Raw genomic sequence first — 72,089 nt, forward strand, 5'->3', positions numbered from 1 at the left:
GATAACAACCTGGTATGTTATGCACATCACACACACACAAACACACACACATACACACCCCTCTTCAATATTTCACAAATCTTCAGTCATTCTTAATTACCTCTTCCATATTACTCTAGCACATGCCATTTTTTATGTTAGTTTCCTTCCTTCTCAGTAAATAGAATTCACAGTCTACAAGAATTTATTGATATGACTCTATTGTGATTAAAAAAGCAGAGGGCTTAATAAACAATAACCTCCAATGATTTCTGTAATTAAGGCAAACCTGATTTGATGTGAAATTATTAATAATTATTGTGAAGTAAAATTAATTAATCCTTTGTTCCTGATATTTTCAAGTATTATAATTAAGTAAAATTTGATATTGTAAATTTTAATAAAATGCAATGTATAATCTTAGGAAACAATAGGAAATGAAGAATTATAAAATCTTTTTTTTGTTATTACATGAACTCTTTTAAAATTTGTAATTATTTCAAAATTTATGAAGAATTATAGCACAATTTAGTGCAAAGTTAAATGACATTCTAATCTGTCAAAAAATATAATGTCTTGACTGATGCAGATCTACATATTTCAAATATTTAAATTAAATCTTCAAAGTTTACTTTGCTTTGTAATACAGAACGATGGTTTTAGAATGGAGTATGCTCTGCCTATTATAAAAGAGTAGCTAGAAATAACTTCCTCAAAAGAGCTGCTAAACATTAAAAATTAAAGTATAATGGGTTGATCATCTTTCATCTGCTTTCAAATGAAAGCATGAGAAAATACTTTTTAGAGAAATGTACTCAGTTCATTAAATTCCAACTATGGCCCTGCAATTAGATTTACAGCCTTTAAAAAAAAAAAATGTTGTTATGTAATTTATAGTCTAGTGGTGAAGTTAGGTCTTAAAAAGATGAAAACCTAAGTAATTTCATGAAATATATGGTAACTTAAATGAAGATGAATATGTTGGATAAAAATAAAACAGAAAAGTGAGGGAGTTCTCAGGGGTTTATAGAGAAGTTTTTGAAGACCTTACTAAGAAGGTAATTCTTGAATAAATGAATGAATCTGCCTTGTGGAGGAAGGACAGTCCAGGCACAGATGTCTTCTAAGGGTTTGGAAATTGAAATCACCATATTTATATTTACAAGCTATTTGAGAAATGGGAAACCAAGTTCAAAGGAACTGACTTTTGGACTTTTTATTCCCTTTAAGAGTGAAACATGCTCAGAACTAAGAAAAGAAATCAGAAGATCAAATTTATCTTTTTGTTAATATGATAACTCGACCTCTGGATAGATAGGCTAATCATATGACTGGGAAGAAGGTATTTATATAAAAAAATGTTCTTAAGAGTAAAACCCCCAGTTTTCCTTTGCTTATAATAAGTGAACTTAGAATCATCTATTTTTAAGGTATGCCTCCTTGGACAATGCTACTTAGGTCGTGTTACATAAGACTAAACACTTGCTGCTGTGTGAGGTAAGAACATGAGTTTCTTTCTTGGGGTCATAATTATTCTGAGCCAAAGAGTGAGAATTCATGGACAAAAGAAAGACCTAGTAGTAGGCCTCAGGCTCCAGGATTATTCCATGCTTCTATTAGCATCTTGATTTATTGTATACTTGAAATTATTATTACAGTGTGATACTAAGTAAGATCACTCACTAGTCATTGTGAATGAGACTTCAGAAGACAATCCTTTGTATTAGTTCAAGAAGGTATTCAATCTGCAATGTATGCTTAAATTTCAGGTTTACTCAATGGTAAGTTACATATTACTGAAGTCTTGATTTTACTTAATAGTAAATCACCATAATGGATATCTATTTGTTAAGTCTGATCAACATTTCTTTCCTTTTCTTGCTGCTTCACTGGAGAACCCTTCCTTGATTTTCACAAGATTCTATTGTGATAGATAAATTTTGTTCAGCTATTCCCCACTGCTCTCTTTTTCATGGACAGGTGAAAATTCAAGATTAACCAATTGAGCCTTTTTTAGTAAGATTAAACATGTAACCTAGGGAGGGAAAATATTAACCCAAAGGGCAGTATGCTGAATGTATCAGTCATTTATTCCTTTTTTTTTGATTGCCTTGATTCAAGTAGTGAATAAAATGAAAATAATCTGTACTTTTGTTTGAAAGTGGATGTGAAAATTTTAGATCACAAATAAAAGGCAAGAAATGTTTAAAGTCAAATTTAAAAATTCTGTTATCTAAAATATATTATTAATCTGCAAACATCTACATAGAATGTCAATTTATTGCTTCCCAGAGTATACCATAGTATCTTTTTTTTTTTTGAGAAAGAGAGAGAGAGAGAGAGAAAGAGGGAGAGAGAGAGAGAGAGAGAGAGAGAGAATTTTAATATTTATTTTTTATTTTTTGGCGGACACAACATCTTTGTTTGTATGTGGTGCTGAGGATGGAACCCCAGCCTCACGCATGCCAGGCGAGCGTGCTACCACTTGAGCCACATTCCCAGCCCTACCATAGTATCTTGATGTAAAAATTTCTAAATAGTTGGGCACGGTGGTCTATGTTTGTAATCCCAGTGATTTGTTAGCCTAAACAAATCAGGAGGATCAAAAGTTTTAAGCCAGCCTCAGCAATTTATTTAGAACCTGTCTCAAAATAAAACATAAAAAGAAACTGGTAATATAGCTCAGTGGTAGAGCACCCCTGAGTTCAATTCCCAATACTGATACTGCTGGTTATAGGTAACGAGTCCTGCTTCCCCACATGATGAATTATGAACATTAGAGAAGCATGCCAAGGCAAACATATAAAGCATATAAAGTGGGGAAGAGGGGGCCACAGTTGGTATCCTGATATCCCAAGAAGAGAGGTATTCTGCCCTTTTTATATGTGTAAGGCTTCCTTTGTTCTCCTGCTCTCTTCCCCATATCATTCTCCTTCCTGCTTACTTGACTAGGCTCAGGAATGCTATTAGGATGGCCAAAAGGTGGGAACCAGGTGAGCTGAAGGGGGAAGGGCAGGATGGTGCAACCTAGAACACATTAACAAACTTATAGCTCCCTGTCCTAAGGAGGGGCAATTCCTAGGACAGGTCACCTTGGCAACAGGTTGGAGCAGGGGCAGGTTCTGGATAAGGGTGGAGGAAGGGCTTGGAAGGAATTAACATTTCAATCCCTCAGGGGACAATCTCCAACTTCCTGGACTCACTCAAAATTGGCCTCCTTGATCCTACCTGACTCAATTTACCTATCTATACTGACTGCCTGTCTAATCTGGCTTCAATACCACATACACACACAAAAAAAAACTGTCAAATTTCAGTAAAATTTCTAGGAGAGCTTACTAAAATTAAAAATCATGAGTCTTATAGGATTTAGTACCTCTGTCTTTTTAACAAACAATCAGGTGTTGCCTAAGGAATGGGAAGAATGAGAGCAAATTGAACTAGAGAGACCACGTTTTTAAAATTATAATCCAGCATATTTTGACTTTCATAAAGCTTATAGATACAACTCTCAATGTCGCTAGGAATGGAGGATGTGTTTTTGTGTAGGTGTGGGTGTGGATGGGGGGTAGGCTTGCTTAAGAGATTTCATGTAAAATAACAGAATGGAATAGAAAATTAAATGAAGTACAGAATGAATTATCCCCTGAAAGAGAAATTAAAATGAATGTAAAAATATTGGACATGATGAAGTCTTGACAATAGGAAAATGAATTGAAAGTATGTAAAACAAGAAATGGTAGTTTAAGGAGAGATACTTATTTCTCAGATTAAAGAAAAATAGATGTATAGAGAAAAGAACTGACAGTGAAGGAACAAGGAGACTACAGAGAAATGAAACATAAAAAGACCCATCATCATTTGACTTCAACAACTACCCCAGCACCATTATTATCCATGAAATGAAGTGCACTTTTGTGGGGTCTTCAAGCTAAGGGTTCAGTACAGGAAATTAATTGAAAAAGAAAAGTAGGCCACATACATACAGAACTAATGAAAAAAAAGAAAGAAAGAAAGAAAGAAAATAAAACACATGTAAAAGCTTTCCCATTAACAGTTGCTTTTCAAAAATCATAAGGTTGAATAAAACTGCAAAACAATATCCCCAAATGATTCAAGTGTCCTCAAATAAGCATTTATGTTTGAATAAGCACTTTGAATCTGAATATCAATAATCACAGAACAAAAGTGAACCAGAAAAGCTGGAAGAAATTAAACAAGAAATAAATCCAACAAAGAAGTAGAAGAAAAACATAAAACTATATTTGAAATTGAAAAATAAACTATAAAGCATAAAAGAGAAAATGGATTTTAAAATTAAATCCAAAGAAGAAAAGAAACAGGGCAAGAGAGTTAAGATAAAGAAGAGATTTAAAAAAAGTATTAAAAAGGTTCTGGGAAGATGGCAGCGAAGGGAGAGCATTACCCCCGTGTACTGCGTCACTGTGCGGGAGAATGATGAGTTAGAACCGCTAAAAGCTATCTTGTTAGGAATTTCCAGCAAATTGGGGTGCTCCAAAACCTAGAGGAAGCATTTCCATCGCACAAGGATCAGCTACGGGGGCTCAAACGTGAGAGACTTGTCCGCATGGAGGGTCGACGCTGCTTATTCAGCAAATCGCCCCGCGGCTAGAGTCTGCAGCGAGCGCTGGGAAACGAGGAGATAGCAACGCAAAGATACAGCGCTGCAGTTTCTGCGGGCTTCTTCCAGCTGTGCAAACACAGTACTCAGTGCTGAATTCTGGGTTTGAGACGGGGAAGGAAGCGGTCCAATTCGGTTCTCCACACCGGTCAGACCACAGAGGAAGCCAGCGGCCACCATCTTGGAGAGCTGACGTCACCATCCCTGTTTTCGACTGATCACAGCTCATTCAGCCATAGAACAGGTAATTTCAGGCTACCATTCGCCTGCAGTTCGCAGACAAATTACTCAGGCTCAATGCTAAATAACCCGCGGAAACTGCTTCTTGGAACCTACTCCTATCAGAACATACACTGAGCAAGGAGCGGCCGAATTCTGGCTCCCGGAACTGCTCTGGCCCAGGGATAAAGAACCCGTGGAAACTGCTTCTCGGTCCGGGTCCTGCTGAATACTGTGGAGGTAAATACCAATGGAGCCTTCATAGGCAGTGGCAAGAGGACTGAGACGGGGCTTGTGAGGGCCGGTCAGGACTCACCCCTTGCTTTGGTCACCCGGCAAATGGAACAAAAAGCTGCCATTCGCATGGGATACCAACATGGCAGAGATCTGATGTCATCAGAAAGCGGTGGAGGAAAGAACTTCATCGATACCAGCGGCGACAGAAACAGTTGGTCTCCTGGTAAAGAAAGTGAGTCACAAACACCCGAGTCTCTCTCACTTTGTCATCAAGACAGAGGGGCAGAGCAGAGCCGCCACCTGCGCCCGGAACAGGCCCAGCGGCCCGCTGGCATGGTAGTCACGTAACCCGAATTTGAGTAGGGGCAGAGCAAAGCCGCCACCTGTGCCCGCAAGGTAGGCAGACCTGTGACCGACTGGCAGAACAGACCCAGCGGTACGCGGGCGTGGTAGGAGGGGCAGGGCAGAGCCGCCCCCAGCCCCTGCAAGGTAGGCAGACCTGCGACAGACCGGAGGATCAGGCCCAGCGGCCTGCCGGCGTGGTACACGCATCACCCCAATTGGAGTAGGGGCAGAGCAGAGCCTTCGCCCCGCCCAGAACAGGCCCAGGGGTCCGCGGGTGTGGTAGACAAGTCATACCAATTGGACAAGGGGCAGAGCAGAGCCGCCGCCCGCGCCTGCAAGGTAGGCAGACCGCCGCCCGACACTGCAAGAGAGACTTTTCAACTATAAAAGAGCAATATAAATATATAGGGGGAAAAATTTTTCAAGAACACAACAGTTTCACCAAGCAGAAAGAAACACAAGCAGTATGAAAAGACAAGGAAAGAAAGGACCACAAGCAATGCAGGTCAACTCAACTTTAGAAGAGGTAACAGCTACAGCAGATGGAATGTCAGATAAAGAATTCAGGATATACATGCTTCAGATGATCTGGAGTCTCAAGGAAGACATTAGACAGCAAAATAAGACAGTGAAAGATCACTTTGACAATGAATTACACAAACAAATCCAGGAAGCAAAAGATCAACTATACAGGGAGATAGAGGTTATAAAAAACAAACAAACAGAAATCCTAGAAATGCAGGAAGCAATAAACCAACTTAAAAACTCAATTGAGAATATTACCAGCAGAGTAGAACACTTAGAAGATAGAACATCAGACAATGAAGACAAAATATTTCAACTTGAAAAGAACATAGACAGCTCAGCAAGACTGTTAAGAAACCATGAGCAGAACATCCAAGAAATATGGGATAACATAAAGAGACCAAACTTAAGAGTCATTGGGATACAGGAAGGTATAGAGGTCCAAACCAAAGGAATGAGCAAACTCTTCAATGAAATAATACGAGAAAACTTCCCAGACTTGAAGAATGAGACAGAATCCCAAATGCTAGAAGCCTACAGGACGCCGAATGTGCAAAATCATAAGAGATCCACACCTAGACACATTATAATGAAGATGCCCAACATACAGAATAAGGAGAGAATTTTAAAAGCTACAAGGGAAAGGAAGCAGATTACATTTAGGGGTAAGCCAATCAGGATAACAGCTGATCTTTCAACACAGACTCTGAAAGCTAGAAGATCCTGGAACAACATATTTCAAATGCTGAAAGAAAATGGGTTCCAACCAAGAATTGTGTATACAGCGAAATTAAGCTTCAGGATGGAAGATGAAATTAAAACCTTCCACGATAAACAAAAGTTAAAAGAATTTGCAGCTAGAAAACCATCTCTTCAAAACATCCTCGGCAAAACATTACAGGAAGAGGAAATGGAAAATAACAATGAAAACCAACAGTGGGAGGTAGGACAGTAAAGGGGGGAAAATAATCAAAGAGGAAAACAAACCATGTTTAGTAACAAATAAACAAATATGGCTGGAAGAACAACCCACATCTCAATAATAACCCTAAATGTTAATGGCTTAAACTCACCAATTAAGAGACACAGGCTAGTAGAATGGATCACAAAACAAGACCCAACAATATGCTGCCTACAGGAGATGCATTTGATAGGAAAAGACACACATAGGCTGAAGGAGAAAGATTGGGAAAAATCATATCACTCGTATGGACTTCAGAAACAAGCAGGAGTGTCCATACTCACATTAAATAAAATAGATTTCAAGCCCAAGTTAATCAAAAGGGATAAAGAGGGACACTACATACTGCTGAAGGGAACCATACACCAAAAAGACATAACAATCATAAATATATATGCCCCAAACAATGGTGCAGCTATGTTCATCAAACAAACTCTTCTCAAGTTCAAGAGTCTAATAGACCACCATACAATAATCATGGGAAACTTCAACACACCTCTCTCACCACTGGACAGATCTTCCAAACAAAAGTTGAATAAGGAAACTATAGAACTCAATAACACAATTAATAACCTAGACTTAATTGACATATATAGAATATACCACCCAACATCAAGCAGTTACACTTTTTTTCTCAGCAGCACATGGATCCTTCTCAAAAATAGATCATATATTATGTCACAGGGCAACTCTTAGACAATATAAAAGAGTAGAGATAATACCATGCATCTTATCTGATCATAATGGAATGAAACTGAAAATCAACGATAAAAGAAGGAAGGAAAAAGCATGCATCACTTGGAGAATGAACAATAGGTTACTGAATGATCAATGGGTTATAGAAGACATCAAGGAGGAAATTAAAAAATTCTTAGAGATAAATGAAAACACAGACACAACATATCGGAATCTATGGGACACATTGAAAGCAGTTCTAAGAGGAAAATTCATTGCTTGGAGTTCATTCCTTAAAAAACGAAAATACCAACAAATAAATGATCTCATACTTCATCTCAAAATCCTTGAAAAAGAAGAGCAAAACAACAGCAAAAGAAGCAGAAGGCAAGAAATAATTAAAATCAGAGCTGAAATTAATGAAATCGAAACAAAAGAAACAATTGAAAAAATTGACAAAACTAAAAGTTGGTTCTTTGAAAAAATAAATAAAATCGACAGACCCTTAGCCGTGCTAACGAAGAGAAGAAGAGAGAGAACTCAAATTACTAGCATATGGGATGAAAAAGGCAATATCACAACAGAAACTTCAGAAGATAATCAGAAGATAATCAGAAATTATTTTGAATCCTTATACTCCAATAAATTAGAAGATAGTGAAGGCATCGATAAATTTCTTAAGTCATATGATCTGCCCAGATTGAGTCAGGAGGATATAGACAACCTAAACAGACCAATATCAATTGAGGAAATAGAAGAAACCATCAAAAGACTACCAACTAAGAAAAGCCCAGGACCGGATGGGTATACAGCAGAGTTTTACAAAACCTTTAAAGAGGAACTAATACCAATACTTTTCAAGCTACTTCAGGAAATAGAAAAAGAGGGAGAACTTCCAAATTCATTCTACGAGGCCAACATCACCCTGATTCCTAAACCAGACAAAGACACTTCAAAGAAAGAAAACTACAGACCAATATCTCTAATGAACCTAGATGCAAAAATTCTCAATAAAATTCTGGCAAATCGGATACAAAATCATATCAAAAAAATTGTGCACCATGATCAAGTAGGATTCATCCCTGGGATGCAAGGCTGGTTCAATATATGGAAATCAATAAATGTTATTCACCACATCAATAGACTTAAAAATAAGAACCATATGATCATCTCGATAGATGCGGAAAAAGTATTCGACAAAGTACAGCATCCCTTTATGTTCAAAACTGTAGAAAAACTAGGGATAACAGGAACATACCTCAATATTGTAAAAGCAATCTATGCTAAGCCTCAGGCTAGCATCATTCTGAATGGAGAAAAATTGAAGGCATTCCCTCTAAAATCTGGAACAAGACAGGGATGCCCTCTATCACCACTTCTGTTCAACATAGTTCTCGAAACACTGGCCAGAGCAATTAGACAGACAAAAGAAATTAAAGGCATAAAATAGGAAAAGAAGAACTTAAATTATCACTATTTGCAGTGACATGATTCTATACTTAGCAGACCCAAAAGGGTCTACAAAGAAACTATTAGAGATAATAAATGAATTCAGCAAAGTGGCAGGATATAAAATCAACACACATAAATCAAAGGCATTCCTGTATATCAGCGACAAATCCTCTGAAATGGAAATGAGGACAACCACTCCATTCACAATATCCTCAAAAAAAAATAAAATACTTGGGAATCAACCTAACAAAAGAGGTGAAAGACTTATACAATTAAAACTACAGAACCCTAAAGAGAGAAATAGAAGAAGATCTTAGAAGATGGAAAAATATACCCTGTTCATGGATAGGCAGAACTAACCTCATCAAAATGGCGATATTACCAAAAGTTCTCTATAGGTTTAATGCAATGCCAATCAAAATCCCAATGGCATTTCTTGTAGAAATAGAGAAAGCAATCATGAATTTCATATGGAAAAATAAAAGACCCAGAATAGCAAAAACAATGCTAAGCAGGAAGTGTGAATCAGGTGGTATAGCGATACCAGACTTCAAACTATACTACAGAGCAATAGTAACAAAAACAGCATGGTACTGGTACCAAAACAGGTGGGTGGACCAATGGTACAGAATAGAGGACACAGAAACCAATCCACAAAACTACAACTATCTTATATTTGATAAAGGGGCTAAAAGCATGCAATGGAGGAAGGATAGCATCTTCAACAAATGGTGCTGGGAAAACTGGAAATCCATATGCAACAAAATGAAACTGAATCCCTTTCTCTCGCCATGCACAAAAGTTAATTCAAAATGGATCAAGGAGCTTGATATCAAATCAGAGACACACCATCTGATAGAAGAAAAAGTTGGCTACGATCTACATACTGTGGGGTCGGGCTCCAAATTCCTCAATAGGACACCCATAGCACAAAAGTTAATAACTAGAATCAACAAATGGGACTTACTCAAACTAAAAAGGTTTTTTCTCAGCAAAAGAAACAATAAGAGACGTAAACAGGGAGCCTACATCCTGGGAACAAATCTTACTCCTCACACTTTAGATAGAGCCCTAATATCCAGAGTATACAAAGAACTCAAAAAATTAGACAATAAGATAACAAATAACCCAATCAACAAATGGGCCAAGGACCTGAACAGACACTTCTCAGAGGAGGACATACAATCAATCAACAAGTACATGAAAAAATGCTCACCATCTCTAGCAGTCAGAGAAATGCAAATCAAAACCACCCTAAGATACCATCTCACTCCAGTAATATTGGCAGCCATTATGAAGTCAAACAACAACAAGTGCTGGCGAGGATGTGTGGAAAAGGGTACACTTGTACATTGCTGGTGGGACTGCAAATTGGTGCAGCCAATTTGGAAAGCAGTATGGAGATTTCTTGGAAAGCTAGGAATGGAACCACCATTTGACCCAGCTATTCCCCTTCTTGGTCTATTCCCTAAAGACCTAAAAAGAGCATGCTACAGGGACACTGCTACATCGATGTTCATAGCAGCACAATTCACAATAGCAAGACTGTGGAACCAACCTAGATGCCCTTCAATAGATGAATGGATAAAAAAAATGTGGCATTTATACACAATGGAGTATTACTCTGCATTAAAAAATGACAAAATCATAGAATTTGCAGGGAAATAGATGGCATTAGAGCAGATTATGCTAAGTGAAGCTAGCCAATCCCTAAAAAACAAATGTCAAATGTCTTCTTTGATATAAGGAGAGTAACTAAGAACAGAGTAGGGACAAAGAGCATGAGAAGAAGATTAACATTAAACTGGGATGAGAGGTGGGAGGGAAAGGGAGAGAGAAGGGAAATTGCATGGAAATGGAAGGAGACCCTCAGGGTTATACAAAATTTCATACAAGAGGAAGTGAGGGGAAAGGGGAAAATAATACAAGGGGGAGAAATGAATGACAGTAGAGGGGGTAGAGAGAGAAGAGGGGAGGGGAGGGGAGGGGGGATAGTAGAGGATAGGAAAGGCAGCAGAATACAACAGACACTATATTGCAATATGTAAATCAATGGATGGGTAACTGATGTGATTCTGCAATCTGTATACGGGGTAAAAATGGGAGTTCATAACCCACTTGAATCAAAGTGTGAAATATGATATATCAAGACCTATGTAATGTTTTGAACAACCAACAATAAAAAATTATATATATATATATCTTTTAATATAAAAAAAGCATTAAAAATAAAATCACAAATAAGGAAGATAGGCAAAAGAGGCAAATATATGTACAACTAGCATCACTAAAGAAACAAGGAACAATGTAATGATATATATATATGTATATATATATATATATATATATATATATATATATATATATATATATATTAAAACTACTTTTTAAGAAAATTTCCAAAAAATGTTAAGACCTGAACTTAAACATCAAAAATTTTCACTGGTTGTTGGTAGAAACTGACCCAAATGAGCTCTAAAACATATCCTAGTGAAATGATTAGAATTTGATGATGAAAAAATTTCACCAGAGAGAAATGAGATTTATAAAGGCAAGATAATAATACTGAAATTAGATTTCTTAAAAACAATGCACAAGGCAACAATGCAGAAGAATTTTAAAAAGTTAAGTAAACCAGTGCCAAACATATGCTACTTCCCATGAATTAAGGTGATAGGAAAACAGTATTCTATGGTGTCAGAATTCAATGAATAGTGTAGATTTGTGTCCTTACTAAAGAGTCTATTGCATTATATAGATCTTTCACCTCTTTCATTGATTCCCAAGTATCTTAATTTTTTTGAGGCTATTGAGAATGAGGTAGTTTTCTTCATTTCCCTTTCTGAGGATTTGTCACTGATATACAGAAATGCCTTTGATTTATGAGTGTTGATTTTACATCCTGCTACTTTGCTGAATTCATTTATTAGTTCTAGAAGTTTTCTTGTGGAACTTCAAGGGTCTTCCAGGTATAGAATCATATCATCAGCAAATAGTGCCAATTTGAGTTCTTTTTTTTTCTATGTGTATCCCTTTAATTTCTTTCATCTAATTGCTCTGGCCAGTGTTTCAAGAACTATGTTAAATAGACATGATGAAAGAGGGTATCCCTGTCTTGTTCCAGTTTTTAGAGGGAATGCCTTCAATTATCCTCCATCTAGAATGATGTTGGCCTGGGGCTTAACATAGATAGCCAAATAACCCAATTAATAAATGGGCCAAGGACCTGAAGAGACACTTCTTAGAAGATGATGTACAATCAATCAACAAATACATGAAAAAATGTTCATCATCACTAGCAATTGGAGAAATGCAAATCAAAACCACTCTCAGATTTTATCTCACTCCAGTCAGAATGGCAGTTATCATGCATACAAACAACAATAAGTATTGGTGAGGATGTGGGGGAAAAAGTTACACTCATACAGTGCTGGTGGGACTGCAAATTGATACAACCAATATGGAAAACAGTATGAAGATTTCTTGGAAAATTGGGAAGGGAACCACCATTTGACCCAGCTGTTCCTCCCCTTGGTATATACCCAAAGGACTTAAAAATAGCATACTACAGGGACACAGCCACATCAATGTTTATAGCAGCACAATTCACAATAGCTACACGTGAAACCAACTTAGATGCCTTTCAATACATGAATGGATTTAAAAAATGTGGCCATATACACAATAGAATATTACTCAGCAATAAAAGAGAATAAAATCATGGCATTTGCAGATAAATGGATGGAGTTAGAGAAGATAATGCTAAATGAAGTTAGCCAACTCCCAAAAAACAAATGCCAAATATTTTCTTTAGAGGCTGATTCATAGAGGGATAGGGAGCAGGAGAATGGGAGGAATAGATGAACTCTAGATAGGGCATAGGGGTTGAAGGGGAAGGGAAGAGGCATGGGGTAATTAATGATGGTGGAATATGATGATCATTATTATCCAAAGTACATGTATGAAGACAAAAATTCGTGTTAATATACTATGTATACAACCAGAGATATGAAAAATTGTGCTCTATATGTGTAATAAGAATTGTAATGCATTCCACTGTCATATATAAATTAAAGAGTCTATCTACTACAGCAGAGATTAGATTTCTTCATGAAATGCTTGATTAAATATTTTAGATTTTGAGGTTTATTTTCTTTCTATCAAAACCATACAACTCTGCCTTTGAAATACAAAAGCATTCATAGAAAAAATTTTAAAAATGCATAAAGAAATCATTAATATATTTCAAGAAAATTTTATTTATAAAAACAGGAAGCAGACAAAACTTGGCCAGTGATGCTTAGTGTGTTTCCATGTATTAGAGGATCAACTTCAAGTTTTATCCAGTGAAATGGTGCTTGGGAAACCACTTTTTCAAAAGTACTAATGGTGAGTAATTAGTAAATTAGAGAACTCAGAATTAAAGCAATCTTAGGTCATGGAATGAAATATAACTCGTAAGACCAGTGTACTCTGACAAAGGAGAAAGGATTCAAAAATTTCAAAAGGGAGAAGTATGGAAAGGGGGAAATAAAATAAAATTAAAAATTCTTGTTTAGAAAATAGGTGGGAACCAAAAAAAAAGCCATTTACTAGTGATATATTACATAGTTGAGGCCACATAAAGAATGAGGGGATTAATGTTCTAGCGATAATTTTTGTACTGCTAGAATAAAAATACTAACTTTACTAAACAGTAAAAGCTAACTTAGAAAAAAAAAGTAGACACACAAACACAGGAATGAACACATCAATATAACACACATAGCATATACACAGGAAGATTATACAATAGTATTTGGACTAAATGTGATTTAAATTTGCTGAACAGCATTTTATGCACTGTGTAACACCTATTTAAAGTGCACTTATTCCAAAAGTTTAAAAATTAATAGAAGAATTTTTCACAAAGGCAAAATAAGTACTTTGCTTTCAATAAAACTATTTTATTTTTATTTTTTTAAATAAAAGAAGGAACAAAGATTCACCAAGCAAATGGAAACAATAAGAAAGCAGAGGTTAAAATTCTGATACCTAACAGGACAATATCCAACATAAAGCATTAAATAATCTGAAGAAGGCTATTTTAGAAAAATAAAAACTGTGGCTCATAATGCAAATATAATATTGAGGAAAATCTGTGCACTAAATAATACAACAATAAGATACAATAAGGAAAACAAGAAAATTTGGAGAAATAATTAGGAACAAAATAATAGTCACAGAGTTTAACATACCACTATCACTATGAGATAGTTAATAGACAAGGAATAAATAGATAGAAAAATATACTATCTTAGCTATCATAAAACTTTTTAAATTTAAAAAGAAGCATTTATGAATAGATGATCAACTATAAAATAAAAATTACAACCTTTGTTATTAGAATGAATAAAATTGAAAATCAAAAATACTCTTTGTGTATAAAAAAAAAACTTACTCTTTTTAGTTAGATTAATAGATTAATTCCCAAACTTTTTTTAATTTTTAGGTTGCCATGAATGAGATAATTTACCTTTTTCTTTATCAGTAGAATCACTGTTGAAGTACAGAAAAGTTATGAATTTATGAATATTGATCTGGTGGCATGCTACTTTGCTGAACTTATTTATCAACTCTGTAAATCTTCTGGTGGAGTTTTTGGGTCTTCTGGATATGATTTCTTTTCCTATTTATATTCCTTTAATTTCTTTCTCTTTCCTGATTTTTCTGGCTAGAGTTTCAAGAACAATATTGAATAGGAGTCCTAGAAGTGGACATCTTGACCTTGTTCCAGATTTTAGAGGAAATACTTTCAGTTTTTTCTTTGTTTATTTGTTTAGTATGATGTTGACTTTTGGTTTGTCATATATAACTTTTACTATATTAAGGTAAGTTTCTCCTACCCCTAGTTTCTGCAGAGTTTTTAATATGAATGGGTGCTTCATTTTCTCAAAGCTTTTTTCTGCATCTAGTAAGAGGATCATATGTTTATTGTCCTTAATTCTATTTGTGTAGTGAAGTTTTGTTGTTGTTGTTTATTTGTTTTAAGTACCAGGGAATGACCCAGGGACACTTAACTACTGAGCCACATCCCTGTCCCTTTTTACTTTTCATTTTGAGACAGGGTCTCACTAAGTTACTTAGGGCCTCACTAAATTGCTGAAGTTGACTTTGAACTCATGAACCTCCTATCTCAGCCTTCCAAACAGCTGAGATTACAGGTGTGCACCACTGCACCCAGTTTTATTAAGGGTTTTTACATCTGTGTTCATCAGGGACATTGGTTGTAGTTTTCTTTCTTTTGTATGTCTTTGTCTGATTTTGGTATCAGAGTTGTACTGACTTCATATAATACATTTAGGGGTTTTATTTTCCTTTCAATTTGATGCAATAATTTGAGGAAAACTGATGTTAATTCTTCCTTGAAGGTCTAATCATATCTCAGCTGAGAATTCATCCAGTCTTGGGCATTTTTTTGTTGGAAGGTTTTTTGATTGCTCTTTAAATTGCTTAGAACACTGAAGAAATAAATTGAGAAAACCTTAGAAGATGGAAATCCTCCTGTGTTCTTGGAGAAGTAAAATTAATATTTAAATATGGCCATATTGCAAAAAGTGTTCTACAAATTCAATGCCATCCCTGTCAAAATACCAACAGCATTTTTGATGAAACTAGATAAACGTCCTAAAATTCATTTGGAAGATACAAAGACCCAGAATAGTCAAAAGAAATTTTGAGCAAGAAGAATGATACTGAAGACATTACAATACCTGATCTCAAATTATACTGCAGAGATATGGTAATAAAAAACAGCAAGGTATTGCGTCAAAATTGGCATAAAAATAAATGGGATAGAATAGAAGTCCCAGAGACAAACCTGTGTACTTACAGTCATCTGATACTAGCCAGAGGTGCCAAAACTATATGTTGGAGAAAAGATAAGCTTTTTAACAAATGGTGCCAGGTAATCTGGATATTCATATGTAGAAGAATGGAACTAGATCCCTCTCAAATCAAAATGGATCAAATACTTACATGTTAAAACAGAAACTTTGCAAATACAGAAAAAAAATATATGCTCAACAGTCCAACATATTGCTGCAATTACCAGTTTTCCTAACAAGACCCCTAAGGCTCAAAATAATAATAATCAATAAATGGAATGACATCAAATTGAAAACTTCTGCACAACAAAGGAAATAATTAAGAGCATGAAGAGAGGCCATACAGAATGGTAGAAACTCTGTGCCAGCTACTCTTCTGACAGGGGACCAATACCCAGAATATATCAAGAATTGAAAAAAACTTAATACCAAGTAAATAAACAAATCAATAAATGGGCCAAAGAACTAGAAAGACATTTCTCAAAAGAAGAAAAAGAAATGGCTGAAAAATATATTTAAAAAAAAAATGTTCAACATCATCTGCTATCCAGGAAATGTAAATAAAGACTACATTGAGATTTGATCTTATTCCAGTGATAATGGAAATGATAAAGGCAACAAATAATAATCAGTGAGGATGTGAAGTGAGAGTGTTATCTGATAACACCATTTAAATTGTCTAAGCTTGCCATGAAGCCAGTATTTCTTAAAATCACTATTCTTTCAGATCCATTAGAAACAACAGGAGACTTCTCTATTGTTTTGAAAATAAGATTATTTAATAAGTTGTCTCTTTGAACTTTAAGTTACCTTTACATTATTTTTTCACTTTGGGCCCCTCATGCTACATTTGTATCTTATACTCTAATTCTTTTTTTTTTTTTTTCTTCAGTTTCTTAAATTAGGCCTCCTGCTGTTTTCTTCCATTGGTTCCGTCTTCATTCTTCCTCTCTGAACTTTAATCTTCCTGATTTTTCAGCTTGTGATACTCAGTAATAGCTCTGCTCTCTTTATGTCCTATTCAATTGCTAAGAATGAGAATTTTCCCTGGCTAGTCCCTCTTGACCATTCACTGGATTGTATCCATTCACCATTTGTGGCACTGTCAATGCTGGAGAAATGAAGTATATTCATTAACACATGAACATCAGCTGTGATCAAACAGATTTCAATGAAAATCCCACTGTGCCTTGCACTAGCTGAGCATCTTCTAACTGTCTAAACCCAACTAATTTATTTGTGAAATGGGCATAAGAACTTCATGTCCTAATAATTTTATAAGGATCAAAGGAGATCTGGAACCCATTTTCCATGTGGTGACTTATTGTGAGGTTGGCATTGTTGTCATAATAAAGAAGCTACATTGGTGCAAAGCACACCCAGATAAAATAAGAGAGTCCAGGCAGGGGTCACATGACATCCTAGAGTTGTCCAAGAGAGATCAGAAAGGAGTAGTAACCTCGAAAGGCCTATGGTCTTCTCTGGATCGGTATTCAGTATGCAGAGATCAAAATGAATAGCACTAGTGAGGTAATATGTTTTATCATATCTTGCAAATTTATTATTCTAGATATGTTGACGATTACACTGTTTCCAAGTTTTGTTTTGTTTTTACTTTTGTTGATTTTTTTTTAATTTTGGTTTTGAACTTCAACAGTAATTATACCTTGACTCCATTTTACTTTATCTTTTCTTATATTTGAATGATGAAGAACATAACAAAACATACTTTAAAAAGTAAGTTTGTATAATTATACTTGTTATTTTTCTTCTCCATAGTTATAAAAAATATAGCTTGGAATGTAAACATGTAGGAGAATCTTTTTCCAAAAATATGATTATTTACTAATTATAATTATAATATATTTTAATATGTTTTAAAAACCATTTATTAAGCCCTAAAGTACTACTATCTAGTTATTTAATGATATATTTACATAATAAAAAACTTAACTATTTAAAATAAAGAATACATTACATAATTTAACTACTTACCTTAATACTTTTTAAAACAATAAATTTGTGCAACTCACTGAGTCAGTAGTATGATTCAGGATCACACTACTTTTCAGATCCTATTTTCCTATTTAAATATTAACAAATTTATTAATGATCACAATGTGATATTGTCTCCTATCCATCCTGTCAAAATTTATAACAATTCTTGAAATATCCATCTGTACTCTAAGATTTTAAGACATTTGGAGTAATCAGCAATAGACAAAAAAAAGTTGGGAAAATTTTTAAAAACACTATTCTAGTACATGAAGAATAATATATTTTTAGGCAGCATCTTTTCTTATACATATCAAATGATAAAAAAAGGTTATAAAATAAATAGTCATAGATAAGTCTGCATGTTATAACTCCATTAAATCAAAACAAGCTAAAAATAGTCTAAGAGAAAACAAAGAGAAAAATATATGAATAGAAATGTTATAGCAAAGTAAATTCAAAAAGTCAAAGGAAATAAAAATAGATGCTCAAATAAACTAGTAGTCATGGAAATTAAATTTGAATTAAACAATGTGAGATTATTTCACTCCAAGTAGGTTCACAAAAAGAAAAGATTGGAAAGTGTTTTAAAGTTTATTTCTGGCAGATATATGAAAAATTAGATGTTTCCATAAATCAGGAGAAGAAATGAATTGTTTAGCTTTTTAGGGAAGCAGTCTTTCAGTTTCCATTAAGTTATAACTAGATAGACCCATTCAATTAGCAATTCTATTTTGGGGACTATATCCCATAGAAATAAGAAGTCATGTAAGAATATGCATAGTAATGCATACATGGAAATATTGTGAGTGTAGAAACTGGAAATTAAGTACACAATCATCAACTTCTGAAGAAAATACAACACAGTCACATTGTGTCATCCTTGAAGAAAAGGAAGATAATAAAATACCATGTCCCTGAAATGCCCTCTGTGTTCCCAGAAGTTAGGCAAATTAAGAGAACAATGAGATCAAGTATGGGCCAGGATGTCTAGATAAACATCATCTCTAAGGACACTTGCTTTCTCTCCTGTACGCTAGGAATTAAGGAAAGCTAGCCATGTTTGTATAGATCTGCTCTCTTGCATGCACATTAGTGCCTTGGGCTACTGGTCATACAATGGGACAAAACAAACTAAGCTGTCACTGCTTCTGAAACCTAGTGACCTATAACTCATCCTTCTTGGTAACTGGTACAGAATAGACAGAGCACTTCAGAGAGAGTACATCTTGTCCAGCCAGCTGCTATTGGACAAAGACTCACTAGGAACAAAGATACTACTTTCCCTGGCAAACCATCAGAGGCATCCCTAAAAACAGAGATGCTACTTGTCTAGCCTGTTGCCACTACAGCTTTACTGTAAGCATTTCTCAATAAATGTGTGTCTCCAATCCCATTTCCAGGTGTTGTCTTTGTTCTTTCAGCAACCTATCTCAATGCCCTAGCATAAATGGGCTATGGACAGAACACATATTAGGAAGTTATTTAAAATTGGATTAGAGGTATAGAAGATAACTGCCTTATTTCCATTAGGTAATTTTACCTCCAGAACTGTAAAAAAAAACATTGTTTTTTTTTTTTTTTTTTAAACAACCCAATCTATGGTATTTTGTTATGGCAACCTGAGCAGACTAATACCCATGGGCTTTAGAGTGTAGAATGTGGTATCAAGCATATCCCATTATTGTAAATTCCTGGTTAAAAATATAATAATCATTGGTCATAATTCTTTATGGTAAAATAAGTTTAAAATTTTATCATAATTTGCCTTTGTCATAATGTTACTATTAATGAAGTTATAATGATTTAGTAATAATGCAGGGGGTAAACAATGGTTTTTGCATGGGAATCTAGAAAAGATATCAAAGAAAGGATACATTATTAATAGGCATTGGAACATGAATATATGTTCTTTGAGAAGGAGAAAAGTGAATGATTAGAAGTATAAACAGATATGCACAGATTGGCAGTTTATTTTGTTCAGAGCAAGAGCCATAGTTTTGGGTTTTTTTTTTGGGGGGTGGGGGTGGGGGACGGGCTTTGTTTTGTTTTGTTGTTTTTTGTTTGTTTGTTTTTTTGAGTCATAGTTTCAATTGAACTAGATGGTAGGGATATGGATGAAAGGGGCCTGGATGACTTTGGAATGTTCACTGTAAAATATCTTTTTTTTCTAAATTTGTTTTCCCAGAAGCAGATCCTGACACACAGATATAATTGAAGCTGTTTACTTGTGGAGAGAGAGGGGCATCAGAAGATAAGTAGGGGGGTTATCTAGGGAAGGAAAAGTGGTCAATGGGTTTTCATTTTTAAGCTAGCTACTATAGAGTGCCATAGGGTGCCTGGAGCTTGAGTTCATGGGGAAACTGGGAAATGGCATAAATCACTTGCTTTTGAATTATCCCACTTGATGTGTGAGAGTGTGAGTGAGATTTGCGGTTTGGTTTTATCAGTTCACAAGAGGTATTATTTGAGGACAGTTTATGGATAGTGCTAATTCTCCATATGTACTAAATTTCTTGTATTCAGGAGAGTCACCTTTCACTGTACCAAGGGGAATTTTATTAATTGTAGCAAAACCAATATTAACAGACAAAGGATGCTAACATAGCTGATGTCTGATAGATATGGCAGAAGACTAACAGCATCTGATAACATCTAGGATACTATATAAGAGTTGGACCTTTAATCTAGATGTTATGAGGAATGATCTAGTCTTTTTCTTTTAGATAGAGGAAACTCTGACAGGAGTATTGAGGTTGAACTTAGGAGGAGAATGGCGAATGATGATGGATGTCCAGGTGAAAGATGAACTATTGCTTGAACTATGACAATAAGAAAAGAGAGAGGGGCAGGTAGGTTTGTAGTGACATCCCTTTAGTGAATACAGTACAGTCTAAGAAAGTCATTGCATATAAACTAGGGTCAGGGAATGCTCTAAAAGATTAGTAAGTGATATAATTTAATTGACTCGTTACATGGTGATAGGATTTATCCAGAATAGGGAAATATGGAACAAAAGACTTGTTGACACTGAATATTTTAAGTGTGGGTTCAGGTACATCTATTGACTTGTAAGTTCCCAAGGATTATTCTGGTGGAGATTTCCAATAGATAACTAAGATGGAACTAGGGTTTTGAAAATAAGTAGGACCTCAAAGAAAAAGGACATGTATAAAGTCCTAGTATTGTTTGAGTGAACATACCTACCTCTCCATCGTAATGTACTTTGATTCAAAAATCTTGATTCTGATTTCCATCAAATTAAAACTAATGTAGCCCAAAGAAAATGGTCATGACATAACAAAATTTGGATTTGATATTTGAATGGAGGAAATTCAAAAGGTAGATACTAGGATTTGATAATAAAGGCCCATGCTAGCAGGTTTTCTATGAGAAGGTGAGGTTATAGATGTAACTTTGTTTAAACAGTTTCTATAGTGTTATAGGGAAAAAAGCCAAAGTATTCTCCACTTTAAGACAACACTTCTGACATTAATTATGTTTGGGTTTTTCCCCAAACACCAACTAAGTAATTATCCAGCAGATCCCAGCTGGTGTCCTGTAATTCAATTCAATACTGATACAATCTACCTGGGTTCAGCATCAGATCTCACAGGCTTGAGGACTCTGTCCCACAAGACTGCCTCCCACTTCAGATGACACCTGAAGTCATAGCTTGTCAACTAGACTTCCGACCCTCTTGTGATAAATCAGGGACTTCCATAACACCCTCCTTGGGTTTGATTGATTTGCCAGAGCAACTCTGAGAGCTTAGGGAAACACTTTACTCACATTGACTCATTTATTATAAAGTAAATTGCAAAGGGTACAGATGAACAGCCAGATGGAAGAGATGCATAGGGCCAGGTATAGAGAAGGGCATGAAGCTTCCTGGAAGCATACCACCCTGAAGAGATTTCTATAGGTTCAGCTATATGAACACTCTCTAAACCAGGTCATTTTGTATTTGTATAGAAGCTTCTTTCATAGGCATGGTTGATTGAATCATGTTTTATTGGAGATCAACTCAATCTTTAATCCCAGTGTTCTCTAAAAGCGTTGAGGATGGGGCTGAAACCCCATCCTCTAATCATGTTCTGGTCTTTTCAGTGAGCAGCCTCTGTCATCTTAACACTCTATGGAGGTCCCATTCACTAATCATATCATTAGCATACAAAAACCCTCTTACCACTCAAGAGATTCCAAGGGTCTTAGGAGTTGTATATCTGAAAACTCTGAGTAGGAGACTAAATATATATTTTACAATATCACAGAGGTCATATGGCTAAATAAACAAATATATAAAACATCACCTTGGCAAATTTATATAAGCAGGGAAAACTAATTCATAGGGTTAGATTTGATGTCCTGACTTTGCCAAAATAGTTTAAATCTTCAAATGTAAATTTCAAAAGCTAATAAAATGTCACATAGCTTTTAAATTGCAGTTCGAAAATTTAGCAAATTTAGGTGATAGTAAGCTATCTTCTACCTTATGGTACACTATGCGTGTATTTTTGAGTGATATAGATTAGGTTTGTATGTTTTACTTTTCAAAAGGGAAATTATCCCTAAGAAACGTAGAGACAGTTTGCAAGGATTTGACATAGATGGAGAGCCCCGTACACTACAAATGAAAGAGTTCAGAGCTTTTAAATTGCACTATGTAAACTGTGGAGCCTGGTTAAATAACAGATCCATCCTTCTTCCTCTTTTCGAATAAATTGGATTTTTAAAAAATGCTGACTTAATAAAACTGTTTTTAAAAGCATGTTTTCTGAAGAAACATGAAATTTAATTATTATCATATGAAACTTCCAGAGAAAATATGACTATTAATGTTTTACATGAGTGAACAGGGTGATAATTTTGAGAGATAGTAATAAATATTCAGAAATCAAAAGAGTATGTAGCAATGCTACAATAGATGACTTCCCTTTGGGACTATTTATCCATGTCTATTTGATATGTAATAAGATAGGCACAGAAGACGCGCAAATCCACTTAAACCATAGGTTGTCTTAAACCACAAAAAAGGATTTACTTAAGAAATATATGTATTAAAAATGTAAGTTCAAATCCCCCTTTTTATATTAACTAGCATTCATCTCCTCTAAGATATATCTGCTCAACAGACTTCAACCATGTTTTTACATGCCAACAATAAAGGACTTCAATTAAAAACATCTTAAATTTGACTTTGCAAACTGTTCAAAGCTTTTCCAGAGGAAATAATGTGTGTCTTTTACAACAGTCCATTCTTCATTCTCTCCTAAATTAGCTGCATAATGTGTGAGCAAATTTCCATGCCTAGTTAGAGCTCATTATTCAGTGAAGTCTCTGGGAATTAGGATTTTTTAATCAATTTTTTCCTTTGCCCTTTAAGCATCTTTCCAATTTAAACAGTCCCTAAGAACACTGATATCATTGTACCCATTAATTCCTACTTGTTTTTGATGAAATGGCAAGAAGCATGAATTTTTCACATTGACCATATATGTGTGTATCCATTTTAAATATATTTATTATTGTAAAAAGATTTGCATCATGGCAATTGCAAGCTTGCAAATATAATATGTGAAGATTATGACTCAGAGAAGATGAAATATAATATAAATAGCAAACAAGATAGAAAAGAAAAATATGGTCCAAAATAAAATCTTAAATGGCTAGTCTGTTATTTAAATATTTTAAAATTCTTTCTCCCCCATGATCATTTTCTAGATTTGATTTAAAGATGTTTTAAGCATTGTTTGCTGCTGCTGCTTTTATGCTGTTTGCAACCTCAATCTGTGTCCATGTCAAATAATAATGGGATACTGTCAAATTCATAAATAGAAGCCTTTTCTCTTGCTCATTTTTATGTCCAAGATTTCCAGATACAACCTTGACAATTAAAGAACCCATATGGAGCATATCTGCTTGATGTAAATCCGAGTGCCCACATATGATTTTATGTTTCCTATTTGTTTGCAAGATGACTTATGGCAGGTCAACAGTCAGAATTAAAATAATTGTGTTTCCAGAAAAGTAACACTTTTTTTTAACCAGATCCAACAAGAATGAGATCTTTTCCATCAGGAAAACAATATTTAGAGAAAAATATCTAAAAATGATAAGGAATCCAGTATAGCAAAACAATATAGAACTGGTCCTAAAACAAAAAGAACAAATTGTTTTATATGTGTGTATATATATATATATATATATATATATATATATATATACATATGTATATATATGTATAAATATATTTTAATATATAATGAATAATTTTTATTAAGCACTACATGAAAAAATTTGTTTTCTAGGATTATGATTGGCTTAGAATATAATTGGGCCTTTGACATTTACTGATTTGTATTATTTTAGTCCTTGCATTGAAAAAGTGATAGTTTTACCTAACATGCTAGATTAATGAAGGATTTAAAGTATAACTGTATTTGAAAAAAAATAGTGTAGTTTATACCTTTCTTTTTCTAAAGCCTTTGAGTATTTAAATTAATTAATCAATCCTTGTTATATTGATAAAATTCAAAAGGCAATGAACTGATTAAACTGCTCAGCTTCTAAGGGTGCCCTATCATGTGAACATGTGGTCTTTACTATTTGTCACGGTAGCAGTTTAATTTTCAAATCCAATTCCTAAGATATTTATTGACTTCTTAGAAAAGAATAATCTGATCATTGGGGTACAATGCAACCATAAGACAATGGGCACTTAAATATTACTGTCAAAATGCCAGAATCTAACTTTAAGATTATTGTGGGGAGTCTCTAATTCCTTCAATTTTAAATTCAGAAACTAATGGTGGAAAATCAAGGCAATGGTATTGTGAGAGATCGAAGCATGTTCTGGTCTCCATTGATCTGCATCCTGATGAATGCCATCATTCCTTCTGCTAACTCAAGAAAGAAGCTGCCCCAGACCAGGATTTTTTTCCCCAAGTGGGGGTTTGTTCAGCTACATTTCTCCTCTGAATTTTGAAAAGCATTGTTCCTCAAATTGCCTTTTCTTTTCTATCACTACGTTATTATCAAGCAATGGTTGCCTTAGCAACTATTTAATAGGCTGCAACTCTCAAAACTTGCTTTTTCTGGAGCGAGTCTTCAGACAGACTTTATAATGGAGCCAATAGCTCTTCCTAATAAATATGCAAAACAGCATTTCTGATTAGAAAACTAATTGTGTAGCTAAAGCACTTAAAATATTTTTGCTGTACATTTAAGAGTTTGCTAAATATATTTATCAAAAAACTAAATTTTTGTTTTACAAAATAACTAGGGATAATAGCACCAACCCTTTCCTAAATGTTGTATAGTCATATACATTTTCAACCTAAGATGTATTCATAGGCAGCATTATTTTTTACAGTTATGAAAAGAGAAACCTGAAATTTACAGTGGTTAGCTGAGTAGCACACTATTTAACAGTAAACAACCAACTCTCTAAAAAACAAAACCATATATAGATGTGTATATTTTATATATATTATAAATATAACTGAAATAAAATATATGTATCATAAAATTTTTAAAAAATAATTATAAGTGCTTTTAATTACTGAATTTTTTAAGTTTATAAACTTAATTTTTAATGATGGCTGTCAGTGCTCATAATTGGCTTGCAAAAATTCTGAATTTTTTTTTTTTTAAATCACCACTTGTGATCTAATCTCCAGCTTATCAGTGGGATAATTACTTATTCCATCACATTGTTATTAAAGGCTATAATATTTTGATGTAACAGAGCTACTTAAGAGGGAGATTTTAAAAAATGACTACAAAGCTACTTTAGAAGTTCAAAGAAAGAGTTTCTAATTACATTGCCTGTTTAACTTTAACTCAGCCCTCCTTTGGCATATTTCTCTCTGCTTGTGATCCCCCCTATGACTTACTGCTCAAGACCTAGCACCTATTGTGACTGTAATTCTTGCTGTAAATACAACCTTCACTTACTTCATCTCAACTCACGACCTAGTACCTATTTCCACAGTTGGCCTCAAAGTCTTACCCCTCAGTTTTGGCACTGTTGACTACCTCTTTCTTGACTGGCTCTCTGCTCAGATTTACCTATTCCTCCAGCTTCATTTGTACTTTCTACCACCGTTCATTCCTTCCTTCAGTTGCCACCCCTCACAGAGTGCCCTTTGGAAGAACAAAAAGATCACAGAACACCTGGATCTCACAGACAGGCACCAATGCACTGGAAGCCCCCTAAAGAATGGCCTCCTCCCCAGTGCTCACCACTGGCAAAGCTGCAATGGAAGTAAAATCTGGTTTTGACACCTTCTTATTATCTTTTCATTAAATTCCCTTGAGGTATCCTTAGGTGCATCCTTTCCTCTTTCCCATTTAATTTCCTTACCCTGGACTACCCTCCTCAACGGTCCTCAAGCCCCAGGTTGAATGAACACATTCCCTGAAAAGTCTTCCTTTCCTACCACCTCAGTTAATATCAATAGATAATGTCTTTGTCCTCTCACAATATTTTGCTCAGTCCTGCATTAATCAACGATATTAATCCCTTTCCAGATATATTTATGGAATGATTTGTCTGTGCTAGACACTATGTGCTAGCAATACAGAGATAAATATAACTGGAAAAAAAGTGCTTGCCCTAGATGATACATTTTGGGAACACAAAAGACTTTTGACAAAGTGCTACAGTGGAGGAAACTGTATTAAAAAGAAAGCAAATGAATTTATATGTTTTGTTTTGGTTTTTTTGCTGATATTTAAATATCATAATACATGTGTCTACCTAGTTTGATTCTAGTTAGGATAAACTTACCATCACATAAAATATGACCAAAATTTAATTCTATCACCAGAAGTGGCTATTTTTAGCCACTTCATTTCTCTCATTAATGTATCAGTATTACTGCCAAGTGCTAAAAGCAGAGATGAAGTAAGAGATCCTATCTAGATTGAAAATTTCCCAAAAGGAATTATATTTGGATTTAACAAACACTTATGGAGCATTTACTGTGTGACAGGTACTAGACTAGAGATTTTCGAAATGGCATTTAATCCTTGCTACAACCTCCTATTTTATGGGTGAGAGAACAAAGTTATCCTAAAAATTAATCCCATACCTCCTAAGAATTTGACCATGAAAACTGTAAAAAAAATAACACAAACACCAGTGTCCTTTTTATATTAGAGAGGACAGAACACAATGCCACTAATTCATTGTTATCTTAGTCAAATACAGAAGGTCATGCATATTTGCTAATAATAATAAATTGTTTATACAGAATTATTTCATAGTTGATTCTACAGGAACAGCATGTGTTTGTTGTTGTTAGTGTGGCTTTCTGAGAGCAAGAATAGGTATTTTCCTTTTATTGTTGTTCTTGTTTATTTGTGTGATTTGTTGTTATAGAAGCATTGTGGCACAGGTTGATGCAGGTGAAGTCCAAATAATTGCCTTGAAACTTTCATGGCATCTCATTTTACCCTTAAATGCTCATGAAATTCAAAGCAGTAGAATCTAGCAAGAGGCAATACTAAGGTTTTAGCCCTCTCTAGTTTTGTAATTGTTTGCTTTTCTTTGCCCTATGAATTCTTTATGACTCAGAATATCAAAAATGCACCAACAGTTGCAGTAGATAAAAGACACTCCACCATGTGCAATCCATGGGGACAACACCACTGGAGACCGAAAGACTAGTCTGACCTTCCCAGTGCATTCACTCCACATAGGAAGTAAGGATTTTATAGTAGAGGTTTCAGTTTCATCAAAAAGCACCTTGTCTCTGAAATATTTGACCCTCTCTAGGTAAAACTTTTAATGCAATTATCACATATCCTTCTGAAATGTTTATCTTTTCAATTGTATCTGGGTGTGACTTTTGTTATTTGCAAAATGTGAACCTTATAATTAAAGTTGTCATAAATTCTTGGGCTTTACCCCAGTCACTCATAAGGGTATTGAATACCCATAATCTCAACAGGCGTTTGTTATCTGTTATGCTTGCACAGAACATTAAGTGAATAAAAGTTTATATTTTGAAGATATATTGTGTATAAAAAATTCATTATTTATAGGATATCTTCATATAATCTTATGACATGCTCTGAATATTTTAAGGAATTTAACTAAACTTAAAACCAATAAACCCATAAAACAAATCTCTATCACAAAGTGTCAACAGAGAAAGATCTCTAGAATTGCACCTACCCAGAATAGTCTCATAGAGATTTAAAAATGTCTAATTATATATGAAATCCTTTTGAAGAATCTTGAATGGTAACTTATATTGGATTTGTAACAGGAAATGAATACATAAATGTTTGATGCATAGAAAATAAGTTATTTTCTTGTTATTTTAAGTCATCAGAAAAAGACAGGACAGAGTTTTAAAGAATCCTCATATCTTATTTTCTCTCATTTCATGGTGTTCTTTTAAAGAAATTGAAAAAGACTAGAATTCATTACAAGTCCTTAATTGCTAGTTTCTCTACAAAATAGATGTTTATGTGCAGGCTTCAGAATAGCTACCATTCATTTGAGGGAGATCTTGTACAGCCGAAGTTTAAATAAACAGCAATGTTTTACTAAGTTTGCAAAAGCATAATTAGTCCTAGAGGCACAATATTTTTAAGCGTCAAATACTTGTTCTCCAGCTGTACTATTTGGTTTTGTAGTTTCAAAGCAGCTTATCGCCATCTCCTTGAAGTCCAAGGCTTTTCATGACTGACAAGCACTTCACTGTGTGCTCAAAGAAACAGAACAATATATTGCCAGGACTTCATTGATAGAGGCATCTGCTACTTTTTTTTTTTTAAAGTTCAGTAGTGAATACAAACTCCACTTCAAAATGAATTCCATGGGGGGTCTGGTAACATTAATTTGTGTTTGTTCTGTCATGCAATTATATTAGAGAAATGAAGTAACTGATCAGGAGATTTCACAGGTGTGCAGAAATAGTAGTTAACAAATTTCCTATAAAACTGTATTAGGGTCTGTAGGGGATAATACTATTCATTTCTTGTTTCTCCTAACAATACCCACATAGAAGTCACTTTATAGTATTTGGAGGTTTAAGTAGCAAATATTTCCTACATACAATAAATAACAAAGCCAGCATTTATCTTCACTTTAAGAACTTTGTAATGCAAACTTCTTATTATAACTAGTTGGAGTGATATGTTGATAGAGTTCATGGACCTGAAGTCACTTGCCATGGCACTCACAATTGACCTCAGGGGAACCAACAGACTATTCTCTGCACCTGAGAAAGTGTGCATCCCTATAATTATATTCACTTGAAGCCATGGAGACTATGATTATTCATGTAAGGAATTCAAATGTGTGCCATATCACTCAATCCAAATCCATTAAGGAATAATCAAAAACAGGATGGCTAAATGATTGATGGATGATTGATAGATAGATAACAGCTCTTTTTCAATGGCAGCAGAAGCATTTGGGCAGTTGTTGGCACTGCTTCATCTTGGAATGCTCCTCCCTTCTGTTATCACCACACAAATCATGTTAAACATAAACCAAATGCTATTTCCTACACGAGCCTTCCCCTGTTTTATCCAAATGGAAACAACTTACTTCCTCTTTGACGCTGAACTTTTAAAAACAAGAATTATAACTTTTCTATTTTTAAATCCCTTTTCCAAGAGAAAGACCATGGGTAGTACAAATGACTTTATCCCATTCTACAATAGGGAAAGAAATAGAGGAAGATATTCCAAAACCTCATAGTCAAGAGTCACAATTATCTTTTCATGTCTATATTAGAACACTTCTCAAAATATATTATAGGCTCCTAAATCAAAAATATAGAATGATCTCCTCTAATTCATGACAATTCTTAATATGAAAATAAGAGAATAATAAATATGTCTACAATAACAAAGAAGACAAAATCAAAAAGAAATCTTATGATGGGGTGTGACTGGTTAGGCTAAGCCAAAGCTCAAGCTAGGAATACTAAAGCCTAAAATGCATGCCACGGGACCTCAGGCCACCAAGATGGTGTATGAATGTACATGCCTACAGGAGTGAGAAGTTATTGAAAGCTGAATCTAGAGAGGATCAACATACTCATGTCTATATTTTATAAAGACAAATTATACCTGGGTAAATATTTAAAATAAATGTTAAATATGCAGGTTTAGTAAATGTAGTATATGAAAAGTTTTTAGTATCCATTTTAAACAGATGAAAACATCAAGTAAAAAATGAGCAAAAGATATAGCCAATTTGTTTAGTATATAAGAATTAAAATTTTGAACATCAGCAAAACATGTTTTAGCCCCAAACTTCATAATTCAAATTTTCTAATATCTGTAATACTCTAAAGCTACTGAAAATAATTTATTTAACTATATATTGATGAAGAAAAATGCCAACGATGTGTGTGTGTGTGTGTGTGTGTAGAGGCTCAACACTAAAAGTAGGAGCAGAGTAATGTGTTCCTAAGAAGTTAATAGACATCTAAGCTGAGCATTCAGTCTACATGGTTTATCTGACCAGATCAGTTACTCTAGAGCTTACTTGTATCATCATGTGCATTTTGATTTATTGTCCTTTGTATACTCCTCCAGCTTCCTTTTGAGGTCCTTGAGCTCAGGGATTCAATTTTTACATTTCATCTTTCCAGTAACAACTAATAGAGCCTGGGAACTAAGCAATTTTCAGTAAAATAATTAAGATTGAGAATCCTACTTGAAAAATCCACAGTCATCTCGCCTATGAGTTCAGGGAACACAATATCATTTGTATTTTTCCTCATGTTTTTGTCAGTGGTTTGTGTTGGTTTAGTTTTAAATATATTGATCCTTCTCTCCTGACTAGAGTTGCTGCTCTTCACTGATAGAAAGTATGTCAGCCTTTATTTACCCCCACTGCTTTTGGCACAGTGCTGAATACTGGATTGAGCCCAGAGCACTTAACATTTTGATTGATAATAAGTGTTCATTTAAAAAAAAAAAAACGAGAAGTAGTTTTTCCTATTAAGCAACAATATTGCACAATAATTTCTTCTAGTCTTTTATTCTGTGTGAGACACACACATATTCCCACTGCATTATAATGATCTGTGACAGGTGTGATTCCCTAATTTCTCGCAATAGGCTTTGTGCCTCAATTCACTCTATATCAGTAGTAAGAGTAATAAGTTGCCCTTCATCAGGAGCACACTCATTTTAATTCTCAATTGGTTCAGTAGTCTCCAAGAGAAAATGAAATTTTCATGTCCACTCAAACGACACAGCATTGTTGAGGGAGAAAACGATCTTAAGGATAACATGAAGTAGAATTGGATTAAGAATTTTTGAGTAAAAGAAACTATTTACGTTCTAAACCATTGGTATAATTTTACAATAATAATTAATAGTGACTTTGATGTGCTAGAAAATGAGCTAGGGATCTTTCTATGTATTATTTAATAAAATCTTCATAAATATTCCAAGAAAGAACTGCCTCATTTTACAAATAGGTAAATTATATATAAAGAAGTTTCAATGAGACAATTAAGAAACAGTAAGCAGTCAGATTAAGGTCCAAACCCAGTTCTGTCTAGCATGAAAATGCATGTTTTTTAATATCAAACTACATTAAGTTTTCCAATAGCTATTTTCCAAAGTGGCTTCTTTAACAACATACGTATTCTTAAGCGCTAACTGTATGGTAGACACTTTTCTACATGTTGTGACAAGAACGATAAACAAGTCAAAATTTCTTTGTTTTATATTCTCACTTTGTAACCAGTTCTTCATAGTCTACCCTTTTATTACCTTTCCTATTGCTAGGATAATATCTCCAAATAAATGAAACAGTGCTGTTTGTACAGAAATGACTGAATAGATGTAGGACACTCTGAGTTCACCAGAAAAAAAGGAATTCTATGAGTCTAAGGTATTGTAATTACTGTGAATTGCTGCAAAAAACACCACGGCTCATTTTGTCATGTGCTTTGACTTTACTTTTTGTGTGTAACCTTCTATTCTTCAATTTTGCTCTTTTGATTTGTTCGTTTTTTTAAAGAGGAATTAAATACACAGATTACCAGTTCACATAGGCTTAAATTTGCATAAGATCATGCATAAAGGCTGGTGAGCCCTGGAAGGAACACATGAGCCATACTACAAAAGGCCTCAGACACAAAGAGACAGAGCTTTGCAATGCTGAGCTGCACAGCTGCAATGTCGGACATATTTTCTTCTTGGCAGAGGGCACACTTTGTCTAAGAGACACTGCATTGAGAAGTAAGGAATCCCCACGTGGATTAACTGCAATTTACTATGTTATGATTTAATCTTCAATATTTTGCTCTAGGGGAAAGTTTATGAAAACACCAAATGGTAGCAACGCACACTATTTTATAAAAAAAAGCATTTAAAGATAAAAGCAAAGGCAAACCACTTTTGCTTAAATACTGTTTATATTTACTCTTTATTAGCTTGTATCTAGAAAGATAAAAGCATTGTAATTATTCTGTTATATATAAGAAATATCCAAGTCTTGACATATCTCCCTATTTCTTCCCCATTTCCTTAATGTCTATGCATGTACTCTAAGCTTTTTAAAGATGTTTTAATTTATATTTTACATGAATACATTATGCTGACATGATAAATTTTCAGTGTAGTTACATTATAAAGTTCTGATTAAAAGGAACCATTACAGTTTATCCATGGTCATTGAATTCAGAATTGAAAAGTTATGATTAAGTTAAAACTTTAATGTTTTTAGAATGAGTTTATAAATAAAAGAGAATAATAGAGGGCATGACTGTCAGGTCAAGTAGTTTCCCCCAAAGAGGGATTTTAACCAAAAGTACAAAAAACATTTGACACTTATCTTTAAATAGAACAATAGGAATAGGAAGGAAACCCTAAACTGGCATGCAAGTCAAAAATCCTGATTAGGCTGGATTGGGGAAAAAAACTGAAAGAAGCCCAAAAGCAATGAGAGTAACAGTAAATAGGAAGGGAGCAGAAAAAGTCAGGGAATTCATAGGAATGTTTTTGTTTGCTTGTTTTTGTTTGTCTGAGTTTCTGGGAATTGAACCCAGGGACACTCTACTACTGAACTAAATCCACAGTACTTTTTCTTTTCTTTTCTTTCTTTTTTTTTTTCATTTGGAGATAGGGTCTGCTAAAGTTGCCTAGGCTGGCTTTATTCTTGGGATCTTCCTATCTCAGCCTCCTGAGTGTCTGGGATTACTGTAGTGCACCACACGTGCTGGCTAGGAATAGGTTCTTAAAAGAAAAAGATACTTAAATCAGTTAGATTTTGTTTCTTTTTGATTTGGTTTAACCAAGGATATGTTGACTTATTGATGTTGTCATTAATTTAGAATTAGTACTAAAGATAGTATATGTTTATTGAGTGCCTTCATACTAAGGAGTGCAGAAAGACTTGTACGTTGGAAACTGTTTTTAGTTGTGTTGGCCAAGTGTTTGCTCCAGATTTAAGTGCACATAATTCCTTTGCCATTTATAACTAACATGTGTAAATAAACATTGTCCCATTATAAATCACTTGATGAAATAGCATGCCCACACATGATTGGCATATAAAAATGTGCTCAGTAGATACTTTTTAAATGAATGAATAAAGAAAAGATTGAAAAGAAAAGGAAATAAAGGAGTAAAGGGAAGTGTGAACATAGATTATTTGAAATTGCTACCCAATGAAAATTATGTCATAATTTCTTTGGGATAGGATTCAGTGAATTAATACATGTGAGAATATTATTCAGAAACTTGTAAGGGCTCTAATAGTTACCCATAATTATGATTTATTCATAAAGAAACTACATGTTATGGCAAAGTGGATCAGGAAACAGATTTTTGGAGTCCTTCGGTTGAGGTTAGAAAATAAAGATATTTTTCTCAAAAGGGTAGATATGAAAAGTTCATATGGATTCTGAAAGGTCTCAGAGTCTGAGTTGTGAGAATCCACCAGCTACAACTGTATGCTTAGGGATAAATAGTGTTTATCACAAATCTCCATGATTGTAAATGATGAGTTGAGTTTCAATAAGAACTTTACTCAGTGTTTTAGTCAGCTTTTGCATTTCTGTGACCAAAAGACCTGACAAAAACAATTAGAGGAGGAAAAGTTTATTTGAGGGATCATGGTTAAGAGGTCTCAGGGCCAAAGGTAAGGCAGAAAAGAACATCAAGATGGAAGAGTCTGGTGAGGAAAGCATCTCTGGACATGGCCACCAGGATGCAGAGAGAGCTTCACTTTCCTGGGACAAAATATATACCCCAAAGGCACACCCCTCAATGGCCCACCTCTGGCAGCGATATCCTACCTGCCTACAGTTACCACCCAGTTAAGCCCTATCAGGGTATAAAGCACTGAAAAGATTAAGGCTCTCATAACACCATCATTTCACCTCTTGCCGCAGTCTGGCTGGGCACAATTCAGGAGCCACTTGTCAAAAGAAACGAACTTTGTTTTTAGAACCACACACACCAAACAAAACAACTCCTCAGGAAAAACCTTCAGAGACCAACTGCCACCATCGGCTTCCCACAAGCCTCTCCACCTCCCCCACTCCTCCTGCTCTTGAGGCTGATTGGCTAGGTCGTGTGGGCAGAGCCAAAAAAGCCCCCCAATGAGCAGCTCCGTGGTCTGAAAGGGCAGAGAAACAGCCCAATGAGCATCACTGCAGAGGAGCCAATCAGTTGGCAGCTAGAAGTTTGCTGGGGCCACTGTGAGCCAATCATCAACTGGCAGCTGGAAGTTTGCTGGCAGCTGGAATTTTGCTGGGGCCTCTTCGGCTGTGGCTCTCAACAACCTCTAATCTTCTTGCATTATCTCACACATGAGCTTTTGGGGGAAATCTACTATTTAAACTATAGTACTCAGCATCTGGTGCCGCAGTCTGGCTGGGCACAAAATCACGAGCCACTCAAGCAGGAACAAACTTTATTTTTTGAAATTGCCGCCAATGTCCGGTACGAGCCCGGGAAGAAGTTCGATCCCCCCATGCGGCCTCCTCCTGGAACCGCAGAGAGCGCTCCTCCCCCGGAACTAACTCTCCAGGAGTCCTGTAGCCAGCCTAGGTGAACAGCAGGAGTCCAATATCCATATGAATGCAAATCTTAACATAATCATATCATCTCAATGGCTAGCTGGCGTCACCTTTCGACCAAAAATGCCATGCATCATATACTTGGCTCTTAGCATCTCCCCCCTTCTGTTTAAGTAACAAGCAATCTGGCTAGGGACCGTGCCTGTTAGGTTTGTCCAATTCAACATATGGTTCTTACCCGTCATAGGAAAACTGACTTTTAGGCATCAGCCTCCTGTCTTAGGTTGATACCACTGCAATTGAATCATACCCGTCACTGACTACCGGTCCAGCATACAGCCATACTTGTGGATAGGCCTATGTACCAGTGGGGGGGTGAGGTTTTTTGCCTCACCTCTGTTGGCCCCCAAATTCGGCCTTGGTGCCGGTGGGGGGGTGAGGTTCTTTACCTCACCTCTGTTGGCTCCCAAAATTAGACCATCACTAGTAGAAGGGAGGAGGATACAGAAATATCATGACACCAAGTCAATTAACGGCTCCTAGGAAAAATTGCATCACTGGTGACACATCAGCAAAGATACGCTAGCACTACCATAATTCGCTGCATCAACAAATAGATCACAAAGCATACAAGTGATACATAGTCCAGGCAAGTTCTGTAAGCAGTTCAAAGCAGAGGAATCTATCAATATGTCCATATCCTCCCAAAATAAAGCATACAAGTGATACATAGTCCAGGCAAGTTCTGTAAGCAGTTCAAAGCAGAGGAATCTATCAATATGTCCATATCCTTCCAAAATAAATCGACTAATTGATTGAGCATTACTTGTTGAGTTATAAATCATTGATGTATCAGTTTACATGGTTTGTTGTGATAACTCTCGAAGAAGTTGTAGTTTGGTTTTATATTTGTCTTCACCGGCGCTGGGATGAAAATAGGAATTTTGACAATAATGCTAAAAAAAATATGTAACATTTCAACAGGTACTAAGAGAACAATATTTAGAACAATTTACATTATCCTGAACAGAATTATTAAATATAATGAAAAGGAAAGGTGAAAGTAAACAAACAGATCTGTTAACCTTCTATTTGTTCATATATTAAAACAATCCTCAACAGCTGTTTACCCAAATTAAATTAAACTATTAAAACCACTTGAATAATAAAAAAAATTTTTTGGATCCATGTGCATGAGCGCTCCTCATATGTGATATATGGACACACGCACATACAGACATACAACACAAAACAGAAGTGTGCACACATAACATATAACACATAAGACAATAGTAAAGGCCTTGTAGCTTTACCTAGGTGAAATCTCCATTGCAATGTTCAAAAACTCCACAGTCAAAAAATAAAACTGATCAGAAAAAACATTAACCTAGGTTTGTATGAGCTCAGAAATAAAATAGAACTTTATGATGTGGGAAAAAGCAATAATAAAATAGATATTGAAAAAGCATCCTGGTTAATCACTGTCGCAGATGTAAGATAGCCAAGCTGGAGATCTGGATATCAGCTGTTATGGATTTGAGTCGAATCATCTTCCTTTTGGTCTGTAGAAATTGTTTTAGTTAGTCTCTCTGGAATCCAAATCGGCTGCTGTTCTTCCTGTGGAAAAACACAAACAGAGCCCCAACTCCAGACTATCACTGGGTCAGGACCTTTCCATTGTCCTGTTAGAATATCTTTCCAAAGTACCTTAGGCTTATGTACACTTTTTTGGATACAAATGTCTTTCCGCAGCACTAATCCCTGATGAATCCAAATTTAAAAAGTTTAGAGCAAAAAGGGTTATTTTAAGTTTATCTTTGGGGGATATATACCCCTTTCCAATTCCCTCCTTTTGTTTTAATAAGTACATTTTAATAGTTTGATGAGCTTTTTCAACTATGTCTTGTCCTTGTGGATTGTATGGAATTTCTGTTATGTGAGTAATGTCAAATGATGAGCAAAATTGTTTAAAAGAGGTGGACGCATAACCAGGACCATTATCGGTTTTTAACTGTTTTGGAACGCCCACAGTGGCAAAATTTTGTAAGCAATGAGCTATAACATCTTTAGTTTTTTTTTCCGGCATGAAGGGAGCCCATCAGAAATCTGGAAGAAGTATCAACTGTAACATGTAAATATTTTAATTTTCCAAATTTTGGCAAGTGTGTGACGTCCATCTGCCAAATATGGTTAGGTATCAGTCCTCTAGGATTGACTCCAAGATTAACTTGTGGTAAAAATGTCACACAATTTTGACATTGTTTTATTATATGTCGGGCTTGTTCTTTAGTTATTTTAAAACGCTTTTGAAAAGTATTAGCATTGACATGGAACCTTTTATGAAAATTTATAGCTTCTTCTATTGTGGAGAAAATATGTATGTCATGTGTAGATTTATCTGCTAACTCATTGCCCAAACTAAGGGCTCCAGGCAATCCTGTATGTGCCCTGATATGTCCTATAAAGAATGGATCTTTTTTGTCCCAGATTAGACTTTGTATAGTGGAAAACAAAGAGAAAACAGTAGAAGAAGGGGAAATCCTACCAGCATCTTCAAGGGATACTATAGCATTAACTACATACTGACTACCAGAAAATAAATTAAATACAGAATCTTTAAACATCATAAAAGCTTGTAAAACTGCATTAAGCTCTACCTTTTGAGCTGATTGTTTGGGTACTAAAAATGTAAAAGTTTTATCAGGGGTAACTACTGCTGCTGTACCATTATTTGACCCATCAGTGAATATATTTGGAGCATTCATGATAGGGTTTTTTTTTTTTTTTTGTCATCTTTGGAAAAACTACAGGATGTTTAGACCAAAAAGACAACAAATGATTAGATGGTAAGTGATTATCAAATGAAACATTAGATTTACACATGATTATTGCCCAAGTATTTAACTCATTAGCTAACTCATCAATTTGATCCATAGTATATGGAGTAATAATTTTATTGGGAGAAATCCCAAACACTCCCTTGGCTGCTTTTATTCCTTTGAGTATTAATTGTCCTACAGCCTCAGGATATCTAGTAAGAATAGTGTTAGGAGAATAAGATAAATGTATCCACAATAATGGACCTTCTTGCCAGAATACTCCTGTAGGGATATTTTTTGTTGGCAGTACAATAAATAATAAAGGCAAACTTATATCAATTCTATCCAAATGCATATTTTCCATATATGTTTCAATGATTTTTAATGCCTTTCTTGCTTCAGGCGTCAACATGCGGGGTGAATTTGGATCTGATGGACCTTTTAGAATATCAAATAAAGGTCCCAACTCTCCTGTTGGTATGCCTAGATAAGGCCTTATCCAATTTATGTCTCCTAATAACTTTTGAAAGTCGTTAAGTGATTTGAGTTGATCTACTCGTATTTGAATTTTGGGTGGACGGACCATGGTTGAGGATAATAAAACCCCTAAATAATTAATTGGAAGATTTAATTGTACTTTATCTATTGCTATCTCTAGATTATAATTTTTTAATAAATTTGTAAGTGTGGCATAACATTCTAGCAATGTGTTTTTATCTTTATGTGCCAATAACACATCATCCATATAGTGAAATATTTGTAGTTCAGGATTTTGATTTCTAAGTGGCTGGATTGCTTTGTTAACATAAATTTGACACATAGTTGGACTATTAGCCATCCCTTGAGGGAGTACTTTCCATTCATATCTCTGATCAGGACCTTCATGATTTAGTGCAGGGATAGTAAATGCAAAACGTGGACTATCCTCGGGATGAATTGGAATTGAAAAAAAAAACAATCTTTAATATCTATAGCTAAAACATACCAGGTTTTTGGTAAAGCAGACAATTGGGGAATCCCTGATTGAGCAGGTCCCATAATAACCATCTCATTATTAATGGCTCTTAAATCTTGCAATAATCTTCATTTACCAGATTTCTTTTTAATGACAAAAATGGGAGTATTATGGGGAGATACGGAAGGTTGTATATGTCCCTCTGCTAATTGTTGTTTGACCAGGTCATGGGCTATTTGTATCTTTTCTTTAGTCAGGGGCCACTGAGGAACCCACACTGGTCTTTCTGATTTCCAAGTAATTTTGATTGTCTCAGTGGCCCTTTCTGAAAACCCAATCCATGTCTATTTGGTTTTTGATCTATTTGAATTGGTGCTGTCATACCTTGTTCTTGTTCTCTTAATCTTTCTTCTTTCCTAAAGCCTTGTCTAGCCCTAGTAGTGGGCACATTAGGATTGATGTTATTTGTTAATGTCAAACCTAATTGATCTAGGACATCTCGTCCCCATAAATTTATAGGAAGATGATCCAATACATAGGGCTGTATAGTTCCTTCACATCCTTCAGGATCCTTCCAATCTAATACCATTGCACTTCTATGGGGATTAGTTGCCACTCCTAGGCCTCGAAGCATTTGAGTGGCTTGTTGTAATGGCCAGTGTTTTGGCCATTCTTGACGAGATATTATGTTAAGGTCAGCACCTGTGTCCAGTAGCCTGATAAAGTCATGTCCTTGAATATTTAGTTTTAGCATGGGGCGAGAATCTAGATTTAAAGACAGCATAGCCCAATCTACACCTGTGGAACCTAATCCCATGGAACCTCTTTCTACAGTATGACTGGAAAATTTATCATGTAGGCTGGGTATTATCAATAATTGTGCTATTCTATCTCCTGGTGAAATTACTGATATACCTCTTGGAGAACTAGTTATAATTTTTATTTCACCCTCATAATCGGGATCAATTACCCCAGGACTTATCATAAGTCCTTTTAGTATTGAAGAACTGCATCCCAATAATAAGCCTACTGTTCCTTGGGGAAGAGGTCCTTTTACTCCTGTGGGAATGATTTGAACTCCCATCTCTGGAGTTAGTACTGCTCTGGCAGAGGCGCAGATGTCCAACCCTGCGCTCCCTCTAGTTTGTCTGATGAGGGATTTAATGGATAATGCGTCCTGGGCACTACCTTGATGGTGCTGCTGGGTTCCTCCACTGCCCCGTATATTTGTGGTTTTGGGCCCCGGAGCATTGGGCCCTCCAGTCCGTTTTTTGGCAATGGATCCTGATGTCTTTCTCCACTATATCGTGGGTAAACACTTGGTCCTTGTCTGTTTTTTGATAATGGAATACCCTCTATGGTGGTTTGAGAACGGCATGCATTAGCCCAATGTTTCCCTCTACGGCATCGTGGGCAAATACCCGGTATTCTATTCCTTTGATACCTAGCCTTGTTAAACCCTCCTCCTATGGGGCAACTCCTTTTAAAATGTCCTGTTTGATCACAATTATAGCATGTTTTTGGCCTGGCATCTAAAGCCTGTTGTACTGCTGCTAAGACTTGCCCTTGTTCATTAATGTCTCTACATAATTTAATATATGTGTTTAAATCTTCATGTTTCCATGGTCTGATGACCTCTCTGCAGCAACGATTTGCTTGGTCATAAGCCAGTTGTTTTATAGATGGCATTGCCTGTTCTGTATCTCCAAATACTCTAGAAGCTGTCTGAATAAGCCTATCTACAAATTCAGCGTAAGGTTCATTAGCTCCTTGTATTACCTTAGATAATTGTCCTTGTAAATCTCCATGCCCCTGTAAAGTTTTCCATGCCCTAACTGCGTCTGCAGCAATTTGTGCGTATACGCCAGGATCATATTCAATTTGTTGCCATTGACCCTCATAAGGTCCTTTTCCTAATAACATATCTAGATTTCTTTGAGGGTAACCGGCTGCTGCATTTCGCCTAGCTGTCTCCATGCAAAATTCCTCATTGGCAACCTTCCATAACAAATATTGTCCTCCATTTAGCACAGATCGACACATGTTAGCCCAATCTGCTGGCGTCATGTCTAAGTTGGTAATGGATTCGACCATGCTCACAGTGAAGGGTGCTTGTGGCCCATAGGTTGTTACAGCCTCCTTTAATTGCTTCACTGTTTTGCCCTCCTTCATGCTCAAGTACAGGGCATGCTAATCTTTGGGGTCCTGCCTCAGGATTCTGTCCATCAACTATGGGAGTTGAGGGCCGCTCAGCTGTAGATGGAGCTGTTGGTTGAATTACGCCCTCTGGTGATAGAACGGGGTTAGTAGCAGCCTCCTGTTGTAATTCCCCGCCTGATGGTTGTTTTTCCTCTAAGCTTTCTTTCTCCAAATCTTCCTCTGTCTGACTAGCTTGAGAGACCTTCTCTTTCGCTTGACCTAACATGTTTTCTACCATAGTCTGGACCTCTAACAATTTACTTAACAGTCTTTCGGTTTGTTTTTTACTAGTTTCTAATCTACTATAAAGGTAACACAACCCAATAAGATAGCATAAAACAAAACCGAAGCAGAATGAAACAAAAACCGAACAAAGAATAGTTGTATCAATTTTCTCTTTCTCAGGGCCGAACAACTTCAAACCTTGAGCCAACCATTTTTCCCAGTTTGCCTGAGAAAATTCTAGGAATAGGCAGCTTGAAACAAAAACAAGATAAATCAAAACGAGAACACATTGTTTTTTGAAATGGTCACCCATTTTGTTGCCTTCCCTCAGGGGCGAGCAATTTTACTCACCTCCAAGCTTCAGGCGTTCCCCGTACGGGCCACCAGTTGCCGCAGTCTGGCTGGGCACAAAATCACGAGCCACTCAAGCAGGAACAAACTTTATTTTTTGAAACTGCCGCCAATGTCCGGTACGCGCCCGGGAAGAAGTCCGATCCCCCCACGTGGCCTCCTCCCGGAACCGCAGAGAGTGCTCCTCCCCCGGAACTCCCTCCTACTGTACTTCCCCAACCAATGGGAACTCTCCAGGAGTCCCGTAGCCGGCCTAGGTGAACAGCAGGAGTCCAATATCCATATGAATGCAAATCTTAACATAATCATATCATCTCGATGGCTAGCTGGCGTCACCTTTCCACTAAAAATGCCATGCATCATATACTTGGCTCTTAGCAATCTGGGAAAATAATGAACCAAGTTCATAAAGAACAACACTCACATTAGCATGGTGCTAACCTCAAAGGACCTAGAATCAGCACAGATTTCTCTGCAAAATGAGTAGGGACAGCATTGACACACAGGTCTGTGCAATGCTACCTACATTGGCCTCTGGTCACCACTCCTAACTTGCTGCTACCTAGATTCACCCATACTGATGAGAAGATCCCTGGCCATCAACTACCTCAGGGCAGTAGATGAGGCTTAAGTTCAGTTTGATTTATGTCTATGCACATGTGGTAAGATACTTGCACAGCATCCGGGGGTGCTGAATTATAGAATAAAAAGAGTAGCTATACACAGAAATGTACAGTTTTTCAATGTGGGTTTGTTCTACTTATTGAGAAGTAGGTCTGGCATTTACTGACATATTCTTATGATTCTTAGGTTTTATTGTCACACTGATGTCCTGAGTTTTTGTTTACTTATCTAATTGCCTTTGTTTGCTATGGTCACTTCTGGTCAATGTAATTGCTCAGAGGAGATTGTTTCTATCTGCCACCTTGTTATAGGCTGAAGAAAGCAATGGCATGATAGGACATCTCTTATAGTTCTAGCCAGGAGGGTGCTATTTGTCATCAGAGGAAGTAATAAACACAGCTTTAAAGAGCGTATTCATCATCTTTCAGTGGTCCTGTGCTCTTTACTTCTTCCCAGCCCTTCAATTCAGAGGCAATATTATAAGCTGATTTTTGCAGTACTTTCTACTCTTTTCCACAGTGATTGAAAGTATTTCTCTTAAAGAGATACACATATCCCTGACTCCTAGGGTTTCTATTCATCCACCAAACAATATTCCATCTCTGATACAATGTGGAGCACAGAAAAAAGAAGAGAGAAAGAGACTTAGTTACTCTTGACATAATCTTTTATGTACCCTCTAAAAAATGCTTCTTTCCCTATTTTATTCAATGATAAGAATTTTATACTTTTTGTGAACTATACAGCATGTATTTGTGGAGTATTTCTTAGCGTAAATATTTTTGCTCTAATCACAGAAGGTGACAAAGTAACTTACTGCTGCTACTTTTGCCCTGTGAATTCCAAAGACAGGTATGTCTACTGACAAAAAGAGGTGCCATTTTTATTCTTAGAATATCTGGAAATGTTTGATAGATATGACAACTCATCTAAACAAGCTAATGATAAGCATTTTTTATATTTTAATGGATTTTTGAACAAAAATATATTTCTTCCAAACCACTATAACCCAAAATATTTATCCATGATTCCATAGCAAAAATTAAAAAGCCTAGATCCACTTTGATGACGGTCTTTTATTTTTGTTATTATATTAAATCTAATTTATAATTAGATGTTACTTATATATTTTCATAAACAAAAGAAATAAAAATACAAAGCATAAAATACATATCAAATAGAGATGTCTACTGAAACTTCAGAAGAGATATGTTACGTAGGAACAATACTTACTTTTTTTAAAAAAAATATTTATTTTTAGTTATCAGCGGACACAACATCTTTGTTTGTATGTGGTGCTGAGGATCGAACCTGGGCTGCACGCATGCCAGGCAAGCATGCTACTGCTTGAGCCACATCCCCAGCCCCACAACACTTACTTTTTAAAAGCACCTTTTAATATATGTTCGTAAAAAATAAGTCAAAGTTTGGGGATAAATATTAGTAGCATGTGAAACTGGATAAAGTATTAGTATCCAATGTACACAAAGGATTAAGGAAAAGCAAAAGTATACAATAAAAGTAAATAAAAGACCTCAATGATATCAAGTATAAAAGGAAATATTAATAAACAAAAAAATTTAAAAGAGGTTCTACCCTCTGAGAAACAGAAAAACAAAAATTAAGACTATAGTGAGATAGATGCCTTTTTTATCTACTATACTGATAAACAATTTTTGAAAAAAAAATCAAATATTAGTAAGACAGAAGAACACTTCTGGTAAGAATATAGTTTATTTAGATGACTTTTGAAAACAGTGGCACAATTTGTTACTATGACATAGTTACAACGAGTGACTACACTTCTAGGCATATAATCTAGAGAAACTTTTGAATTTTGAATTACTAGGCAATCACTAGAATGTTTTCAACAGCATTATTCAAAACAGCAAAATCTTAGAATCAATACACATAGCCATCAAAAGGAAACTGGATACTTAAATTGGGATAGTAGAATATAATAAAATAGTCCATAGAAATGAAAAATTAATGAACTATAGTTTTATGCATCAACATGAATAAATTTTGGCAGGTGATCATGTTGAGTTAATCAAAAGCAAGTCACAGAGGACTATAATTGTGATATTATTTTGATTAAGTTCAAAGCAATAATGAAAAATATCATTTCCAAGTTGCTGAAATGAATATATCTATAATCAATACAAAAATATATCTCTTAGCTATATCTACATATGAGATTAAAATCTATAAGCAAGGATACAATAAACTAAAAATTCAGAATAATTCTGTGATGGAGATAGATGCATTAAACAAAGTCTACATAGAGAGCTTAAATAATATGTTTGATCTTTTAAGTAGGAAGTTACAGACATGACTGTTTATTTTATTTTATAACTCATATAATGTTATATGTTTATTTATGCTTAAATGATCATACTAATTTTTTAGTTATATGGATATATCAAATTCCTATAGCTATGAATATATATCAAATATTGTCCACTACATTATTTATTGTTTTTGGAAAAGGATGTATGGCAGCTTACATTAAAAAACAGTAGATTGCTTATGTATGTTCTGATCATCAGAAAAAAAATTCACATTCAAAATGTACACAACAAATAGTCAAAATATTAAATATTAAGAATGAATAAATTCTCAATCTTAAGGCAATTGCTTGATTTCGGAAAACTTCCATGATTATACACTATGAACTGTTAGGCCAAAGATTTTGCCAAGCCCACAGACCTTTCTAGAGAGGTTCCTTTAGTGCATATCACAATCCTGGCCTTTGTCACATGATCTTTGGACCATAGGTGTTGAGGTGGGAAGAAAGGTCAAATGATGCGTTCTACAAAGGCCTATGAGATGGTTTCTAATGGTACAATTACCAAAAACAATCATATATTCTCTGTGATGGAGCGAGTGGATAAATCTCAAGAAAAATTGTCAATAGAAATTATTATACTATGGGTCCTGTGTGGAATATTTCAGATCACCCAAATTCTAGAACTGCTTAGAATCTAGAGCGGCATGTCCATGGATAAATCTACTTCTAATTGCAGAAATTCCCAGCTATAGTTTTGCTGTTGTTTCTGTGGTGCTTGATTACTCAATCTAACTAACTTTCACATTTATATCTAAAAGAAACACTTATTATTTGAAATAAAAATATTCTAAGATAAGATTCTTTGTAGTTATATCAATATACATAATAATGCTTTACAATGGACACACAATCCAGTTTCTTTCTCCATTATGTGCATATATATTACCATTAACTTTTTGTAAATCTTGTAGGCTCAATTATTCCTTTAAATTATATGAAGTTGCCATATTTGTCATTCCATTATTGGATATATTGTTGAGATTAGAAAAGGTCATATCTTAGAATATTTCAATTTCAAATAGCATTTCTTTTGAATATAAATATAAAAATTAAGTAGCTTTGGTATCCAAGCCTCACAGAAACAAAGAAATAACTATCTAGATGAAACTTTCTGAGACTAGAAATGTATTTAGCTTACCTTATCCCTAGCCTAATCCTTAAGCCTAACTCAAATGTGCTTCGTTCTACAACTAAATTGAAAATTAAAATTTCTATATAAACATTCTTGCTATAACATTTTATTTCAGAAATTTCATATCTTTTCTAAGGAATAGCTAAAATAAATAATGAACAGGGGCTGGGGTTGTAGCTCAGTGATAGAGCACTTACCTCGCATGTGTGAGGCACTGGGTTTGATCCTCAGCACCACATAAAAATAAATAAGATAAATAAAATAAAGATATTGTGTCCATCTACAACTAAAAAAAAATTTTAGATGAGCAGAGAAAATATTCAAAACTGATTATAGAGAATTTAGTGTAAATTCCCCTAAGGTTAATATCCATAAAAATTAATGAAATTGTTTTTCAAAAAGCATATGAGCATATATACTCAGTTGATTTGAAAATAATTTATATTATGAATTTCAGAAGTGTAGAATAGCTGAAATTAGTCCAAAGATTTTTTTTAAAAAGAATTATTGTTTGGATTTATTGTCATTGTGACCAAAAGCCCCAACAAAAACAATTAGAGTAGGAAAAGTTTATTTGGGAGCTCACAGTTTTAGAGCTCTTAGTTTTTAGGCAGTTGACTCCATTCTTTGTGGCTTGAGGTAAGTCAGGACATCACAGTGGAGGAGTGTGGTGGAGGAAAGCAGCTCAAGACACTGCATTAACATATTGCTTAGGTTAAGTCTCTCATTACCCAATCACTTCACCTCTAAACTCACTTGCATTTACACTTGAGCTTTTAGAGGACACCTGATGTCTAAACCATAGCATCCTACTTTTGGAACCCCAAATCTCATTTCTATCTTACAATGCAAAATACGTTTAGTCTATTTTAAAGAGTACCCAAAGTTTCAATAGTTTCAAGATTATCAAAAATCCAATTTCAAAGTCCCCTCTCAGACTTAAGGCAAACTCTCAGTGTGAACCCCTGTAAAAATCAAAAGAAAGCACACAGTAAACACTTCAAACACTTGTTTGAAGAAATAGAAATAGAAGGAAGGGATGGGACCAAAGCAATAGAAATAGAAGGAAGGGATGGGACCAAAGCAACACCAAAATTCAACTGGGCAAAAAAATTATGTAGTTCCATGTCTAGCATCTGGAGCACATGGCATCATGATATTCTGTTCAAAAGATTTGTGTAAATCTGCTCCTGTGACTTTGCTGATTACAGCACATATAACCTCTCTGTTGGCTTGGCTCTTCTCAATTCCTGTAGCTTTTCTTGACAGACATCCCACATTGCTGGCATTTCTTAATCTCTGGGACCTCTACTACAGTTTTGGCTTCCATCTCACATCTCTACATCACACTTTCAGAGGCTGCCTGCAGGAACTCTGACACTGCTGTAATTTTCTGGTCTCCCAGGACTTCCTTTGAAATTTTAGTGGAAGATTCCATGACCCCCTAACTCTAGCATTCTGCATTCCTGCAGAACAAGTGCCATGTGGTTGACACTAAGATCTGCTGCCATCTCAAGCACTAGCCAGTCCTCCAGGGTTAAGTTCTCAGGTGGCTGAGCATGTTGAAAAATTTCCTAAATACTCTGGTGTAAGCAAGCTGCCCCCTGGTCTCTGTTCAAGGAAAGTTTTCTTTTATACTCTTCAGCCTGGGATGGATATGGTCTTACCAATTCCGGATATGCCCTCAAGTCATATCTCCTATTGTTTTCTGGGCAAAGTCTTTAGCGTTTCCTTAGTGGCTATAATGTTTTTAAGGACCCCAGTTTTACTCACAGTTTTCTGGCCAAACTGCACAGTTTTCAAATCTTTCTGCTTCTTTCTGCTGCCAATTATCAAAATAAACTTGCTTAAAATCTGCCAGTAATATCCATGCCACTGCCTGAATACTATGTTGCTTAGCAATTTTCTTCTGCCAGATTAAGAAGTCAATCACTTTCAAATTGGCCTCATAGAAAGTCTCAGGACACAGGTAAAATGAAGACAACTTCTTAGCCAGAGTGTAATATGAATGGCCTCTGGTACAATATAGAGTCCTCATTCTCTTCTGAAACTTTATGAGCCCTGTCTTTATCAGCCACAGCATTCTGGTCTTCTGAGCTCTTCCCTGAATTGCTAATTAAGATATATTTACAAAATTCTAAAGCTTTTTCAGTTTGCATCATTAAATTTTCCAAAATTCACCTCACAATTTCCAAAATGCCCAAAAAGCTTCTGAAACACATGATCAATTTAGTCACAGCAATGATCCCACTCTTGGTAGCAATTTCTGTTTTAATAAGCTTTTTTTTGCTGCTGTGACCAAGACCTGACAAGAACAATTAGAGGAAGAATAGTTTATTTTTATGCTCCTGGTTTCACAGCTGACTCCATTTGGGGACCCAGGTAAGGCAGAACACCATGGCAGAAGAGTGAGGTGGAGGAAAGTAGTTCAAGACATAGCTGCAGAAAACAGAGAGACTAAGCTCAGCTCACAAAATATAATCCCCAAAGGCAGGCCCCCAATGACCCACATCCTCCAGTCACAGCCAAGCTGCTTACAGTCAAGTCTCAGTTAATCTCTAACAAGTATTAACACACTGCTTAGGTAAAAGCCCTCATAATTCAATCATTTCACCTCTAAACCCTTTTGCATTGTCTTACACATTGAGCTTTTGGAGGACATCTAAGATCTACACCATAACAAATACATTGAAAAGATTTAGATAAGAGTAACTTTGACTTTACAGAACTTGAAAGCTTATCTTATGATTACATGATTTCTTTTTTCTTTAGTGTGTGTGTGTGTGTGTGAGAGAGAGAGAGAGAGAGAGAGAGAGAGAGAGAGAGAGAGAGAGAAAGAGAGAGATCCCAGAATAAAAAGTTGTATATTTTTTTTCAACTTTATTTGGGCATAATTAACAAAAAAATAATGTGTATTTAAGGAATGCAAGGTATATATGTGGGGGGAGTAGAACAAAATGATTAATCAAGCTAATCTACACATCTATTAATTCATATAGTTATCATTTTTGTGTGATTGGTAAGAACAGTCACTATATACTATCTTAGTAAATTTTAAGTATACAATATTATTTACTTTGATCACCACATTGTACATTCAATCCCTAGAATTTAGTCATTGTGTAATTGAAAATTTGTATGCTTTGACAAATATCTCCCCATTTTTCCCACACCCCAGACCCTGGAAGCCATCATTATAACCTTTTTCTATGAGTCTAGCATTTTTGAATTCTCATATAAGTAAAATCACATCTGCATCTGACTTATTTCACTTGGCACATTTTTTTTCAGGTTCAACTATGCTAACACAAAAGGCAGGTTTACTTCCATGACCAAATAATATTCTATCATTCATATATATATATATATATATATATATATATATTATCATTATACACACACACACACATATATATATATACATAATTTTTAATCACTTGTTTGTAAATACTTTGGTTGGTTGTATATATAGGCTATTATGAAATCATGAAATTTTGGAGCTTAAAACCTGTATGTCATCGTCAATGGCAAAATATTTCTTCTAACATTGTCTTTTGTTTTACACACTGTTTTTGACTTACAAGGGTAACTGTTTGCCCAATATCTGATTAAATGTGTACAGACTTAAAAAATGGGGAAAATAAGCATATAGTATAATGCATTTGAAGAAAATTAAATGAATTGCAATTATTATAGAAATATTTACAATTCAAATAGAAGCAGAAGAGTCTAGACACAAATATCATTAGAGGAAATAATTAAGATATCTGCAAATATTCATAAGTGAACTTACAAATTGATTTACCTTTCCATCACACGTGTCTTAGTCCTTAACCTCATTTGTTTAATATTTCATTGATCAATAAATATATGTAGCATATATAAATATATGAATATACACATAAATACATGGAGTTTACATATATGCACACATGTATACAAAGGAATAGATACATAAATATATGTAATTTTTATATACACACACAGACACAAACACACACATACACACATCAGCTTCTCTCTCAGCTTATTGGACAGTGTGGTGCATGATGTGCAAGGTAATAAAACAAGATGACACAGTCTGATCACTTTAAGAATCCAAGTGGGAAAACATAAAGTATCATGAGGTCTACTGGCAAGTAGCCTTGTATTTATGAATTGAAGTTATCAATTCCCACTAGAAGTAAGTAAAGGCATCTGTTACCACATTCTGTTCAAGTGAACGCATGTGTTCTGCAAAGAATGCCAAAATCAAGTGTAGTCTATGACCTCATGCTTTGGAAGCTAATTTTTCTCTAGATTTCTTTTGTAATTTGTGTTAAAGTGTATGTGTTGCACATGGTGTCAACTATTACTCAAACATAGCCTAATCCAACTTACTGACAAGTTGAGTGAAATCAGCTTGCTAGGACTATTTACTTTTACTATACCATTTGTTTAATGGATAAATATATTAGGTTTTTCATCAGAGGTTTTTTTGTTGTTGTTGTTTTGTTTTTTAATATGAGAAAAATGACCCACTTTGTTATACTGTTTTGAGTACGTGTAGCTACTGCTCCCCATTCATGCCAGCAACAACAGGATGGTTGATTATTTCAGAAAGATACATGATGTAGGGTGTGGGGGAAAGAGGTTGCAGTTCTTAAGATTTTTCAGAATGTAGAGAGTAGAAGGGGGAGAAAAGGAATGTTGACAAAGGACTAACCAGAGAAAAGCTTTTTCCCAACTAACAATAACACGTTCTCCCTGGGCAGCAGGTGCAGAAGGAGATCTGTGAATACTAGATGTACTTCAGGGGTTTGCAATACCCTGAGGTATACTTCAGGGGACAAAATCCTGCATACAGGGCTGGCAGTTTTTCCAAAAGATTTCTGTCTTCATTGTTGCAGAAACGTAGCAAAGACTCTAGGTAAGAAAGGGTTATGTGATCAGAAACAATGGATATCTCAGCAGGAATCTGTGAGACACAGAACTGATGAACAAAGGCCTCCTTTTCCCCAATGTGCAAGATCCCAGAATTTTTACAAAATTTAGAACATACCTTATATACAAACAGAGATATGAAAAATTGTGGTATATGTGTGTATTAAAATTGTAATGCAAAAAAGTACATGTACAATAATGGCATAAATTGGCGTGAACATACTTCATATACAGAGATACGAAAATTTGCGCTCTATATGTGTAATAAGAATTGTAATGCATTCCACTGTTGTTGTGTACTTTAAAAATAGTAATAAAAAAAGAAAAGGAATGTAAATTTTAGTCTTAGAATTTGATGCCAAGTCCATAGAATGGAGACTGAGGAGCAGTATAATACTAATTGTGAGAACTAGAGACATGTTTCTTGCACACTTAATATTATGGCAGAAGTTAAAATTTGTCCTAAATACTTGTGCCTAAAACTTGTCCTTAAAACTTGTGCCTAAATACTGGTTAGCACTTAGAAAGTACACAGTAAAGATTCACTATTATTACTATTCTTGGTTAAAATTAAAATGAAAAATAAAAGGAGCTATGGTACTCTGACAGGAACTCAGATTCATATATATTAGAGAACATAGATAATTCATATCCAAATGAATAAGTAAAAATTTCTTTATTATTTGAATTTCAACACTATTCTACAAGGAACCTATCCATAGAAACTAAGAAATGAAACTGTGGTGTACTGGTAACCCCATCTCTCTTCCACATGTTACCCAGTCCTCAGAAATTCTGAAGCCATAATATACCTAATGGGCTTGGTATGTTACCTCTGATTTAAATAGAATTCCAAAAATCAAAATTATCTGACACTGACCCTGGGGTGGGGAGCAGTAATAGAAAAGTTGATGAGATCCAAATAAAACCTGAAGATTAATTTTTAGTAATATAAAAACTTTGGGTTCTGAGTTTTGATAAAGTACAGTAATATAAACCAAAATGGGGCAAAAAATATGCAATCCTACATGAAATATTAGCAACTATTTTGTTAATTAAATATTAAAACAGAATTAAAAGTTTGTAATTTAAAATGAGAAATTATTTGATACAAACACATCTTGTACTTGAAGTGGTTCAAGAGAAAAAAACCTAGGTTGAGCCTGACACAGATCCAGCTAATTTTAAAAAGCATACTGGATAGTAAACTCAGTTGAAAATAAATTGGGAAAATGTATACAGTGAGCAAATGTTTATTTAGTACCAATTTGTGCAGTGAAATAAGAAAAAAAAATAATGAATTAGGTATAGTTCAATTTCTAGCAAGAGATACAAATACATAAATACAGAATTATGGTTCAACAGTAATGTTTTCTACAAGAGGGTCTTAGAATGTTACTAGGATTTATAAGACAGAAAATATCTACTCAAATATTGGATCAAAAAAAGTTTTGAAGATGCAGTGTCATTTGAATTGGCCTTGAATGATCACTTGTCTCTGGAAATGTGTTGACTAGGGAAAGAATATGTTACATAAAGAGTCAATAGCATATAAAAGTTGAGAGGAAATAAATGTTATAGTGGAAAATAAAGACAGAAAGGCAAATGTTCTGAATTTTGCAGAGTACCTTGAAGACTAGGTCATTGTGCTGTATTCACTTTTGCAGGGTTTTGACTTTGGAAGTAGTGTCATGACACTATCTTCAATGCACTGCATTCTTCTAGAACAGTGTGTTATTTTAATACAGAATCAGAAAAGGTTAGATAATGTTTCCCTTAGTAGGATGAATGATAACACCCCCAAGAGACAAATCCTTGGGAAGAGAGCAAGCCAACAGCTGGGAAAGTTCAGTGTGAAAGCAGATAGTTCATCAAGAGGAAATGTTGACATATGCCAAGCGGTGACATGGGAAATTAGTTATTTCCAAGGACAGAAATTAACAAATTTCCCTGTAGGACCACAGAGTGTGAGGTTATAGAAGTCAGGACAGGAAAATGGTGTAGAAAAACATATGGTCAGCACAAGGGATGCAGACACCAGAGGTCAAGCTGTCATACTCATGCTGAGGACAGGAATCCATCCACCTTGCAAAGAAAGGGGGTCAGCAGAACCAGCACTTGGCCTGCCTAGAGAGGATGAAGTGGAAAGTCAGTTATAATAACAAAATCACTCTCCAAGTCTGTGCCCAGCTTCATTCATCTCCTGCCAATATTAAAGGAGTCTCTAACTCGCCCCAACTTTGTAAGAGATCCATGAGGCAGGAGACTCTTTATGCTGTAGAAAAGGCACATGGAAGGCTGAGAAATGCTTCGCCATGGAAAAAGTTTCAATAGGAATTTATACCCGGTGGAGTATTAAAAGAGCCAAAGCTTTGGTCTAAGAAATGTTAGATGGCACCAAAAATAAAACCACTGAAACTAAACCACATAGGGAGAACTTTATGCATGAAGAAGTATTCCTGATGGAAGAAAATTATGTGTCCTGCCTTTTCCTCTTCTGTCATCCTAGACCTGGACAAGTTAAACATCCTCTTAGGTTAAGTAAATATTTCTTTTCTGACAAGAGAGGTTCAAATGGAAAGGACATCATAATTAGTCTGATTCTGAATTTTATCAAATATACCCCTTGGGATAGCCAGAGTTGCCACCTTGGACAGTTACCAAAACAGAGATTGGATATTGGGGCTAGCTTATATCCTTATTAAAAACAAGTCATACACCTGACACTGAGCCCTTAGAACAAGAAAGAATACTTGTTTCCCAAATTGAAGAATATATTTCCATTCTTTTAAACTGTTTCCAAAGCTAATTTGAGAAAGGAATACTGCATAACTTAAATAGAAAGTCAAATATAATTTATTTAGAATAACTGAACATAGCAGTAATATTTCCATACCTTGTTATCTGAGACATAATCATTCCTATGTGAAAGACTTTAACAGTGAAGCCTGTACTCATATAGTTAATGGAACTCAGATCTGTTGAACCCAAAAAGTGAGGGAAAACAAATTAAGAAATGTTAAATGGTAGATATATAGCAAATCACTGTTATACATAAATCAATTTTTTAAACAGTACCAAAATTATTTATACTCTCATGTATGTGAACATTAGCATTTTTAAATTTGCATTACGTATTAGAGAGATCAAGATGAATAAATAACCTTATAGGCAAATGATATTTAGGTTTGAACAGGGCAGTCTTTTAGAACTAAAGCCAGAAAAAGAACTAAAGCCAGATAAATAAAAAGATAAACTTTAATGATAAAAGAAACCATATTTAAAAAATATATTTGTAAGGATATAAAATACATACTAGTTTTTCTAAGCAGAAAGTGATTTAATCATAAATTTAAAAATCATCTATTATCTTCCTATACATTGAACATCCTCTCATTGACGTTGTGGCACAACCAATTCTCCAGCCTCTTTGAGCGTTCTACATCCATTTCTAGGGCAGATGCTTGCTATCTTCAAAGCATTTATTCTGTCACCATTTAATATGGAATTAAGAGAGGTTTGAGATACCTATCTTCAATAATTTTCAAACTTATCATTTACAGTTGAAATACAGCTTAGAATTCATAGACAAGTTAGTAAATTAGAAAGAATGAAAAGACAAAGTTGGGATGATTAGCATTTTTGCCTTAATTTTTTTCAGAAATCCACAAAATAAAATATATTATTTTGACAAAGTCATCATATGAACCCTTCTGGTGTAATCTGAGAATATAGAAATAAAAATGAATATGATTTTTTTACTTAGAAAATAAAAAGCTGATATTTTTCTGAATGGTGTATGATAAGAAAAAGTTGGTTATTTATGGCAATTGTGCATTTATTATTCTTTTTAGCTCCATTCTTGTGGGAGCCTCTTGAAGATCATGAAATTTTCTGAGAGTCCATTAGTACTATTCTGGTATGAAAAGTTCTCTCTCAGAAGTAACCAAAGAAAAAGCTCTTTGTTTAGAAAAAATAAATTGATCCTTTCATTATAAGATGATTCTAAATTAACTCAACATGCAAAAAAAGGAAAAGAAACTTACATGTACGAAGTTAAAAAATGGAATAAAGTTCTTGTTTTATATACAAAGAGATATGTGCTTTCTAAGTATTTCCATTTCAAATGTATTTCACATTAGGTAAAAATGATCCCCTAAAGCAAAATCAATATGGGGCAAAATATATGAAGTAGAAAACTCAGTCAAATAGAGTCTAACCATATTTGTATGAGTTCATAAAGTGTTCATTTTGCTTTCTTATTTCAAATTTAATTTGACATTATCTACTTGTGACTAGTGGCTATCATATTGGACAATGTAGTTACATAAATAATTATTCCTATAGTTTTCTTTAGTTGAATCCAGTTGTCATTGCTGAATCCCATCATCATCAACCACAACAATCTTCTATATGTCAATGTTATACATCCAATTTGACCATCATCTTTTCCTATCGCTATTCTGCCTTTGAATTGATTACTCCTATAACTTCTTTCACAGTATCTGTTCTAACATTTTTTGACCACTATGACCAGGCCATACATAAGGTACTCAGGTTCTATGAGTGTGTTTTTGGATAAGATTAACATTTAAATTGGTAAATTGAGTGTGATGGGATAATACAACACAAGGTTCATTGCAAAATTCTTGCAGGGAAGGTCCAGTAGCAATAAGCTGGACAGGTGTGTCTCTGCTCTACACAGTGCCTCAGAGTCTTGCCAGTGAGCAGTAGCTCCTGTTCCTCATGATGCCTTCTCCAGGGAGTCTATCTAGATGAACACTTATCTCTTCATTGTGCTCTGAGCTGCAAGGAGAGAGATTATTTAAGTTAGGCTACAGAAGGAGCAACATGATCAACTTGCTTACTTTTTTTTGTTCTTTGAATGATCAGTATCCCAAGGAGCAGCTGTCCTAGTGCACATTCAAGAAAGAAAGTTTCTACGGATAACATAAACTTGTCCTAACTCCCAGAATACATGAGAGAAATCCAATGTCTGTCAAGATGATATGTGTCTGGACATTCCAGCCCAGACTAGCTCTCATTGTTCGCTTCACTTGGCTAGGTTTTTGAGAACAGAAAGGGGCATTTAGGGACATAGTGTTTTTCTTTCCCCTTTGTCCTTAAGGATGATGCACTGGTAAAGCCAATTGCCCTCCCTAACGTGGGTGAGTCTCAACCCAATTCAGTCAAAGCCTGAATAGAAAGAATTCTTCCTGTCCAAAGCCTTCCTGTCCTCAAAATGGGACATCATTTTTTTTTAAATACTGCTTTCAGACTCAAAATGAAAAACTGGCTTTCCTGGATCTCCTGCTTGCTGACTCATCCTGCAGATTTTGGGACTTTCCATGCTCCAATAATCATATGAGCCAATTTTTTACAAGTCTCTTTCTCTCTCCCTTCCTTCCTGAGTTTCTTCATTCATCTCTCTCCTTACTCCCTCTGTTTCTCCCCCCTACTGGTCCCCTACCTGCCCGCCCCACACTATTGGTTCTGTTTCTTGGAGAATCCTAGCTTTGCAACTACTGTAATTGCATTTTGGAGTCCTTTGCTTCTCTCCTCATCATGCTCTGAACCTTGTATCTATCTCTCTGTATTCTCAGCACCTCTTCTTTGAAACTGAATGTTGATGGTAAAAATTCACCATAACAATAATTGGACTCACTTTGGACCCACAGAACATACCTTAGTGATGTCAGAAAAATCTTTTGTAGTGCTTTTTTCAGGTACTGTAGCATTCTTCTAGATGAGTATTTATAACCTTCTTTTCTCTCATCACATCACAATGTCTTTTCTTTCATCCAACTCTCAGCAATAATTTTGATTTCAATTCCACTGAGAAATTTCACTGAAGAGCTTATATACACCACTTATGTCCCACCACCCTCCTACCATCATTCTCACCCCTCATATGCTGTCTTTGCACCTGAGATCAGATATAAGACCAGACTCCTAAAAAAGCAAAGCCCTCCTTCCTGCACCATATCCCATCACCTGCTATCTTTCTTGACTTCTCTCTCACATTAGGGAGAAGATAAAGGGAAGCCCTTGAATAGATAAGGACAGTGGCTGCTGAGGCTACTGAGGCTCCTCTTCACCTTAAAGAAAACATTCCTTCAAAACAGAAAGGAAACATTATTTTGAGGGTTAGAATTTCTAATAACGCATACCACCATCATTCCTCATAGAACTTAGACTATGAAGGATCACTTAGCCAGAGAGAAATTTCTGTCTACTTGAATGTACCAAGCCTTCAAATTTAATCAAGAATATCCATACCCAAGATTGGCATGGGCATTTTGAAGCTTTTTCTGTGAAACGTATTGCATGGTCTTAAAAAATAAGCATGTCATTTATAAGGAGCTAAAAATTAATGATTTTTTTGTCACCTTGTTAGTCTTTTGAATTTCTATATAAACCTAGGAAGAAGGAGAGACCACTCCAAGTTCAAGTTTGAAATTCTCACCATACTGATAAGTGTAATTTCACAGTCAGATTTAATTTGATTTGGGGAAAAAAATAAACCAATGTGACATTTCTGAACTCAGATATGATGACTGAAAATGCATACCTGGCATATATATGGGACAATTTCCAGGATTATTAAAATTTTCATGCATCAGATAATGACAACTCAGACAGATTAAAAACCCTATAATTGGAGCTAACTAATTTTTTTTTAAAAAATAGCCATGACCTGAGAGAGATCTAATACATAAAAATGAGTGTGAACCCTCAAAAGTCACTGGTAACTTGGTGAATACCAGTAGACCGTAATGAGTCTGGGTTTGCAAGAATATGTCAAAATGTTTTAAAGCCCTTGAGAAGACATGGGATGACAAGGAAAAAGAATTTTCAAAAAGGAAAAGAGTTTGAATGCTCCTTTGTTACAGTCTTTTTGGAAGATTAATTTCTGTGCAGTTCCCTATAAAGTAAGAAACTTAAAAGTGATCTTTTACCCTCCATGTTCAGACTACAGACCTAAATGATTCAAACCTTCTAATGGCACACAATCCTTAGTCTTGACTCATTGTAGCTAAAAATGTGTTAATTTTTTTGTAAGTTAGGACTACACAACAAATTTTTAAAAAATATTTTTTACTTTTAGGTGGACACAATATCTTTATTTTATTTTTATGTGGTGCTGAGAATCGAACCCAGTGCCTCACGCATGCTAGGTGAGTGCGCTTCCACTTGAGCCACATCCCCAGTCCTAACCAACAAATGTTGAATAGGCTTAGTAAAAGTTGTTTCACTAAAAAAAAAATAAATAAAATAAAATAAAATAATTACCTCCAAATAAGGATGTGTTTTAGAAATAAAATGGCTTCCCAAGTAGAAGAGTAAATTAAAGTATCAAGTGGCAGATACAATGGTGTTGGTGCAGCAGTGGTGGTTTTTTGGGCTAGGACATGATGAAAGTTGATGGAGTATCTGATTTCCCATATTTGGGGGACATTCATACAGAATTAACCAGCATTTCTTTGTCTGTGATTGGACAGCTGAGTATATTGAAATAGATTCAAAGGATTTCTAGAAACTAGGAATACGTGAGGTCAAATATTTGACTCAATGTGTGTTGCCCTGGAGAACTTCTCAGAACCTGTGCTATTCGTGCATTACAAACAGGATGCAGATGAGGCAAGTTGAGAGGCATGCTATTCTCCAAGTCTACTCAGACACCAGGAAATGCTACATGTTTCTCCTGACTTTATGCCACCAAAGCAGTTTTTTTTTTTTTTTTTTAAAGAAAGAGAGGAGAAAGAGAAGAGGAAATGATCAATGGCCATCACAATGAGAGCAGTCATCCACAAATAGATTAATTTCAGTGGTATCAGTCCAAGCTTTGCCACCTGATGTGTTATATTAGTTCAGTTCAAAATTTTTACTACTTGTCAAGCTTTTGAGGGGCCACCTAAGAGCATCTTTTCATATATCTTCTAAAAACTTTGTTCCAGTTGTTCCCATTGACCAGCAACATTAGCATTGCTGGGAGATTGCTAGAAATGAGTAATCTCTAAGCATACTCAAAATGTATTGAAGAGGAATCTGAGTTTTAATAAAATCCCTAGATAATTCATATGTACATTAAGGTTTGAGAAGCAATGCCCTAAAACCTGGCTCCCAGAGTAGGAAAGTCCATATCATTTCCTAAATATTAAAGTCCCTAATTATTTATGTATATTATTTCCTGGTATTCAGGTGAATTGGAGTAAAAGAATAGACTGCCTAGTAACACTATCCTAATGCAATGAGAAAATTTCAGCATTGGCCTGCTAGATCTAGGCTGTGTTATGATAATAAACAAACTCAGAAATCTCAAAGACATATTACAATAGAAATTTTCAATTTTTGATTTCTGGTTTTTATGTGTTGGAAGTCAGTATAGGTCATGTGATTTTCCTATACATTGTAGCTTAATTATCAGGAAAAGGTGTCATCATTTAAGATCACTGTGAGAGGAAAAGAAGAGGAAAGTGGCTTATCACCTTTTCCTTGACTGAGCCTAGAACTGACAAAAATCATTTGTTTATGATCCCCCGCCTAAAACAGGTTAAATAGTAGAGTATCTGAATATATAGTGAATTCTGTTCCCATCTCTTGAGTGTCTTCATAAGTATCAAATTTTTATTTGGTCCCAAATATTTCTCCTGTAAAAGGGTTAGAGTCACTACAGGCAACCTGCCTGAAGTGTTCTACTCATTGTTATTTTTGTTGTTGTTGTTGTTGTTGTTCACTAGCTACTGGATCTCTATTAAGTGGCCTGTTACTTTCATTTTTCCACTTTTGGGGGCTTATGTTCAGATTGTAGGGAGCCTCAAGTAGTATGCATACATACAAATGTCTTTACCCTTGTGAGTTGGCAAGTATAAGCCATTAAAATGTCATTCTCCACTGATCACCAAACAGAAAGCTTAGTTCCTTCCAATACTCCCTAACTTAGAAGATTAAACAGCACATATTTTCAACTTCTCTTTAATTCTTTATATACAAGAAGGATGAAAACCCCAAAGACATTAATGTCAAACTCCCATCATTATTCCAGATAACTTAAATCTCTGTAGGTCAGGCTATGTACAGAATCTTCCATATTTGAATATTCATTCCCTGGATTCTTGAATGTTGTCCTCCATGATCTTTACTCCTTGAAGAACAGATTCCTGGGTGAGTTATTTTTATTAAGAGCAAGACAGAGACTAGACCCACTTTCATTGCATTCTTGCTGGAAAATGCTCTGCAACATCAAGATATCCAAGAAGATATTTACAGGAAACCTAGGAGACATCAAACTATGATTTAACCATAAATTCTTTTTTCCTCACTTAACAGAAGAAAAAAAAACTTGACTTGCAAGCATATTTTTCTCTACAGTAAGTCAAAATGCAAAGAAGTACTTTACTTAGTAAATTACTATGTAGAAGTTAGAACCAAGTTTACTTCCCTCTAGCTTCTAAACTATTTCTAACAGATTTCAATGACTCACATCATCTTCAGTACCAAGAATTATTTGGAAAAAGGGTAGATGTTAGTATTGCCAAAGTGTGTCACATTGGTAAATATGGTTGCCATACAGTCGGAGATAGACAAAAGGGTTTTGAGAAGGCTCAAGGAAGGACCGCCCACACCATTAATATAAAACATACTATGATTTACATATGTATGGACCTATTTCCTGTCCCAAACCTTGGGTCACAGGGTCAGATGACCATAGGTTAGATGTGTCCCTCCTGCATTTCTGGAACGGCTAATTGAAAGGGTCAAGAGGTTTTGTAGGAGGTATAGGTCCAGAGGCCTAGAAGGAAACCTGCCTCAGTCTCCTCTCATACATAAACAACTCTACCTCATCCCAAGTCAAAACTATTTTACAGTTTCATTTTTACAAGGATAGTATTTCAGCCAGATATCAAGAAGAATGTAAAAGAAACTTTTGTATGATCAATATTCCAACCAATCCAATAAAACTGGCCAGAATAAAAACACCTACAGATGGACTCTGCAAATTCAGTCATATTCTGGGTCCAGACACGTAGCCTAGAAAAGACACAGTGATGTGTCTGGTGTATTGAAGGCCCTATAAGACCAAGCATTGTGGTTACAGTGATGCTCTAGATATTTAGGCTGTTCTAGAATACTGACCAACTCAGCAAATCATAATGCACACATGTAAAGCAGTTCAGTGTCATCAATCTCCTCAGACCCCATAACTACCTAAGATCAGTGACTTAAGGCAGATTGATAAACCACATTATATTATCACCTTTGACACACTAACCCTATTTCTTTCCCCAACTTGTCTTCTGGCACTCAAAAAATCATCTGCTCCTACTGTCATGGCTACTTATGCATGTCAGTTAAAGGCAGGGAAGACTGAGATTACTCAGAGATTTTAGTTTAAGGACAGATTTTCCCCCGATTTTAGTTTGGAATGGTTTTCCTCTAAATATCTCAGGCTGCAATATAAATGTATCTTGTTAGGACAATTCTAAATCTCAACAAAGAGTGAGATAAGAAGGTGATAATTATTTCTGAGATTCTATTGAATACTTAGGATTGTGCACACTTCTGAACCTATCACAGAGGAAGATATTGGACCAAATCTTCTTAGAGACTTTCTAACCTGTCTTTATTAATGTCAAATATATGCTTTTCTCTCAAGAACATAATCATTACATTGATTCATTATTGTCTTTGAATTTTTTAATACAGAAAATGTACAAAATGTACTAATATATTGGTGATAACTATTAAATATGATCAATTCACATTGATTGTACTGCATAAAGATTGTTCAAACTATAATCTGAAGGGAGAGAGAGAGAGAGAAAGAGAGAAGAAGAGGGAGATGGAAAAAAAAAGAAGCTCCTAGTAGGAAAGTAACTTCAACAAACAAAAAGGAAAAAGTGTTTTCAAGGGATAATACCCTTTCCAAAAAGAGTAAGGCCAATAATTTGTATTTTATTTATTAATTCATTCATAAATATATTATTCTGTGTTAAATAACTACTTAATAAATTTCCTTTTGCTTTCTTCCTAATAAGTTTGTACTGGAAAGGTATATGATGTATAAGAGAGTATGAAGACTTATTCTGATAAAAGATAGAAAAGAAAATAAGTAAGAAAGTGTACAACAGGGCTGTAAAACATGGTGAATGCCAGGCTGAGGGTATAGCTATTGTGATGAGCTTTCAATTGGTATCAATAAATAATTTTCCTTTGAGTATATTTCCTATAGTCAGAGGAAAATCACATAAAGACATTAATAAACAAGGAAATAAGGGTTTGGGATTGTGGCTCAGTGGTAGATCACTTGTCTGGCAGGTGTGAGACACTGGGTTCAATTCTCAGCACCACATCTAAATAAATAAATAAAATAAAGGTCAATCGATGACTAAAATAAATAAATAAACCGACAAATAAATAAGAAGGATATGAGGAGAATAGAAAAAAATAGAAAGTGAGTCGATTTTGTTAATGTTTAATTGCAGAGGATATTATAGAAATAGCAGAATAGAATCCTAAACATGGAAGAATATAATAAACTCTTAATAGTTATTTCAGGAATATATTAAAAATATATTCCTAACATTATATTTTCTTGAGAACTATTATAAACAAGCAACTAAATAAATCATTTCATGTTTAACAAATAAGTATCTTGCAAAATACAGATTTCATTTTTAACTTGGCAAAGCAGTTTCACAGCTGTCAGTAAGTAACTCAGGAAAATCTCACCAACAAAAGAGCCATTACATGGAAAAGAGAAATTCCAGAGGAATAATGGAAGGCTTACTTGGAGAAAAAAATAATAATTTTCAGTACATTTAAATACAGATTTAGATTTCTCAGCTGCATTTTTGTCTGCATAAATAAAATAACTGGTTTGAAGATTTCCACAAAGAGTTTATATAGACAGTATTAAATAAATAAGTAAAGATAAACTGTTTTGCTTCTATTCTATATGAACAAAGTAAGCCAAAAAAGCTAATTGGCAATCTTCTCTAATCATCTAGAATTTACAGGAAATAAAATTTTCCAAGGTTGTGTTCATGTCTGGCCATTATGATCACTAAATTGCAAAATCTACAGAAAGAGCAACTGTATTTTTCCTTAGTTGGTGAAAAAATTCAGCATAGCCATTCGTGTCATAGACTTTGCAGCTAAATTGCCAAGATGGGAAATCTGATTCTATCACTTATAGCGGTGTGACCCAGATCTCTGTGCTTCATTTTATCGTCTATAAAATGGGGGTACTAATCATCAAACTCACATCCTATGGTTGCGTAAAGTGGATACACTGTGTAGTGATTACATAGTGATGGCTTTTCTGAGCCTGATAACTACACACACACACACACCCACACACACACAAGAAATTACATAAAGCAGGTCTGTTACCTACTGATAAGCAGCAAGGGACAACAGAAATCAAGGGTTGATTGTGAGCTGATCCTCCAAAGCTCAAGAAAGCTGCTCATAGTGGATGAAGCTGTACCTGCCCATCCCCCGCATGCACTACAACTGAACAACACAGAAACCCTGGTTTTAGACCACAAGGTGTCACATGACTTGGGCTGAAGCACTGAGCCACATCTTTTCTCTAGTGGGGAGCCTGGAACAAAAGCCAGGGCTATTCCGGCCAGTCTCTTTGTATGTCAGGATATTACATTTCCAGCATATTCTACAGTTGTTCTTGAAAAGTGCTAGCAAGAAAAGGGTGGGAACTGGATTGGTCCAAGGTCACCTGGAAAACAGTCCTGGGGTTTGTTGGAAGGAGAAAATGTAAACTTACTTACCATAGTGCTTGACAGTGTTAAATCTCACTACAAGTTGTCAACTTGTACATGACCTTACTTTGGTAGAACATTGATGATTATTACAAGTGAAGAATGAGAATTTGAATGTGAAGGAGGAAGACAAAGGGGAATAGAAAAATTCACAAAGGAGAAAGGGAAGGGGAGAAGGCAGAATTCAGTGTTAAGTGAGTAAAATAAAGAAAAGAGAAAATAAAGGTAATGTCCTTTCTAGGAAATACAAAAGTGATAGCAATAACAATGATATATCACACTCATTGGATTCTCCAGTCTTCTCTGTTGGAATTTATATGGGCAAATTATCATAACCTTGCACTTTAAATATAATGCTCTAATTAAGCCAAAATTCCAATAGAGTTATTGGACTAAACATACAACACCATTTATTGTGTAACTGACCACTGACATTCAAAGTATGAGATAAATCATTCCCTTCTTCTAGCAGTCAAACTATTTAATGGTGATTACTAGACATAGGATTTGCCAACAATCAGTATAATGGAAAGCTATTGTTTGCGAGTTATATCACATATTTTGAAAGCTTGCTCATTTATTTGGTTCTTTCATACTACTCAAGATAGTGGTTAAAAATCAAACCATGCAGCCCAGGCTATAGCTCAACAGTAGAGCTTGCATCGCATGTGTGAGGCACTGAGTTTGATACTCAGCACCACATAAAAAGAAATAAATAAAGCTACTGTGTCCATCTACAATTAAAAATATTTTTTAAAAAATCCATGTCATAGAAGTCCACAGGGGTAAAAGTCAGATCATGAAGTTCCACAGACAGAGGTCTTCAGTGACATTCAAGGCATCCAAAAGAAAAACAAACATACATTAATAAGATATGCTATTGGGAGTTGGGAGCAAAAATTAGGAAGGATTTAACTATTTCAATTTTCAGTTCTGTGGTCTGGTAAGAATACTCTATATATTTATATTTTTACTAATATTGAGATTTATCAATGATGGTGAAGGATGACTAGAAATTTCAGCCCAACATCTCTTATTTCCTTTGACCAATTTCAGATATCAATCAACAATTCAGGGTAATTCAAAATTAAGTCCTGAGTGGCATTCAGTGTTTAAATGGCGCATTGGACAATGCTGAGTCTCTGCAGTTTCTAGTTCCCATAGGGGGAAAAAAAGCATTCACACATCCATCCCTTTCAAATACTAATGCAAACCCTGCTCTTCATGCAAATATTGTCACATATTTTCTTATAAAATCCAACAAATATATAAATGTATGACATAAATATATGCAAATTTTAAATATCACCAAAAGAAACAAAATTCATAGAGTTGATATAAACAGTCTTGAAACAACTATTAAAATCACAGGGAAAAACACTGACATATAAAGATTAGGCTGATTTAAACCTTTAACTATTGAAAAGAAGAAAATATCATTCCAAATAATAATGCTTTGAATGTTAAAGCATATGAAATAACTCTGGAACAACTGATAAAATATAGTGTATTTTCTAAAACAGACTCTGTTCATGATATTGCTATAAGAGTCTCAATTGAATTTAGAGTATCATGTGGTGGTGTTTTCATACTATATATATATATATATATATATATATATATATATATATCATACAACATATATGATACATACACACATCATGTATCATACTATTGTGTATATATACACATGTATCATACTACTACAAATATACATGTATTCACATATCCATTTATATACAATGCTTAAGTCATTCTGTTTAAGAATTAATACAAATTGTAACCGATTTTTTAAATGTAAAATAAAATTACTTTTATAATCAGTTTTATTTTTCAGGATAAAACTTCAATCAAAACCTTTCTCTCAAAGCCTTTACTGTGACATTTTGTTCTTATTTTAAATAATTCACTTTTGTCTATATTTCATGCTAGATTATCTTGTACAACAAGAACCTCAGGTGTATATACACATGAATCCATGAGAAAAGTTGTGATTATAACCCTGTTTTTAACCTTCATGATAGTGAGTTATATTTAATTATGCATACAAGAGATTCTAAAGGATTCAGGAATATTCAGCCAACAAGAGACTATCTGATATTGACCTTTCAGGAGTATATGGTAAACATTTAAAATAGGAAACACAAAGTTAAGCATCTCATATAAGAACAAAAATCCTTCAGTACTAAAAACTGTGAAATCCTAAAGCCTGATTTTCTGCTTTAATCTTCCAGATAGCTGAAGATTGCCAAGAAACTAATAAAAGTACATAATGTCATTACCTTTCTTATACAAAATGCTAATCTTAAGGTGCACTTTAGAGTTAGTAAAGAAGATATAGCAATCCCTGAAGTTGAAAGTGTCAACTTTAGACTATTAAAAAAATAACCATTCAAGCATACTTTTGGAAGTCATTGCATATATGTGAGTACTTAAGTTCATTTTATTCATGTTCAAGTTTGTGTCTAAGACTCCTGAGGCTTTCTAGGGAAGTGACCTTGGCGAAAAGAAAAGTGTGCTATTGGTGGTCATTTCTATGCCTGCTCTACTTTTGCTCCACCATTTGAAATTGGAAGGTCTCTATTTTGATCCCTGTTGTGAAGATAGATGCTGGTATATATATTAAAGATTTGTCTTGTACTGTTATTTTTCATATTAAAGTTGTTTCTTAGTAAATTGATACCTCGCTTTATCTGTATAGATTGCTTCATTTTGGAATCACATGTTTGAAGATTATGCAGAGCCACACTCATCTCACAATCTAAATATTATTTGTCCAAAAGCAACAAAGGTAAAATGAGTTCAAATGGTTCTCAAAGCTTTATCAGTTGAAGCCCACATTGTCAAGTTGTCACTTCTTTAGAGAACTCTTTGTTTTCTTTTAGACTGGACTTAAATACTTAATAATTCATCAGAATTCTCAAAGTGACTGAGAATTAATGATCATTTAAGACGGTTTGACTAGTACTGTGTTAAATACTTTGCAGACTACATATCTACAGGATAGAAACAGATAATCAACTAGCTAAGGCATAAGGCAAGATGAGTAATAGAAAAAAAAATCATATCTATGCTTTCTGTCTAGTGTAAGAATTCATTTTAAACACAGCCAATAACAATTTGATATACTCTTCTTTCCAAAGTAGCAGTAGAAACCAAAGAAAATATAAACTCAGAGAGGGACAGATAGACGTATGCATGGAAATGATATTTTCTTAATTCCTTTCAGGACCTTCACAATTTTGCAGGCAAAATATGGGTGAAAAATTAAATTTTGTTTCAATAACAACTAAAATATATGATAGGCACTGAAACCATTGCTACTTAAAGGCATTTACAGGATATATATATATGAAGTAGAGCATATAAGCAAAGGAAATGCTTTTTAAAAATCAGCTCAAGTGGTTTAGGAAAAGCAGCCACAGAAATGTGGAATAAAGATCTGATGAGTAGACATCGGCTACAACTATGTTTATTTTGTGATTTTCAGCTTTGCAATCAAAATCTAGGGTAAGAGAAACTGAAGTACTTTCAGTTGGATCATGGTCCCTTTTTCTAAAGCAATAGGGCAGGACCCTTGAGTAATAGCTGCTTTAGATCCTTTCCAATAGAATAGGTCATTCAGAGCAAAATCACCTCACTCTTATCAGTAGTAAGAGGGATAGATACAAACCATTAAATGTCCATAACATACTTCAGTATAGAGTGAAGCAGGCAGGAAAAAAAATAAGCAAAACATGGATAATTTAAAAGTATAGTCTAAACTGGAGCAGAAATATTCTCTTGGCACGAACGAAGGGGAAAATAATTCCATTAACTACTTAGTGAGAACAAATTAGAAATTTATATTCAAACAATTCTGATTAACTTCATAAAGTCAGATTGTATAAGATTTTTTTCTGGCATTTTTTTAATATTCTGGTCTGGGTATATATACCACTGGATATTACGATAAAAATGCTGATGCTCCACGCAGATAAACCAGGTAAGCAAGAACACTTACAACATCTTGCTGTGTCCTGACTTTTTCTGCCTGTTTGGGCTACCTGTGATTTGTTCAGTTGTGATGACTGCAGCACTGTGACCTCAAGAAAGATGAAAGAGCTCTCGTATTACTGAACTAGTATCGGCAGAACTAGGGCATGAACCCTTACATTTTCTGTTTCCAAGTCCAATTGTTCCACTAAAAAAAAGGAAAAAAAGAAAAAAAAAAGTACTCTTCTAGTACTTAGAAAGAAGAAATTCATGGCACCAGGGAACAAATGCCAGTGAAGGAAATCCATAGGTAACGTCTACTGGCAAACCACAGGAGAATCTAAAGGACATTCTTGATAACCAGAGTTGTAAACTCAAAGCAGAACAGCAGCACAGCCACTCTGTTTTTGCTATTAGAATCCAACAGGAATATTATGTTAACTATATGTTAATCACACAGTTTGTGACACCTTCTAAGAAGACATTATGTCTTAAATAATATTGTTAGAAGGGTAGGTTGATCATATTAAATTGCTTTTCAAGTGTAAGGCTAATTTTAGTTTTCTACAAAACATGCTATTTTCCCTCTTGTAGTTAAAATGTCAAGATTTTTTTTCCAGTACACTAAACAACCCATAATTATTACCATTCCCACAGACCAACAATTTACTCCTAGTTGAGTCCTCTTACTCTGAACCATATTTCCCTCTTGACAACACCAGGAACCACAGTGTTGGAGAAGAACTTGACCTTTAGGGGCAGATGGGTGGATGTATAGCCCAGTTCTGCCATTCATTCTTTCTATGACTCCAAGTATGTCACCTAACTTCACTAGGCCTTAGTTTCCTTATCTATAAAATGGGAACAATAGGAGCTCAGGTGTGAGTGTGTGTGTGTGTGTGTGTGTGTGTGTTCACATGCATGTAACAAAATATTTCATGCTTAAAAATATTCGGTAGGGTTGTAGCTCAGTGCTTGCCTCACATGTGTGAGGCCCTGGGTTCAATTCCTAGCACCACATAAAAAATAAATAATTAAAAATAAAGATTAAAAAATATTAAGTTGTATCTGAAACATATTTAGCATTTACAAAATGGGGGCTATTATAAGTTGCTATACCTGTCTCAGGAGTAATTATTTTCTTTATGAATCACAAATAATAGTCTGTGTTTTCACTGCTAGAATACTATTAGGGTCAAAGAAGACAATATATGCAAAACGCTAGTAAAATATAAAATACCATTTAAACAGCATTTTGTAATTATAATAGTGAAATATTAAAAGTAAGCAAAAATACTAACCCCTGACCTCACCTAAATTACCTTATCTTTAACCAAGACAAAAATGTTGTAGTAAGAGAAACAAAGAAGGAATACACATCAAAATGTTGTAAAGTGGGATTCTCTGAACTTGTTGTCTACTGAGTAAGATCTATCACCAAATCAGCTATAATCCATAAAATGAATCATATTCTCTTCAAAATGAGATAAGAATAGGCTAATGCATGTATACCTCCAGCATTTGGGAGCAAATTCAGGTAAATTTTTGTTGTAGTTTGAAGTTCTACTATGTTGGAAACTTAATCCCCAGTGTATCAATATAGACAGGTGGAGCCTCACAAGAGGTACATAGAATATGAAGATTTTTGCCTTCATGCATAGATTAATGGCATTATGAAAAGGGATTTCTGGACTGTTTGTTTTCTTCCACTCTTGCTCTGATATCTGTGATAACACAGCAAAAAGGCCTTCACCTGTTCCTGTCATCTTGACCCTGGATTTCTCAGTCCCTATAACTGTAAGCCAAGAAATTTCTATTAATTATAAATTTCCAAGTCTGTGGCACTTTGTGAAGTTTGTGCAAACAGAGTAAGACAAGTCCCCTCCCCCAAATCTATGAAATGATCAAAAGTTAAATCATACATCTTTTTTTAAAAAGTCAAAATCTATAAGCATATACATGTGCTAAATACATTATATATTATAATAGTGTAATACTACATATCATAATGATGTAAACAGACTATCTTCTGAATTAAAATAATAATAAATATTTTGTTTCTCAAAACGAAACATGTTGTACAGTACAATAACAACATGCAATAAATATGATTTTTGTCAGAGGGTTGTGATCTATCTGAAGAAAAGAAATCAGTATGGAAAGATAGGAAGCAACTGGCATCAATCCAACATTAAACAGTACACTGTGACCATATTCCCAGTGTATGGGTGGATTTAAGAAAGAGCCCTTAGGTTGATGGAAAGAGCCCCTCTCTCTCTCTCTCTCTCTCTCTCTCTCTCTCTCTCTCTCTCTCTCTCTCTCTCTTAGTTGTTGATGGACATTTATTTATTTGCTTATTTATATGTGGTGCTAGGAATTGAATTCAGTGCCTTACATGTATGAGGCAAGCACTCTTCTGCTGAGCTACAACTCTTTTAATTCTGCATGCACCTTCCTGAAGTGACCAGTGAGTTGCTTAGTCAGACATTGCTTGAGTGACAAGTATGATTATTGGCATCCTGATTTCCATGTCATATGCACATGTAGGTTCATTATCAATGAATCTGTAAGAACTGAGTCACGTGATGTTTTATTATGACCTTAAAAAATGACTCACACCTATGAGAAGAAGCTGAGTTGATTCTTTCAGTATTTTGTTCCTTGTAGCAGTATCTTTCTTATTTTACAGACTAAAACTAAATCTCTTATTTCTAGATTAAAAAAAGTAAAGCCAACATGGAAAGATGACTGGTAACAGAACTAGAAATAAAGCAAAGTTCTTTCAGCCTTCATCTTCCAAACTACACCACTGTATGAAATTCTTTGTGACATCATTGCAAGAAAGGAAGAGAGGAACAGGATGGGGGTGGGGGAGGAAGAACAGAAGGAAGGGAAGGGAAGGGAATCCTGCCCTTTTTCCATAATGTCTTTCTAAAACAAAGAGAAAAAGCTAAAACTCGTGTAGTCAGAACACTTAAAATATTCTGCCTTCTTTGGCTTTTATATGGGCATCCTTTATAAATATATATATATATATATATATTAGTTGTAGATGGACACAATACCTTTATTTTATCTTTTTATTTATTTTTATGTGGTGCTGAGGACCAAACTCAGTGCCTCACACACTTGAGGCAAGCGCTCCACCACTGAGCCACAACCGCAGTCCCTATATGGACATTCTTGAATGATTTTGTGCTAGAAAAATAGTTTTTCATCAGTAGTTTGCACCAACATCTATGTAAAAATTAACTTGAATAATTTATTCTTTGGAAATAAATCATTCAGAATATTGAGGTAAAGGTATTTATTTTTTTCAAATGTCTTGTAAACACAGCAAGATCTGTAAGAACATTCGGATAAAACAAAAACAACAAATTGTCTTTAAAATAAAAAAAAAGAGAATGGTGAATGTTAGGGAATATATCCTAATAGCTGTTCTCCACTCTGATTTTAGGCACTATGGTGGACCACACAATCCTAGAATAACCTCCAGTGGCCCACACCCTCATATAATCACTTCCCAGTGAGTGAGAATGGAATTGCCTCTCTATTTATGCAATTAAATAAGGTTGAGATGTCATTCCCAGGATTACATGTAATACATACATATTTATATATACACATAGATACATATAAATTGTTATAAATTGTAAATATAAATGTGTTAGTTACAACATGGAAAGTGTGAAATAATGATTGCACTTTGTTGAAAGCCACTAAGTTTATGACAACTTCTTACATAGTAAATGAAAACTAAGATAATTGCTGTTTACCCTGGTAATTCCAATAAACTTTCCCTGAGTTGTTAGGACAGGGCCAGCTACTCTCAAATTAAAGGTTTAGATTCATCACTGTTATCTACTCAGTTTTGGGCAAGTTACTTAATTTTACTGAGCCTGTTTTCTCATGTATAGAAATAGTTAAACTAACAAATACTTTATAGGCTTGGTGTCAGAAATAATAACCAAAATGCACAGTACAAAGTAGGCGTTCAGTAGGCAGTATTTCATTAAATAGTTTATATTTGACCTATTTCTTTGTACCACGAGATACAGAATATTCTTCACAGCTTTATTTTAAAGAAAATACTGTTGTCCTTTAGACCTGGTAGTGGGTGACCACAGAGGTGGACTGTCTAGGACATTCTGTCACTCAGGACAAGGGTTTCACTGATTAAATGGGCAGGAGGCAGTTTGAGTCAAGGTAAGATTTGTGCTACTAAACAAAGCAATTCTAAGTAAGCTACATAGATTCAAATGTGCATTATGAGTTCAATCGCATCTATCTATAACTCAAAAAACAAGTGGTCACAAAGGAAATAAAAAGGAAATCATGTACACAGTAAATATCTTTTTCCACGAGTAAGAATAAAATTGCAATTACTTAAAGGCTTAATGTTCTTAGTTTAGTCAGGTAAAATCGCTTAGTAGATCTCAGCACTAATTATAGTAATTTAGCTCTCTCTCATATAAGTAGGTTTCTGGGGAACTTTAATCAAAGGAGAGTGAAGCTGTACAAATACTTTGATTTTACTGTTTGTATCTTTTTTTTTTTTCATTTTTTCATATCTGTTTCCATTTGCTTTAGTTCAAGAAGGACTAGGTTTTTAACCACTGGAGTGAGCACTCATTATCAGTGTAAGTCAAAAGAGGATTACTCTACAGTAATGAATGTCAAAAAAAAAAAAAAAAAAAAAACAAACAAAAAAAAAAACAGGCTCTTCCCTGGAGAAAATTTCTCTATATGGGACTAATAAAATCACAATTTTTCACTAGCTGGAATTGCAAAGTACAGAGGGTAGGGTGGTGCAAATATTGAAGTTCTGACTTAGGGT

This window comes from Marmota monax, unplaced genomic scaffold (assembly GCF_021218885.2).
Source record: "Marmota monax isolate L192 unplaced genomic scaffold, Marmota_monax_Labrador192_F-V1.1 WCK01_AAM20220418_F8-fsc00023, whole genome shotgun sequence".
NCBI classification, from domain to species: Eukaryota; Metazoa; Chordata; class Mammalia; order Rodentia; family Sciuridae; genus Marmota; species Marmota monax.